We start from the raw sequence: 64,409 nt of genomic DNA, 5'->3' as shown, positions 1-64,409 counted from the left end.
TGCAGCAGACCAGGATGAAAATGGTCCCTACCCAAATAAGTGACCAATTGTGCAATCAAAATTATGGCTACAAATAGTCAAACTCTGATTGAATCTGTGGGCAGATTGCTGCCCCCACATGCAGCCCCATTGACTTCTGGATTGGGACCTTATCAACTCTTATAATGTCCTCAGAACCCTACCCCTTTTCTAAAGGGAAAATATCTTTTCATGGACTATTTCCATCCCAGCTGCTCCAAGCATTTAATCTGCAAACCACTGGGAGTGGAGGGGGTCTATGGATGGTAATGAGACCACTGTTATAGCACCTTTCATCCAAAAGCACTTCACACAGCCTGTGATTAAGGCATTAAAATGCAGCCTCCTCTTGGGTAGAGGTAGCAGACAGCACAGAGGACCCCACCCAGAACTTTTATTCTTACCAAACCTACCATGCAAGGCAGATAGGTCCTTGAATATTTTTAAAAACTCTGATAGGAAAGAGACAATTTAAGGTCTGTGCTGCCTAATGGGAAGAGAAAGGCTGAGCTGATGCTGTTAGGACTCAAACCTGTGGGTACAGAGTCTACTCTGTAGACTGATGGCGGTCTACATTTCATGCAACCAGCAAAGGAGGATCACATCCTGATGCAAGTGGGCGATTAGTACATGAGAATTAAAAGCCCTTGTACTTTCTCAATGTAACTGCATATCTTACTCTTATTTAAAAGGTTTAGATACAAAGTTTAGTAGATGGTAAAGTTAATTGGAAAATAATTAAAATGATTAAAAGGGGACCAAACCAAAATCTCTCAATGCTGGGAAGCGTTCAGATTTGGAGTCAGTCAATTTGTGGATGGGAGTGATGCTTAGAGCTTGCATAAGAAGGATGATTTTTGGACAGGTCAGACCTGGGTTCAGTTCCTGGCTCACATTTTCTGTGCTGCTTTGGGAAAGTCACTTAGTCTACTGTGCCCTTTTGTTTCTTATCTGTAAAATGGGGTTAACATTTCCTTCCTTCAGAGGTCATTGGGAGGATAAGAGCAATTAGGCTTTGTCTACACTAGCACTTTTGTCCGCAAAACTTTTGTTGGTCAGGGGTGTGGGGAAAAAAACAAACACACCCCTGACCGACAAAAGTTTCGCTGACAAAAGTGCGGATGTGGGCAGTGCTATGTTGGTGGGAGACGCCCTCCCGCTGGCATAGAGCAGCTTCATGGGAGACCTTACAGCGCAGCTCCTGTAAACATAGCCTTAGTGCTCAAATATCAGAGTGATGAGGGCCATATAAGTTAACTAAGTCACTGTGGAACAGAACCAAGAATTCCTGAGTCCCAGGCCTCTGCTCCAGGACTCTTGGAGCCAGTTATCATTCAGGTAGTGTCTGTAGCTTTGGGAACATGCTTCTCAACATGACAGATCTCTGGTAATGAAAGGAAAAGCACCAGCCACCATTACCCATATTCTTTATTTTGCAGAGAAAAAAAAAAAATCAAACATTTTCCTTGATTGGTACAAAAATGAAAAGGAGAAAAAATGCAGTGAGATTTTTTTGATCTCACTGCAGACATTTCAGCAGGAAATCTGCTCTCCAGAAAGCACAGTCCTGCACTTAAGACAACCCCCAAAATCATACACATTCACCCTCTTACTCCCTCCCTCCCACCCCTTCCCGCATCATAAAAATTCAAGAGTTTGACACAAACAAGCTTTGGTTGCTAGCAGTAAACATGGAGTTACATTCTTCCGTCTGACAGTAGACAATCTTGTGGCCACTTGACTCCCAAGTTTTTGCACCAGGGGAGAATCATCCCTCCAAGGATATTTTATCCCCTTAACATTCAAATGAGCCTATATTTTTGGATAGGACTGATACTTAGCGTTTGTGTAAGAAGGGTGATTAGTGGACAGGGCAGACCTGGGTTCAGTTCCTAGCTCAAAGAGAGCCTGGCATAGTCTGCCTGCTTCCCATAATGCATAGAGTCCATTGCCTGCAAACCATGCATGAGCAGAGGAGGTGAGGACAGTAAGTCTCTTGCAGCAATTTATCTGCAAGATCATCATCAAGGAATGGAAAAAGCCACAACAAATCTCTGCAGTCTGCAGAGGTACATAGAGCATTGTAATGTACGTGGCAAAGGATACTGCAAACCACAGAAAAAAGGAGAAGATGCAATTGAATATTGTAAACTTCCATCTTCTCTAGCGTGGCTTCTCCTTACAAATCAATCACTGGTTTCTTGGGAGGCAATTTGCTCTATTGACAGCAGAAAACCTGAGGGCTTTATGATTCACTCTCTCACCAGAGCCCCCAGGATGGGGCTGGTTACCTAAGTCACCCCCTGCACAGGTAGAGCATACAGAGAGGATCCCATCTCCCTGGTCCAAAAACCCATCAGATGCTTTGGCTATTTTTTTTTTTTAAGTTTGTAAACAATAATCAAGGAGAATATTGAAAGAAAGTGGAGAGATTTACATAGATATTTACACATACTAGACACCTAGCAAATCACCAAACTGATTACTTGGAAAAGTTCTACACAATTCAAGACAGATACAAAACTAGAAGGGGCAGCATTTACCCATTGGCACACCTAAGGTGCCAAAGGATGGTCAACAGTTCCCTCTGTGGGTCGCATAGGGGTACTGGAACCCAGGGTTAGAGGCACACAACCCAATGCATTCTATTGCATTTACCCCGTTCAGACAGAGAAGTTATCCTGAGGTAGATTTGTATAGATCCCATAGCTATTTAAAAACCAAGTTTCCTTTTTTCCTCCCCCCCTCAAAAGGGCCACCACCACTTCACCACACTCACCACTGCAGCAGAGCAGAAAGCCAGCCTGAGAGCTTTTCTCCACCCACCAAGCCTAGCTACAGGCAACATCGGAGACTGCGGCATCTCATCTAGGCGGTTCTCATGTGTACCAGGGGTGGGGGTGGGGTGTGTGTGTGTGTGTGCGCGCGCGCGCGCCTTGAGAGGCTAATTGTTCATTACCACAATAAATATCTGACTTGTTAAAAGGCAGGCAAGTACATTTTCTGACCAGGCTAGTCACTTTTCACGATGATTTAGCAGGGCAGTGTGTTACAAACATAATGCTTCCTAGCCTCCCTTTTTCATTCCCCTGATTCATCTCCCATAGAACGGAAGTTTTGCCATCAACTTAAATGGGAGCTGAATCAGTCCCTTGGATAATAGCTCCCAGAGTTCTAAGAGGTGAACATTTCACTCCAACTGTTTTAAGCATTCCTGTTTTCCAAATTCATATCCCAGCAGCAGAGGGAAGCCTCGGAGGGGGGAAATCTTAAACAGTGCCTCTGATTCCCTCTAATCTCCCCCTGGTGCCTGTTTGGAAGATTAGAGATCTCTCTTTCTCGACGTTTTCCTGCCCTGATCTAAATCTATTCTATTACTATCTAAAACTTATAGTGGAAACTGCACACATATTCTGAAACATACCACTGCGTCAGCCTTATCCTATACCGGGGAGGGGTGGTACGGCCAGGCCCTGTGGCTGCAGAGCACACAGGAGTGTGTCAGCTCCTGGCTCGAGGACAGGACTCCATAGTCCCACCCAGCAATTATTGGCTAGCATTTGAGGAAAGCGGAGAGGGGAGAAGCGGGGTGGGGGGGGCAGGGAAGAGAAAGGGGGAGCAATTGTACCTGAATCTGCTACAAACGTGGATGATAGGGCTGGCTTTGGGGAACTCTTGCAGCACACATTACAGGCCCAGCTCCAGTCACATCCCCCAAGGAGGTGCTGGAGTCAAAGCACATTAGCACTAGATAGAGATAGTTGGACCAGAAAGGCCTCCTCTTGTGGAGAGTTAGCATTGTAACATTTATTCTGGTTACACTGCAGGTTTCCTAGAAATGCAAACACTCCAGGTGGGGGTAAGGAGACGAGAACCTCACAGCCAACATTTCACAGCCATGCAGAGAAAAAGGAGTTTTTAAAAGAAGGTATTTATGTTATAGCCTGTTTAGGACCTTAATATATGCACTGAAAGGCTCTTGCTCTCTCAAAGAGAGGAATAAACAGGTGCAAGGGCAGCAGGCTTCCTTATGCCTCCAATCCAAGTTAATGCCCCTGCCCCCCCCCGCCCCAGTGCTGGAGTGACATCCAATCAGTCATTGCCCCCCCATTTCTGATCTGAAGTCGGGCACTGAGCTAGGTAACTGGGGATCTATACCACCCTAGTGTCTACAGCAGGAGGAAGTCACCAGCAAAGAGACTGGGGAGGCAGAGCAATGAGTGATGGTAGTCATTAAAAATTGGACTGGGGCAAAAACTAGGGAGATAGGAACGTTTCCAGCCAGAGAGTGGAATTGAGAATGGACAGGAGTGGGGAGGGGAGATGGGAACATGGCCAGGCTGGGAGGGAATTTGGAGTCCAAAATACAGATACAGGCGGCCGTACCCTCCTCTGCAACATTGACTGACTTCTCTTTAACCACCCGCAGACAAAAAGTCCCAAATGCCATGTAAATACAGTGAGAGGGAGAAGAGAATCTATTAAAAATACAGTTTTAAAAATAATCAGTCCACCTGACGAACATCCAGCGAGGTAGACCTGGTTTAAAATACAAACTTTGTTCTGTCTTTGTGCTGTTAAAAAGCAAAGAAAACAAAATTACACTCTGTCCAGCACTGGAGCTGCAGAGGCTGTTCATCCCTGAGATTGCTCAAATACCTGAGAATAAGTTGCAGTAGTTATGTCCTCTCTCTCTCTCTTTAAGATTAAAATATACAAAAATACAAAAAAACAGAATATTTATATTTTCAAAAAAACAAACGACAAACAAACCCAAAGATACGTCATACGCGCACGTCCTAGTGCAGGTTTCACATCACATCGGCTTCAGCACGGATGGGGTGGAGGGAGGGGCCTTGCATTGCAAGGGCAGCTGTCCGCAGGAACAAATAAATAAAGGCAGAATAGAGGGGTTGGGGAAGACAAAGTGGGGAGAGAAGGCAGCAGCTTTTAACTGACAGAAAGCACCCTGTTCCTACAGGAAAGGAAAGGACCAAGCCTGCAGCCCTTATGCTCAGAAAAAGGGCATTACAGATTCATATGGACTGGAGGATTGGGCCCTAATAAACGGACAAACAGAAGCAAATTGTATACAATATAGGTATGATCCAAGGTCCATTGAAGTCCATGGGAAGACTCCCACTGATTTCATTTTGCTCTAGATCAGCCCCTATAGACACATGGCTACATGAAATATATTCCACTGTAGGTGCTCTCAACTGTGACAGCTTTAAAATCAGTGGGGGGTGGAAATATGGCTTCTTCCTCTGTCAGACCCTGGACTGCAGCCCCTGGGCAACGAGGACCCACCATGATCTATACCAAGACGCATGCTTCCATGCCTCCTGCCACTGGGGCAATGCCACAGCTCGTGCGCCAGCATGCATGCTGACAGCGAGTGGCAGGCCAGGACAGCGGATTCTGGCAGGGCTGGAAGAACTCCTCCCCCAAATTTTGCGTCTACCCCATTTGTTACAGTTTTGATGTCGCCATAGTTTCCTTCCAACTAGGCCATGTGTTGCTTTGATCTGTCTCTTGCTAATATAGCTAGACATTTTAAAAAGTCAGCATTACATTACAATGGCCTTCAATTAAAGAAACCCCGAGTCTAGTTAAATGCTCGGAGCCAAGGTCCGAGTCCACTGAAATCATTTTAGCAGGCCCAGGATTTGGCCTCTAGAAAAAGGACTTTTCATGCTAATTTTGGGGCATAGAAAGCCCAGCTTCTACCATGAACTCCCTTGCCCTCCCCCACAAACTGGGAGAGGAGAGAGATATGAAGTCTGGATGGCTCTGAAACTAAGGGCCTTCAGAGAGGAGCAGGTCCCAGCAATGCTACAAAACCCTCAGTCCAGCATGGAAAGCCTTAAATAAATAAAGAGGCTCTTCCCAATTATTTCAGGGGCAGCTAACACTTAATTCAAGAGAGGCATGCTGTTCCACCATTCCCCTGCAGGGGGTGTGCTGCTCCACTATTCCCCTGCAGGTCTCAAAAAACAGGGGACAGTTGATATTCCTGGGCAAGGAGAAATCCTGGGTGAGATCCATTTGGCTCGCCTGTGTCTAGCGAGAACAAGTTTGCTCACTAGTTTCTAGCTTGCCGTTGACAACCGGTCTCTGTTCTCCTGCTAGGATGGAGACACCTGTCTCCAAAATGACCCAGGGGTTCACAAATACTATTGGGAAGGTTGGTTTAAAAAACACAAAAATCACCAAACACAGGGAAAGAAACCAGAGCGGCATGTGGCTTTCGGTTGGAGGAAGTGGTTAGGCACAGGGTTATGGGGCTGCTCCCTCTCCCGCTTTTGGAGCTGGGCATCTGGACAGAGAGGTAACCGGCTTCTTCCCACTCAGAGTGTGTGTGGCGGATGAGATCTGTGCTGGGATTTTGTAACCCACATACAACCATTTCAGTCCCTCTGTCCAGATACCAGTGCCATCGCCTGACAGGTTATATCCTACAGTTTGAGCTGCCACCCTCCCACCCATCCCTGCTTTACACCAACCCCCCTACATCATGACGGCAGAGACTGCTCGCTGCTCCCCCTTTGCTGACCGATTCCTTGCTGAAGCCTTTTGATCCTGATGGAAATCTCCCCCCTCCCACCCCCCAATCTCCCACCATCATTCTCTGGTTTCAGGAAGAAGGGACGAGCTGTGCATTTCTTCCTCCTCCCGGAAGTAGGCGGGCTTTCCCTGAGAGCTGGGCGATTGCTGTGCTTTGATGGGACAGTTGGCAACCATGTGGGTGATGCTCTGGCAGAAATGGCATTTCTTTGGCTGCGGCGGCAGCTTGCATTCTTTGGCATGATGGTCCAGCCCACCACAGTTGTAGCATCTAGGAAGAGGAAGGGGAGAGATGGAGATCCAGGGAGAGAAATCAGTGCGTTAGGGTATGGTCATTCCAACTGCCAGGGCTGCTTAAAGTTGCCTCACCTTATTACACCCTGCGCATGAGCTACAGAACATGGGACCCACGGGTGGGGAGAACCAGCTCTTTCCCAGCCCTGACTGGCGTCCCCATTACTGCAGTAGTGAATCTATGGAGACGTTGTGGTCAGTAGACTGTGACAGAGCTCACATCCTCCTGCTCCAAAAGTGGAGGAAAATCTCTATAGAGCCTGTAAGAGACAGCTGATTAGTTTGGATTCCATCCAGGAGAGTTACTCCTGGGGGGGGAGGGGATTCCGAGCGACTACCCGCCTGCAGAAAAATGGCTAAGTTGGGGGGGGGGTTGCCCCTCCCCCCACAGCAGAGGTGGGGGCATGAGAGCACATGGGGTTATGTGCCGCTGGCCCCCCCATTTCTTCAAGCACTCGCTCCGCTGACTCTGAAGCTGAACACTGCCTCCAGTTGAGCTCCCCTGCTGTGTGCTGGGAGCCTTCCTGTTTTCTGTGTACGGGTGGGTGGGGGAAATGAGGGAAGGGGCGTAAAGAGATAGGGAGGGGAGGGAAGAGGCAGTGGGGAAGGAAGTGGGGAATGTAGGAGTGAGGGCACAGGGATGAAGAAGAAAAAAAGAGGATATGAGAATCGCGGGGGAAAGCGGGAGCCTGGCTTGCAGCATCCCGGTGGCAGCAGCTGGGGCTCCCCTGTTAAACAGGGCCATCGAACCCTGACCCTGACAAGCCCTACCCTCCTCCAATGAGCCCCCCACCCCATCCCACTGATCCCCAAGCAGCTGCAACCCCACCCCATCAACCCCACTCCCCCAGAACCCGGAGCCCCCCGCACCCAGACCCCCCCAGCCGAGCCCTGTCTCCCCACACCCAGAACCCCCCCTGCTGAGCTCCAACCATCTTCACCTGGATCCCTGCAGAATTCCATTGCCCCCTGCCCCTCCCATGAGCCCTGTGATTTAAATCTCCCACTGAGCCGCCCGCACCTTGATTGCCCCCCCCACAGAACCCTCTCACCCCGCACCTGGATTCCCCCACACTAAGCCCCTCCACACTTGGATCCTGCTGGGCTGAGCCTGGCCACCCACACCTGCTGCACCTGGCGCAGAGGGGCAGGGGCCCGGGGTGTTTGTCAGGGTCATGTGCAGCCTCACGGCCGAGTCCCTGTACTGGGGGAGGTGTGGGCTTCAAGGTGATCTCCCTCCTGAATGCAGCCAGTGGCCTGTGCTCCCCACTGCCATGCTGGAGCCACATTTATTTACTGACAAAGTTTGCAGAATTTTAAAATGTGTGCTTAATTTTGAGGCGCAGAATATTGAATTTTTTGGTGCAGAATTCCCTCAGGAGTAGAGCGCGTACTGGACCCATGGACAGTACATCATGTCTAGCCTCCCTTTTAGTTAGGCTTGGAAGGATTAGATGATCAGTAAACATCAATTTCTCTGTACACACACAAACTGATGAAAAAAATATTTCCACTGGTAATCAAAATGTACAGATAGGTAAAATAAGAAAAATTCTGCTTGAGAACCTACAAGGCTGATTTAAAGATATTTATGTTGTATATTTTGACATGTGATGTTGACAGTTTGTGTTTTAACTGTTATAAGGCTTTAACTTTTTGAATCTTGAGGTTTACGGTCATTAAATCATTGTCTGACCCCTCCTCCCCACTCCTTAATTTTGCACAACTCTGGAAATTTAAAATAAATAAAAATGCTTAAAGATAAACATGGATATTGTCCACTGAAATCATAAAAAGATACAAATCAAATTCTGCCAAGCCTACTTGCAGTTTATTTTTCTGGCTTTTGTCCACATTTCCATTTTAAGTCATGCATCTCTATGATCAAATTACCAAAGCCAAGAGGAAAACAAAAACAAAACAAAAAAAAGGCCTTTCTGGATTTATTTTGCATGCCCCAAATGGATTTAAATCCCCTTGCAGAAGCCACTCATCAGAAATGGATGGCTGCAAAGAGGCTGTGCTTTTCACAGCCTGTGAAATATACTTCAAAATACCACCAGGGGGCAACACTTGCATGCAGCCACGCTGATGCTAGCCTAGGATGTAAGGAAAGTCCCTGGAAATTAAATATCTGAGGAACCGCCTTGCGAACTCAGGGTGGGACGGGAAGGCTACATGGTGCTAACAAGAGCCTCGCCTCTGGGCTGCAAAGCTGCTGTGGGAGACTTTGCTCGGCTGTCTGGCCATTTCCTGAGCAGTCACTGATCTCACAACGCTGGGCTTTTATTAGAGAAAATTACCCCTTCCCTCCCCCAGTTTGCTGTGTGGCTACACCTCCATCCTGAACACACACAAACAGAAAGGGAGCATTGGTCCATGCCATTCAGCCCTGGGTGTTTTTGACCTCTGGCCTTTCACTTCTGGTTTTCTGCCCTTTCCCCAGAAATCTGCATCTGACACTCATTAAAAGCTGAAGGAAGCATCTTTCAAGGGAAGGGCCACTGCCCCTCCTACCCCCAGGAGCCCTGTGGCAAGAACTCTCCTGTTCCCAATGGCTCTGTGATATTCAGCCTCATGCCTTCCCAGCTGTGTCCCAAAGGCCCAGCAGCCAGATGGGGTCTCCCCAGCCCAGCTCCTTTATCAGCCCCTTAATAACAGTAATGTCCAGCTCCACTAACAGTTCTGTGTCTGTCCTGCAGAGCTCCCCTGCAGGGTCACAGCAGACACCCATATGAGGTGTCTGTCCATTAGGGCCTTGTGTAGAAGCTACACTGGTGGTCTCCTCTGGTTGCCACCAGTATAGAACTGGGGTTACCTTGGTGACCCCCTCAGAAGCAGAGTGGCAACGACCTGCCCTTCTCCGACAGGGAAATTTCCTTGCAGAAGTGGATGCCTTTGGGTCTTGGATAAATGCCAGAATCTTGGCCCAGGCCCCAAAGGAGGCAGAAGATTCTGGGAGCGTGTTTGGAAATGAAGAGGTGCCAAGTGACTGGACACAGAACAAATGGTTCAGAGGAAGGAACGATACAAACAAAGGGGTGGGTGGGCTGCAGATGGGTGGGGAGGGATGTTACCACGTCAGAACATAGTCCCCAAACCAGTCTTGACTATGTGTCTCCTCCCACCCTGCCCTCTGCCATGAAGCTCTCTCCCATATGGCTCAGGTCAGGTGCTAGGCTGATCACAAAGCTCTTGGAGATCAGGTGCTGCTGTCTGATTACTGTGCATCCCTTGGCCTGTTGCCCTTACCTGTCTCCTTTTGATCTGCGTTTCTGGAGGTTCTTCCCCTTTGGTCTCCTCTCACTCCCAACGCAGAACGCGCCCCCGGGGCCAGTCACTCGAATGGACTCCAAACCTTTGGATGACTTCTTGAAGGTGAACTCGACTGCCTCGCCTTCTTTCAGGCTGCGGAATCCCTCCATGTGGAGCTTGCTCTAGGAGGCCAGAGAAGGGAAAAAAGGGTTAGGCATGGCGAGAAGACCCAGTTTCCTGTGGCACGCAAGAAAAGAATCACATTCACCAGGTTGCAGGCTCATTGGAACAAGGGCGTTCTCCTCTTTCCCCCGCGGAGCTTGACAAAGGATGGACAGACACAGGGATGCCAGAGTGCTTACTTCCCCAGAGACACTTCTGGAAGATATGTTGACCTGAAATGCTTGCTTCATAGACCAGTGGCTCTCAACCTTTCCAGACTACTGTACCTTTTCAGGATCTGATTTGTCTTGCATACCCCAAATGTCATCGCACGTAAAAACTACTAGCTTACAAAATCAGACATAAAAATACAAAAAAGCATCACAGCACATTATTACTGAAAAAAATCACGGACTTTCTCATATTTACCATATAATCATAAAATAAATCTATTAGAATATAAATATTGAACTTACATTTCAGTGTATAGTATATACAGCACTATAAATAATTCATTGTATGAAATTTTAGTTTGTACTGACTTTGCTCATGTTTTTTTATGTAGCCTGTTGTAAAACTAGGCAAATATCTAGATGAGTTGATGTACCCCGGTTAAGAACGAGGGCCGTCAAGCGATTAAAAATATCTTCATTGTGAAAGTTGAACTTACAAATGTAGAATTATAGAAGAAAGGCTCTGGGCTTTGGCCAGCCCGGCTGGGGCTCCTCCAGATTTGGGGGGGGGGGGGGGGGAAACGCTCTGGGCTGCGGCTGGCCTGGGGCTCCTCTAGCTGAGGGGAAGGGGGGGCACTCTGGGATGCAGCTGGCCGCAGGCCCTGGCTGTGGGAAGGGCGTGGGCAGAAGGGGCAGAGCTGGGGGCTAGTCTCCCCAGAGTGGGGCTCCACCCACTGCCCACACATGTCCCTTGATGCTTCAACCACTGTTCCAGAGGACATGCGTCCATGCTGATGACGGGTTCTGCTTGATAACGATCCAAAGCAGAGCAGACCAACGCATGTTCATTTTCATCATCCGAGTCAGATGCCACCAGCAGAAGGTTGATTTTATTTTTTTTGGTGGTTTGGGTTCTGTAGTTTCTGCATGAGAGTGTTGCTCTTTTAAGACTTCTGAAAGCATGCTCCACACCTCGTCCCTCTCAGATTTTGGAAGGCACTTCAGATTCTTAAACGTTGGGTCGAGTGCTGTAGCTATCTTTAGAAATTTCACATTGGTATCATCTTTGCGTTTTGTCAGATTTGCAGTGAAAGTGTTCTTAAAATGAACAACACATGCTGGGTCATCTTCCGAGACTGCTAGAACATGAAATATATGGCAGAATATGGGTAAAACAGAGCAGGAGACGTACAATTCTCCTCCCAAGAAGTTCAGTGGCAAATTTAATTAACACATTTTTTTTTAAACCAGTGTTATCAGCATGTCCTCTGGAACAATGGCCGAAGCATGAAGAGGCATACGAATCTTTAGCACATCTGGCATGTAAGCTACAACAGTGCCATGCGAATGCCTGTTCTCACCTTCAGGTGACATTGTAAATAAGAAGAGAGCAGCATTATCTCCTGTAAATGTAAACAAACTTGTTTGTCTTAGCGATTGGCTGAACAAGAAGTAGGACTGAGTGGACTTGTAGGCTCTGAAGTTTTACATTGTTTTGGTTTTGAGTGCAGTTATGTAACAAAAACCCCAACATTTGTAAGTAGCACTTTATCATGAAAGAGATTGCACTACAGTACTTGTATAAGGTGAATTGAAAAATACTGTTTGTCATTTTTACAGTGCAAATATTTCTAATAAAAATAATATAAAGTGATCACTGTACACTTTGTATTCTGTGTTGCAACTGAAATCGATATATTTGAAAATGTAGGAAAACACCCAAAAATATTTAATAAATTTAAATTGTTATTCTATTGTTTAACAGTGCAATTAAAACTGCGATTAATTGAGATTAATTTTTTGAGTTAATCGCCCGAGTTAACTGCGATTAATCGACAGCCCTATTAAGAACCACGGTCATAGACAACTAAGAACACACAGTATGTTGGATGGCTCCCCCTGCTGGCAGTCTCAACAGAGCAGAGGGGAGTCAATAGGTTACATAGACTGAACAGCTCTTTTACCCCCGGAGGAGGTCCCTTTAGGATCAGAACTGAGACACAGTCGTTGCAACGGGAGACCGGCACTGCCCAGACTATACCTGTTTTTGGGGTTTAGTTTCCACAGCTCTCTGTTTAATAACCTGGAGCCTCTGATGAATGCAGATACACACAGAGCCACAGAGGATTTATCGGTTCGGTAGCTACAGATCCAACAAAGCCAAGACAAGAGCGGAATTCAGGTAGATTTGCTACCAGTACTAGTTAATTGTGCCATGAAAGTGATTATAGACCCCTTCCCCCAGACCCTCGCTTATTTTCACCTGCCGCTCTCCATTTGGGGAATTAAGGTTGCAATCCTGCAAGGTTCCCAGATGTCAGCTGGAATCATGGGCTCCCAGCAGCCTGCATTGTAAAACAGGAGTCCTTCACTGAACTGCCTGATTGCAGGTTTCGAAGGGGTATATTTGCTAATGTTTCACGAGCAGTTTCTCAGTGGAACAGAGCAATAAACGAAAACTTTCCCTGGGGCAGTGTGTGGCCGCAGTTTTCCAGTATGATATGACAGGGATGATGCAAAAGGAATTTCATTTATGAATTCAGCTTGTCCCAGTTCTGTGATCCTTTTCCTCCAACGGTTTTACAGCTCCACTGGAATGAGATTGCTGGCCAGGAGCAGAGCTGAACCCAAATTATACATGTCTTTTTCACCACAGTTCTGCAGTCAGTTAACAAGTAGCCCACAATAAATGCACAACTGTTTGGGGGAGGACGGTCTCTGCTGGTTGATAATCTCTGTGGATTCAGTGGGAAGAAGGCAGGCTATCAGTCAGACAAGACTGGGTTCATTGTCAGCTCAGTGAAACCAAATTCAAGAATCTGATAAGAGACTTAATTTCAGCTGTTTGCGTAATGGTGAAGAAAACCATCAATGGTATGAAAATAATCCATCCTACTAGGTTTCATCCTTTCTAGGAAAGCAAGATCATGAGGAGTTCTAGTGGTAGGAATTTAGGCATTTGTACTGCTTTCACTACTATAAATATCTGAGCACCTTGAACAAGACTGACACCCTCAGCCACACACCACCACTCCCAGCTGGTCCATGCCAGAGGGGCCGCCAGATGATGCAAGGCTATTGATACCAGTCTGTATGGGCCAAGGAGATATTTACCAGTTCATATGGAAATGTCTGCTTTTGGGGAGGGGTAGGGGTGAGTAAGGAGTTAATTTGCAATCTGTTGGGGGAAGTGGGGGGTTAAAATAACTTTCCCAGCATTTTAGCAACTCCACCTATCCTGCAACAGCCTTGTGGCTGGCGATCCCCAGGCCCTGTTCAGACAGTTCCCCTCTTCCGCCAGCAGCCTTGCTCTCAGCTCCCTGCCCATCTGGTCCTCATGCTGCTCTTTGGAACAGGATTTTTTTATGAATGGAGCATTCCCACCATTCATGTGTTCCTCAGTAACCCAGGTCATGTGATCTCCCACAGCCCATTCTTTGCAGGTTGTAGGAAAATGCCCACATTTAGACTTAAACACACACTAAGGGGAGAGAATTCACATCTTTTCCTCTCCGTATCCCCACAGGGAAACACCTCACCCTCCCAGGCACCACCCCCCCCCACTCTCGCCACACATGATGGCAAGGAATTGAATATGGAAAAAATACTAATCAGGAAGAAGAGAGATTTTTTGGATAGATCTTTACTGCTCTTCAGGCCAGGACGAGGGTGTTTGTGGCGGGCAATGGGAAAGGGAAGGTTTAGGTTGGGGTGAGGTTTGGACAAAGCTGGAGGAAGGACCCTCCAAGTTCAAAGGAAAATTTACTCTTTTCTGCTGGGCTTCTCATCTCCCCAACCCTGCCACTCCTTCCCCAATGCTTTTTTCCCAGCTTGCCCGCTCTCCAGATCCCCCTGCCACTGCACCATTCCAGGGCTGACTGTGGGAAACCCTCATGGCAATAAACGAGGCCCTATCCATGAACAGAGCCACCCTTGAGGCCACAGTAGCAGGCTTTAGGAGGGGAGGGGCCCACCTGTGGCCTCAGGCTGGCTCACCAGGACAGGAATTCACAGCAGCCCGTGTGTTTGGGGCGAGGGGTTTGACAAGTGGGCAAGGTCCCCTTTAAATGGAACAAAGGTTTCTCACCAGATCCAATTCATGGAGTCACCATCTTAAAAGGGAGATCCAAGAAGCAGGGGCCAGAGCTGCAAGCCACTTGGGTCACTTGTTACTCCAGGAAGGGGCACACACCGTTTGCTGATCCTGGCCAGCATCTGTACACTTGATGTTTAGCTGGAAAAGGAAATTAACATCTCTCCCAGGTGGCACCGAGCGAACCCCGAGCCAGCTTTCCCTGCAGTGTAAAGAGGCTTCCAAGCTGCGCTTGTACAGACTCAGAGTCCACAGTAAAGTAACAAATTCCCTCCCATGAACTTGGAACACTTTTTATATTGGGGGTGCTGTGACCCCGCCATTCCCTAGAGCTGGGGCCGGGAGCAGGGCCATGGCTCCGGGGGGAGGGAGAAATACGGACAGGGGTAAGGAAGCTGAGGCTGGAGCCATAGCTAGGGTGGGCGCGGAGCCCTAGGCATGGGGCCAGTGTCTGGGAGCACAGCCCGCAGCCAAGATCCCGTGTGTGGGGCTGGCAGCTGGAGCCCCTCATAAAACCTGGGGGCGCTGCAGCACCCCCCACATCCCTAGTTTTTGCACCTATGCGCCCAGCTCCTTCTGAGTGTACTGCTCACTGAACCTGGCTCAGAAGACGTGTGACCCTCGCCTCATGGTGTCAGGATCTGGAGCGGGCGCCCGCTCTCACATTCCCTCCCTATGCTGCCAGCTCCAGGCTGCTGAGGAAGAGGAGTGCAGGCTGCCATGGGCAGGATTGTGCGTTGCCTTCATGGCAGGGCTCGAAGCAGCTCATTTAAGCCTGACAGGGTTTCATTTTCGCCCTGCCAGGCAAACTCCGCCCACCCCCCTTCTTAAAATGCCTCCTCACAAGGCACTGCCCTTCCCTTTGGATGAATAGGGAGCAGCTCCTCAGAGCAAAGACCCAAACAAGATGATGAATCAGTAAGACTTCCCTTCAGAGCATTCTTAGCGCGAAAAAGATGCCCGGCAGGTATTCGGCCAGTCCCAGCGATCATTCATGTCCCCTGCCTGTGCAATGGGCATCTCACAGAGAATCACCTCCACAAAGTTAAAGATTATTCTAGATTCCACTTCCTTCTTTGAGAGAGTTGGGACGTTCCCCGCCCCAGACTCTAATTAGGGCAATTGCCTCCTGCCTCCCTAAATTCCCCTTGAAGCGTCATTGAGGAAATGATGCCCTTTACTTCCTGCCCCAAAATGTGTGGTGCTGCTGTTGATCAGATACTGTGTTTCACTCCAGAAGTGGATGCGTTTCAGTAAGAGGTGAAGGGAACCTTTGCCTATCAGGACCCTTTGAGATGAAAGCTGATGCAAATGCAAGATCTTTATCATTAGAGGTTTATAAGAACAGGAGCAGCAGCTGTTTACACACTGGCCAAGAGGAAAATCCTCAGGACTCTGAATCTTCATGATTCCAGACAGAAACTGATCAACAGCTGGGGTCAGGAAGGAACTTCACTACACAGCGAGTTGCATTGTTTATTTGTGTGAGTTGCCCTGTTCTTTGCATCCCTTCCACCCAAAGGCATCAAAGTCTATCATTAGCAATTTTGGCCTCATAGCACCCTTTGGAGCTGGGTTTTATCCCCTTTTTACAGGTGGGGAAACTGAGGCAGAGAGGCAAAGTAACTTGCACAAGGCTACACAGCAAGAAGTGGCTGAGCTCCCCACAGCTGCTGCATTGCAGATCCTTCAGCAAGAACTTTAGAAAACCAGCTGCTCTGTCTCCATCGCTCTTCTTGTATTGAGGGCTTGCCTCTGTGTCCTTGGGCACAATGTCTCTCCTCTGCCATGTTGTGCTGGGCACTGCCCTCCATGTCCCAGAGGTGGCTGCATTTCAGCAACACCGCATGGGTGCAGAAAGAGGAGGAAGAGCCACCCAAAACATGACACATTGCTGTTTATTTTCCAGGAGTGCTACAGATAAACCACAAACCCCCAACAAAAGGCGAAGGAAACCCTCTCTCCCTGGGGAGGGGAAAGAAACAACAGGGCACGGACTCCCCCTCCTCCCTGCTTGGGCCTTTTGAAGTGAGCTGCTGAGAGGCTGGTGGTCCTCAGAGCATCCTCCCCTCCCCCCTTCCCAAAACACACACATTGTTCAAATTCCTCTGTTATCAGATAGGTAATCAAAGTGAAGCCCATTGAATTAGCTGCATACCTCCTGCATCTGAAAGGAAGGGGCCCAAAGCCCCCTCCTCCTCCTCTCAGCCTGCCCCACACCACACACAAAGCAGGAACATTCCCAGGCCTCGGCCATTTCCCCCCACCCAAAAAAAAGGGGAGGGGGAGGAGTAGGAGCCTAGAGAGATACTGGAAGGGGGGAGGGGACGGGCTCTGCTTTTAGTCACCAAAGCTGGACCCAGAGAACAAAGAGCTGTCCCTGTCCACTGCTCCCGCTGGTCAAATTCCAGGAGTTCCAGGGTCTCCATGGGGGGAGGGAAGCTGAAGTGGACACTGAGAATCCGCAGGCTAAAGGCAGAGCTCTGTGTGCGTGTGTGTGAGAGTGTGTGTGTGTGTGTGTGTGAGAGAGTGTGAGCGCATGAGTGTGTGCGCGAGCAAGCGCCAGCTTGGGACCATGATCCCTTCCACTTCCGCTCAAATAGCCCCACATTCACTGCTCTCTCCTCCCCACCAGCCCCCTACCTCCGTCTGCCCCCCTCGCCCCACTGCATACTCAGCCCTGCCCAGCAAGGAACAGTTTCACATTCATCAATGATGCACTCGCTGGAACACCGGGCCTGTGCTATGAACCAGGATTGTTCAGACAACTCTCTGCTCTCCCACTTTTCCCAGCAGAGCCCCAGCTGACAGACCCTACCCTTCCTTCCCGTACCCCAGAGCAGCCTCCCTTCCTGGGTCCTTTGGCAAATGGGTCACTAGGCAAATAAGTAACCCAAACAACACTGCTGCAGTACATCCTGCCAACAGCCTACCGGGTAGTTTCTCACCATGGTGTCTGGGGCTAAGATTTCCTCTCCCACCCGTGATGTGCTCTGTTCTTTTTATTGGCCTGGTGTCTTCAGAAGGTCATATTGGAAAAAGATAAGTAATGGGGCTCTCCCAAACTCCACCCACTCGTGAGGTCAAAATGAGAGGTCACGCTCAGATTGTGCAGTCTCCCTGCGGGCAATAGGGTAATACCCCAATTTCACAGCACGCTTCACTCCAGAGTCAAATAGGGAAGGTTGACATTTAAAGAATCATTGTTACGCTTCAGAGTCAACATGCAATGCAGTTCATAGGGGCAGCAGCTCACGCGGCTCAGAGCTCTTGTTCCAGGCTCTCTGAAGACTTAGGTAGAAGTCACTGCATCACTTTCCCCAAGCACCATAAGGGTTAGAAAATTGGGGGTGGGGAGCTGTTGTTTGTAAAGACCACCAGGATCCAAGGGTTCAAGAAGCAGCTACCGGGACAGTGGATCTGCACACTGACCTGGTGCAACTGGCCCAATCCAAGTCCTTGGTGCCTTTAGCAATATTGACCACTCTTCTCCTGGCTCTCCCTTCCTGGCTGACAGCATTCTCAGAGCTGCCTTTGCCCCCCATCTCCCTGTATCTGTTGGGGTCCTTTAAGCTTCTGTCCTCAGACTCCTCCCTCATCCTCTCCCACAATTTCAGCCACCACCTCAGTGCAGATAATGCCCAGATCTACCTGGCCTCCTCCCCCGTCCAACTCCTTGCTAAAACATAGCTCTACCTAGGCATCTGCTGCAGTCACCCACTTGGGAGCGGAGAACATTTGGCCTTTCCTTACTATCCCACCCATCACATAGCCAATTACCTGCTTCCTCCCCTCACTTTCCCCTTAGCATCAAGTTCAGCCACTTTATCCTTATCTCTATATTCTCCCCCCTCCTTAAATCTGTTCTCATCCTCCCTCCTCTTGCTCCTCAAACACCTCCCAATCCCCTCCCGGTGCCTCCAGTTCTTGTCCACCCAGGACCTGCCCTCTCCCCCTTAACACGCCAGAAAACGGATTCTTTTTGTAAACTCGGCACATGCTCCCTTTCCTGAGCAACCTGAGAGGCCAGGCCAAGAGGACCTCGAGCTCTCCAGGAGAGAGGATGTGTCCTACTCATGTTTTGTAGAGTCCAGAGGACAGTTTCAGCGCTATACAAGTTAATAATTTCAACAGCCGACACCAAGTCGTTTTAAAGTCCTTCTCCTTCAGGAAGGAATTTCTACAGGTCCTGCTCACGTTGACATGCTAAGGTTTTCTGGTTGGCTGAACACCTATCCCTGCTTTTCCTCCCCACCACCATTATTCCCTGTCCCTGAAGCTTCCTCACCCCCAAATGCCGCCACCACCACCATTCTTCCCAGGAGAGATGAACTCTACTGGGAGGGAGGCCCTGCTACATGTCGACAGTTACTCCACTCTGTGTAACTTCCAGCATAGGAAGAAGATCATACCCAGGTTTCCCACCATAGCAGAGTGAGAAACAAGTGGGCCACCAGAATTACCCAACAATGACTGCTTTAAAATAACAGTTCAGAGGCATGGTAGAATCACTCTTAAGGATGAGAAGAGGGAACATCAGTGGAAGAGAACATGGTCCTGCTGCTCCACAAAGCACTCAGGATCCCATCCAAGGAGGAGACAGTTTATCCTGTGACAATCCTCCACCACAGTACTCACAGATTCACTCGGTGAGTTACATACAGATTACGGGAGGGAAAGTCACTCACTTGGCCACTGCAGAAGGCTGAATTCTGATGGAACCTGTTTGGAGAGCCTCCTAGAGAAAGATAGCCACATGAGTGCCGCTTAGAGTCTCAAAGAACATGAGTACTTGTGGCACCTTAGAGACTAACATGCTGCACTCTCACAGTACAAAGCACATCTTTACAGAGAGAAAATGTTTGCACTAATTCACAGCTGCCTAGAATAGCAACAGGATGCTATCCTTAGGCCTTGAAACTTCATGGATGCAGCAGGGATAGAAATCAAATCCTTGTGCTCCAAAAGCACAGGCCACTGCCACTTGAGCTAAAAGGAGAATCTCCATTAACTATTAGCAGTGCAGGGCCTATGACACACGGAATTGATCAGCTCCGAGTCGATCCAGAAGGAATCAGCAGCGTGTGCAGCTTGTTACAATACACAGAGCGAGAGCCTAAAAGGCACAGTCAAGCGAAGATGGAGAGCCAGACACACTCAGGGAGGCTGTTCTACATAGCAGGAGCATCTCCCCCGGGAGGGTGGGACTGCATGGAGGAGTGGTCAGTGCTAGGATGAACAAGGAAGGGAAGGCAGAAACGAGGGCCATGAGGCCATCAGGAGAAAAGGCCACTTCAGGTTTAAAAAGCCAAAGACGGCAAATTTTGAAGTGGATCCTGAAATGAACAGGGAATCCATGCAACTATGTGGCTAGCAAAGAGTTTAATAATCAGCTCAGTAGGGGTCCTCCCAACCCTCTGATTGGCATCACTCTGTTATACAAAGACATACCAGGGGATTTAAGGTTTCAGAGTAGCAGCCGTGTTAGTCTGTATCCGTAAAAAGAAAAGGAGGACTTGTGGTACCTTAGAGACTAACAAATTTATTAGCGCATCGGATGAAGTGAGCTGTAGCTCACGAAAGCTGAAGCTCAAATAAATTTGTTAGTCTCTAAGGTGCCACAAGTCCTTCTTTTCATGGGATTTAAACTGATATTTTAAACACAGGGGTTAAGGGGCTCAGTCAACTCTCCCTCTTGTGTCCCCACACCCCTCTGCCAAAAACCCCAGCTGCAATGGGAAGTGTGAGCGTTCCCTTACTATTGGATGCGTTGGCTGGTGATCAAGAGCCCTCAACTCACAGAAGCACTTCCTGTTATACATTAGCACCCCCAGCGATGGGCCAGGGCCCCGTGGCGCTCGGCGCTGTACAAACACACACAAAAAAAAGACAGCCCCTGCCCTGAAGAGTTCACAGTCTAATCTACAAAAGCAGCTCTCTGCTCACTGTTGATTCCCAACTGGCCGCTAAGGAGAGGTCATTTCCCCTCCATTAAAACCAAGGTGCTTTCTTCATTAAAAAAACAAAAAAAAACAAAACAAAAAACTTTTAAAATTACTTTAGAGAGTCCCGGTGCAGTGGAAACAAACAGCAGCCTGTGCTTCTATTGCGTCTTTGGCCGAAGGGTCTCAGAGCACCTCACAAACCCGAATCCTCGCAGCATCCCTGAAAGGCAGCAAGATTTGTTCCCACTTCACAAATGAGGTGCACAGAGGGTAAGTGACTTGCCCCAGACTGCCGAGCATGGCAGTGGCAGAGGTGGCAATTTGACTCAGGAGTCCAGTCCCCTGCTCTAATCCAACCATTTATTATCAATTGACATGCATTCAAGAGATGCCTTTTAATGCTAGAGGGTCATCTTTGTTCACAGCCTTACAACAGTGCAGTCATCCCCCAAGGGCATGGAGTCAACTCGACACAAGGAGACATTCTTGGGAGCACAGCGCTGAGAACCGTTCAGCTAATCAAGACATCATTAGCCCGGCCATGTGGGGGCCTCAAGCAAAGAAGTCAATTGCACGGAAAGGCCTTATCTACACAAGAAAAATCACATCAGTTCAATTTAAGATTGGTTAAACCCATGCAAAACCCGTTCTAAACACTTAGGCCACGTCTATATGTGGGTGCAGCTGTACCGATCCGGCGCGTCTGGTGCAGATGCTCTGTGCCAACAGGAGAGCATCATAAAAACACCTCCGCCAGCTGCACAAGCGATGTTGGCGGGAGAAGCTGTGCACATAAGTTACACTGGCAGAAGCGCTCATGTCGCTCGGGCATGAGGGTGGTTTATTCAGAGCCCCGAGCAACATAAGTTCTGCCGACATCGGCTGTAGTGTAAACGCAGCCAAAGTTAAGAGTGGCTCCGTTCCGTTTAGCGTATGGAATCAATTTAAGCTAAATTGAGATAAGCCTCTCAAACCAAAGGAGTGCCCTCACCAGGCTTTGCGTAGATTGAGTACATCACTTTAAGAAACACCCCTTTACTTAGAGCAGAGCAAGTCTGCAGACAAGGCCAAGCTCTTGCACCTCTTCAGTGTCATGGTAGGTGGACGCGCGTAGCTCCAATGAGGAAAAATAGTTATTTCTCGTTTCATTGCTTTTCAACATAGGAGACAATCCCTTTGTTCATGGCACCAGCTAAGGCCAATGGCAGGACTCGCACTGAATTCAATGGGAGTAGAAGCAGGCTTCCTGGAGCTGGGATGTGCCTTTTTAATTGGTAGAGCATTATGCATTACTTATGCCCACCTAGAGCAGTGGGGAGAATACAAAACTGCAGACCTTGCACTGCTCAGGAACCACCACCCCCGCTGCCCCCCTGACTCCTTCTCTCCTACCCTAGCACATCCCAAACCTTCCCTCCCCACCACACGGATCTTCAGAATTCTCCCGCCTACAACCCTCTAAAGGATTTGCAGGGATACACACCCCCAGCACTCACCCACCCCCTGAACAGTCTTTGCTGGCATGGCCGCTTCTCAGCCCATCTCCCCCTTTAATACTGCAAGGCATGCATATGTTAAACTGTCCATCAGTCAGAGTGTAGGACTGGGAATCAGCCAACTGGGCTCTAGTCTTGGCTTTCCACTGACTTGCCGCATGACGTGGGCAAGGCACTTTACATTTCAGCCCCTCAGTTTACCGATTGAAGATAATCCTTCCCTATTTCACATGGAAGGGTGCTTTGCAAAGTGCTGACAGGCTCTGGATTAAACGGTCCTGTGTAAATCCAGAATATAGATACAACAATCAACCCCTTAAAATCCTTAAATAAATAAAATTAAATATGGAGTGAGTGCATGCAAAGCAAGTCTCTTTATCTAGCACAGGAATTTCTAAGGCTACATGAAAGCTTATGGGATGCAATTTTTTGAAGCCATTTTGCCCCCGCCCCATTGGAAAATGCCGATTTCAGAACCTGGCCCCAGGAAGAGGTTGGTTTTGGTGAATTTTTCAACTCAAAAAAAAGATTTTGAAAAAAAAATTTGAAATTGTCAAAATGTTTTGCTTTGCCATTGTCAGAACAAAAAAAAAAAATCCAGTTTTCTGGTTCAAAAGAACTTTTCATTTCAAATGAAGCTAATTATAGTAAAAAGAAAAGGAGTACCTGTGGCACCTTAGAGACTAACCAATTTATTTGAGCATAAGCTTTCGTGAGCTACAGCTCATCCGATGAAGTGAGCTGTAGCTCACGAAAGCTTATGCTCAAATAAATTGGTTAGTCTCTAAGGTGCCACAAGTCCTCCTTTTCTTTTTGCGAATACAGACTAACACGGCTGTTACTCTGAAACCTCTAATTATAGTAAAAGATCAAAATGCGAACAAAACATCTTGATTGACCCAACCTGAAGGATTTCCCTCCCCCCAGATTTTCAGTTGGTGAAAGTTTGCAATTGACTTTTTGGCCCCATTCAGGACAGGAAAATTTTTGGAATCTTGAAAGTTTTCATGTAATAAGAAAAGTCCTTCCCCGCCCCAGCTCTACATACAGCCTTGTGCTCCTCCTGTCCCTCACCACAACTGGTCGTCGCATTCTGTCTAAATTTCTATCACAAACTCTGCAGGGACCTGTTCTTACTGGTCTATCAAGGGCCAAGCACCCTTACAGCGCTCTGTGCACAGTGTCAATCATTTGCTGAACACTCTCATGGGGACCAGAGGGAGAGAAAAGAGCAGAGAGAACCTCTGTTCAATGGTCTTGGAACCTTGCTTAGCTACAGAACCCAGACAGCTTTGGTAAGCTCCACCAGCTTGGCCAGAATCCCAGAGCCTTATTCCTTCTAAACCAGTGTTCCAGAATCAGTGTAGACAGGGTCCCACCTCTGGCTCTGAGCCCCAGCTCGGAGCACAAAGATATGACTTAGAGGCAGTGTGCATAGTCCTGCAGATGGAGGCGGAAGGGGAGCTGTACTCAGAGCAAATACAGCTCAGTCTTGGCAGGCTCCCACAGGAGCTTTTCAACGGCTCCCCACCCCAGCCAGGAACCCTGTGGGTGAGCAGATGTGACGTGGGGGGGAATCTGTAGGTAGTCAGCGGGGCCATGGATTACCCAACCCCATTCCCCCCACCCTGCAGGAATGGGAGAGAGATAGAGAGATAGGAAGAGACCTAAGAGAGGAAGGAGGCTTTAATGAGAATTGTGCTAGTTGTGAGCCCTAAATGCCTTCCCATCTCCTGCTGTTCAATCACTGGGGTAAGGGCCTGCTGGGGAAGGAACAAAGACAAGCGTGGGACTGCGCTCCAGCTCTTGTGGACAGCCAGGATTCCTTCCTACCTCTCCCCATTTCTTACAGGGCACACAAACCCTGGCTTTGGGGGGAGGAGGCAGAAAGACCCTTCAATCTGGGGGCGAGGCAGGGCCATTTCCCCTACACAGCCCTGGTTCATGCTCGAGGGGAATGTACACAAAAGCTGTGTCAGAGCAGGGCTCAGGCTGGTCTGGAACAGCATGGCCCTGCCCATGCTAGTGCCCAGACTGTATCAAGGCCGGCTCCGGGAGGGAAGCCGTGCTTGACCGGCAAACTGAAGAGGAGATGGGCTCAGACTAATGATCCAGATCTAGACCCGCCCTGCTCCTCCCATGCTTAAAGTTCAGATCAAAGTCCCCACTTTGCAACTGGCCCTTGGTCTCAGCCTAGCACAGCGGAGCCCTGGTCTATGTGGGGCTCCTAGGCCCTACCCCCACCCAGATGATAAATGCCAGAAATGACTTTCAGACACAGCCCCCTCTCTAGTGTCAGCAGCAAGGAAGGATGCTGCTAATTTTCTGACAAGGACGTTGAGAAAGCCACAGGGAAGACCTGCGTGGCCACAGCCGGCCCAGCTTCGTCACTCAGTGCAGGATTGTTCCCTGCAGGGGGGAAAATGGTAGCCCAAGTCTGCTCGAGTCAGAGCTGCAAAGCCCCTCGAAAGAGCTTCTCATGACTCCTGGGCGCACACCACATTCTTAATCTCAGAACCAGAAGGTAGCTCCTCCTTTCCTTGAACGTGTTCACCGCCTAGCTTGGGTGGGTAAACTGAAGAGGGGCTTGTTTCTTATCCCACATCCCTGTTGAAACTTATTCCACTTGTCACATATTTGTGGGGTTCATGCTTTGCACCAAGAGCATGCCAGGGTGCCCCGACACTGCAACGACACACCTGTGGCTGGCCCATGTCGGGCTCACAAAGCTCAGGCTGCGGGGATATACAATTGCAGCGTAGACGATCAGGCTCGGGCTGGAGCCCAGGCTCTGGGGCCCTCCCCCGCCACGAGCCCGAATATCTACACTGCAATTCGATAGCCCCACAGCCTGCGCCAGCTGACATGGGCCAGCTGTGGGTGTTTTACTGCAGCACAGACATACTCTGCGAGTCCAGATCAACTCGCACAGGTTTGTTCGTTTTAGGACCATGGTGTCAGGATTAGTCACCACAACTGTGGGCTCTGAAATTTGCACTGCTTGGGCTAGCAGGACAGCGACAGCAGCCCACACTGGCCTGACTCAGAGTTGCCAACTCACAGTTTTATCTCAAATCTTGTGAAATTTGTGTTTTTTCTTAAAGCTCCAGCTCCTGGAGTCAGGAGATTATGTGACAATTTCAAATTTAATGTATGGTCAGGTAAGTTTCCCACCCCCCTGGCTGTGGAGAAAAGTTTGAAAACATGAGCCCTAAAGGCTGAAGAAACAGAAGGCAAATAAAAAGCACCCCAAATAGATTTTAAAAATCATGAAGATTTTGGGGATCGGACTCATGATTTTCCATGGGGCCGGTGATACGGTTAACCCTCTAACGTAGCATAGGCTACGTAGCACAACTGGTACCACCACTGACAGAAGTTACAGTCATGCTAGGAAGAAAACAAGCAACGTTAACCACGGTCTGCCTAGCCTAGATCAAACCTGCATGTGAGATCAGTCCATTCAACACAACCTGCTTGTATTTTCAGCCCCGGCACTCAGTATTGAAATGTTGCCACCGATTCTCTTCCATGGCTAAGGAATGATTTGGGTGTTCATCTGCATGGGCTGCATAAGCAAGGAGGGATTATTTATGTGAATAGGATTTTTAATGTCTTCCCTGAATCACTTGGCAAATTTTTCCATTGCCTGAGAAAATATAAAGCTGAGAGAGAGAAGCAGCTTCTTTCTAAGAGCTTGTCTACACACAGACTGGGACAGAAATAAGTACAACATTTTCAGTTTGCATCTTTAGCTATTTTGGTGAAAATTGTGTGTCAAACACTTATTTTGGAGCAAGCGCCTTATTCTGAGTAACCCAAGGGCTTACCCGAATGGGAAAATTGACCAGAATATCTATTATCGAATAAATGTCCACATGGGGAATTTTTCTGGAATAGCTATAGCATTTAAATTCACATCCTTCCTTATTCCAAAATAGCTTCCCCCTATGGACAAGCCCTACACCGATTTTTTTTTTTTGTAAACTGATTTAAGTTAAATAAAGATAGGGCATCCTTGTTTCAAAATAAGAACGTCCACACAAATACATACTTGTACCTTCAGTTATGTTGCTGTGTGTTACCACCAATCTACTTATTTCTGTTCCAGTTTGGGTGCTGACCTGGCTGACTTTTAAGTCAGGGTTTGGGGGTATGTTAATAATGGAGGCATTAGCATAAGGCAGGGGCTCTCAAACTGTGGGTCAGGACCCCAAAGTGGGTCGTGACCCTGTTTTTATGGAATTGCCAAGGCTGGCTTAGAATTGCTGGGGCCCAGGGCTGAAGCCTGAGCCCCAAAGCCAAAACCCTTGGGTTTCAGCCCTGGGTGGCGGGGCTCAGGTTACAGGCCCCCTGGCTGGGGCTGAAGCCCTTGGGGTGGGGCTTGGGCTTTGGTCCTCCCCCATGGGGCAGCAGAGTTCAGGTGGGCTCAGGCTTCAGTCCTGGGGTTGTGCAGTAATTTTTGTTGTCAGAAGGGGATCACGGTGCAATGAAGTTTGAGAATCCCTGGCATAGGGGACCTGGACTTTATGACCCAAGAAGTCCATTCCAGAGCTCACATCCAGACTTTTCTAGGTTTGACTTGAGCCTTGCTCTAAAAAAAGAGGCGTGAAGAGATTCCATTTGTTTGGAGTCATTTTATCTTGGAGAACGTTTAAGGGCGTTTTCTCCCACCCCCCACGGGTTTGAGAGTTTGTGGTGGGGGAAGGGAGATGCCTGCAGTGATCAGTTTAAAATTTAGACAGAAACAGGAGCTCAGAGCTCTTTTTGAAATGGGACAAGTCTGCTCTTTTTGGAACACAACACACTGCCTTATTAATCCCAGCAATACTTCACAAACAAAATAGAGAGGTACAAAGGTGCATTTCCCCATTCAGAATAGCTTGGATATCAGCAGATTCCCTTATAACGACTCCAAGTCTAACTCGGCACATTGCAGATCAGCCTCCAAGATGCCAGCAAACACCTAGTTCACTCCCTTGCAGAGTCCCATTGTGCTCAGTGGCAATCTCTACACCCTATAATTCCCAGTGGCTGCAGCTTTACCAGTGGCAGACCCACACTGGCAGCGCAGACAAAGTTCTGGCAATCACATCACTGCATTCTCTAACCCTGCTCAGGGTAGAAAGCTTGATCCCCTAAATCAGTGGCTCTCAACTTTTCCACACTACTGTACCCCTTTCCGGAGTCTGATTTGTCTTGGGTACCCCAAGTTTCACCTCACTTAAACTACTTGCTTACAAAAATCAGACATAAAAATACAAGTGTCATGGCACATTACTGAAAAATTGCTTCCTTTCTCATTTTTACCATATAATTATAAATTAATTGTAATATAAATATTGTACTTACATCTCAGTGTATACAGCAGTATAAAGAAGTCATTGTCTGTATGAAATTTTAGTTTGTACTGACTTCACTAGTACCTTTTACGTAGCCTGTTGCAAAACTAGGCAAATATCTAGATGATTGTACGCCCTGGAAGACATCTATGTACCCCTGGTTGAGAACCACAGCTCTAAATGTTCACAGAAGGGGATCACAAGAGTCACAACACAGCCAAATGGAAGTTCACTTCAGAATTCAAATGCCTATTTGGGAATCATTTCTCCCTATTAGCGAACTACAACCATGAGTTAAGATCACAAGCTAATCTTTTCCATTCACTAGACATTAGCAATTTCCAGACCTTTATTAAGCACCATCAGGCTGTAGAATCAGGAGCTGGGGCCACCAGAAAACAAAATCAGCTGTTGAAAAATCTGTCCTGGTAAGATGCCCCTTGTTAATTCTGGGCATGATCCCAGCCAGGTTATTTACACTGAACAGATCCGGCCCTTCTAACATTTCTGTCCAGCCTGCCAGGCTCTTTGGCTGTCCCCTCGCAATCTCCGGGCCGCTAAAAGTCCAGCAGTGTAGTGGGGCGCTCAGGCAGGCTGCCTGCCTGCCATGGCCCCACAACGCTCCCAGAAGCAGCTGGCTCCTGCTGGCATGTCTCTGCGTGCCCCTGTGGGACCATGAGTGAGTCAGTTTCTGTGCCTCATTTCCCCCCCCAGTCTGTAAAACGGGAATAATATTCCTGTGTCTCGCTGGTCTATTTTGTGCATGGCATAACGGGGCTCTGATCTGAGCTGCAGCTTTTAGGTGCTATTGTACAAGAGACCCGAGCCTTATCTACACGACAGCTTCTGCTAGAAGAGCTGTACCTGTTGGGAGTTACAAGGCTAATGGGACTACTCGCTGAAGTAAAGTTACTCAGGTGTGTAAGAGCTCGCATGGTCACTGGCTTCAAACTCATGGAAAGTTAAGCACAGCGTCGCTTCAGGTTGGGCTTTCTGTGAACTACAGTAGGACCTTGGGTCCCTGGTCTGGGGGGGCCCCTATGTGCTAGGCGCACAACAAACTGCCCCACGGAGCTTGCTTGCCCTGGGACTGGTTTTACTATTGGACCAACCTGGTAGTTTGTCCCTTTTAATTTATTTAAATAGAAAGAATGGAGGGTTCCCAAGCCAGCAGTGAAGAATATCGGCATACTGCGTAAGGGACCACGCACGACACAACAGGAGCGACTTGTGCCGGCCATGCCTGGAGGCAGCAGGTTCTAAGACAGGTGTGATCGCGAGAACGGGTGGGCCAGCGTCTTCCACAACTGGGTCAGGAAACAATGCTCCAATCAAAGCGTAACAGGTTCTGTCCAATTGAGAGCAAGAGTAGACAATATCATGGTAAAGACCCCTGTCTACACTGCTATTGCCATTAATGGACCACTATAGGCCTCAGTTTTCCTGCTACAGATGCACCCCAAGGTCTCATCTACACCAAGAGTTATCAGGTCTGTTCCACCGTTGGTGTCCCCAGTGGAAGTGGAAGTGCTAGAGCAGACAGGACTCAGCCATTTGTACCACTGCGCTGCCTAGGAACGCATGGAGTAAGAGTAGACGACACCATCGTACAGGACACGGCAGCTGGGCTCCACCAGTGCTCCCATGGCTAGCACCGAGGAGCTCCTCTGGTGCAACGTTTTCATCAAAAGCCACCGGTGTCTATAGCAATACACCTGTCCACAAGTAACACCAGCTGTAATGTAGAACAAAGACCAAAAAAGAATGCAGATCTATTTGTTCAGTCTGAATAGCGTAAACTGCTCTGGTGTTGGTCTTGTGGTAAAGGCGCTGGGCTGGAACTCTGAGCTGACAGCTCAACCTTGGTCTCCTGTCATGGACTTCCCCTGTGATCGTGGTCAATTTACAATTTTGCTGAGCCTCAATTTCCCCATCTGTAAAATGGGGATAACAGGGCTACCTTTCTCCCACCATTTATCTGTCTTGTCTGTATAGACTACAAGCTCTCTGGGGCAGGGAGTGTCTCTTTCTACGTGTACCTAGAGTGCCTCGCACAAATGGACCCCAGTATCAGCAGCCTCATACAATATAGTTCTTTTTCAAATTAATAAATACTTTGCCCTCCAGTGGCACATCTTACAAGGTTCCTCAAAGCTCTCAGAGAGCGAGAAATTGGAAAAATGGAACCCAGGAGTCCCAACTCACAGTTCCGCATTGCTCTAATTATTAGACAACACTGTCTCCTTTCCAGAGGACATGCCTGTCTAACCCATGATCTGAACTGCAGGGAAAAATTGCCATTCCTTGAACCATAGGAATGGGATTCAGATGCCCGCATGATACAATATCACAAAGCCCTGCCGGGAAGAGTTCTCTGGAGGTAAAAAACAAAACGGCCAAAGTGCTATCCTTATTAGATAGCAAGAACCAAATTCTTTTAAAATTCTTATCACTTGAGTTTCTCTGGATACGCATTAGCATTCCCCTTTGATAAACATGCCGAGAGGTTCCTCCACTTCATTGCAGCTTCTCAACACTCATGTATCCTTGGCCAACAGGCTTTCATTTTTCCACAGTAACGTTGCTAATCCAATACGTGTATTTTCCACTCTTCCCACCACAGCAGTATTCAGGGGAGGGACTATTTTCCCCAGCAGTGGAAGAACATGTTTGGCACAAAGCTGCGATAAATCCAGCACTGATAACAATAGGCCCTGTGTTTAAGGGCCTGAACTTGTTCCCATAGTAAGTTCTTTGGGTGGGGACCACATCTTCATGTGTATACGGTGCCCAGTACAATGGGCCCAGGATCCTGGCTGGGCCTCTGCACTCTACCGTAATACCAGCATTAAATAAGTCAGAGTTTTGCTATTGATTTTTCAGGACACGCTCCTGCTCCCATTCAAGACTGAGCTTTATAAGGCCACGGCAGCCTAGAAATCAGCAACCCAAAGAGACTCCGGATGAATTATCCATGGGATCCACCACCCTACACACTCACCTCCGAGTTTAAATTAAAGTTCAGCCTCTACATGGAGCCTCAAGATCGGGGGAGGTGGGAATTGCTTTATACGGAGTACAGCATCCTGCCCTTCAAACCACACTACCAGTCACACAGCATGCTGGGAAGCTGAGGGTCCCCAGAGAGCTGCAGAGTCCCGACTCTCTGGCTAATAGGGGGCCCTGCTATCAGATCAGTAACAGTAAAGTACATAAAATTCCAGGGGATTATTAATCCTTGTGATTTCTTTGGGAAACGTGACTCTGAGATGTGGGGTTAGGGACCAGGATGATTTTCCTAATGTGGTTGTTTTAAGGGACGCACAAAACGTTAATTGTTCAGGTTAGTTTAATTTTCCCCCCGCCCAGAGTTAACTATTCCCTTTCTGTTCTCTCCTTTTGGGAATTTAATTTGGGGCTTCCAGACATTCCTCAGGCTTTTCTCTGAGCCCGTTTTTAAACAGCTTTCTGTTTTAAGACTCGAGTGGGTTTGTTTTTGTAGTACACCGAGCTTACTTTCACTAGTTTTATTTGAGGCTCTCAAAGCTCTTCCCAAATATTAAGCCTCACCACACCCTAAGAGGCAGGCAGGCAGGTTTCAGAGTAGCAGCTGTGTTAGTCTGTATCCGCAAAAAGAACAGGAGTACCTTGTGGCACCTTAGAGATTAACAAATTTATTCGAGCATAAGCTTTCGTGGGCTACAGCCCACTTCATCGGATGCATAGCAACAGATGGGATATAAAATCCTGCAAGAGAACTGTTCTCTGTTTTTACAGATGGAGAAACAGAGGCACAGAGAAGGGGAATGACTGGCCTGAGCTCACCAAGCCAGTCAGTGACAAAGGCAGGAGAGGAGCTCGGGACTCCCGGTTCTTTGTTGTAGCTAGGGTGCCCCACTGACAGCCTGGAGATGAAATCTTTAGCCCCCACAAGAAGGGCAGCAGTGCCAGCCTCCCCCCTAGTGCCCTGCCAACATGCCTCAGTCTTTTGCTATGAGGACTATTTTGTGGCTTGGGAAAGGAGTTCAGTCTCCATGGCCCATTCAGTCCTTGGACTCTCAGCTGAGGCTGCAAACCATGGTACCAATCAGGGCATTTGCCTTGAATGTGTTTCAATTCCCCTTTTGCTGGTAACTCTTGCTGCCTTGGGGGCTAGCGGGGACTACCCTGGGCCTGCACCCACTTCAAGTTCCATGTGTTTGTGTTTTCTTCTTTCCCCCAGGAGGCTAGTTCATGGGTTCCTTTCTATTCTGGGCTTGAATTGGTCTTGCCAGATGGATCCAACCCACCCCTTCTGCTGGGGAGTGCTAACCACTGCTGGGGATGCACCACTCCAGCCACCTTTCCAAATAAAACTCCCAAACTAAACCCTGCTGTTGGGACTCTACAGCTGGTCAGGGTCCCCATGAGCAGCTCTCTCATCGGTGGGTGTAAATCAGTGCTGCTCCATTGTCTTCAAAGGAGTCTGCTGATTTACACCAGCAGGGGAACGGACCCAGCATCTCAGTTCTTGGCATCCTGGTTGAAGGCCAACTCTGCTCCTACGTGCTTCATCCCCTCTGCCTCCTCAGAGGCCCCCAAATGAATCCATCTCCAGTGCCTGGGGAAGGCTGGGAGATTTGACCTGAATGCCTCATTTTAAGCTCACAAGGCAGCCCTGGAGGAGCCCCGTTAGTCGCCTGTCCTGCAGAGATTTTAATCTCTTTGTGATCAGATAAAGGGGGAGAGAGAGAGGGAGACTCACCCCCTGCCGGGAAGGGCCATTCAAACCTGGTTCCTGTAATAAAGTGATTTAATAGATCTAAAGAGGCCAATTCCCTTCTTTCTCCCACAGTTACTTCCTGTGGGTCATCATTCACATATGTAAATGAAGAGGGGAAGGAGCGGGTTATCCAGGACACTGCAGCCGGTTAAGCTGGTTTTGGGGCATTGTGGAGGTACCCCATGGCAGACTGATACCACCCCTATTCTCATCACCTCCCCAGATACCTCATTGCTTGGATTTGTCCATTTTTCTGTCCTCTTCTGGATACTTTGGATTATGGCCCATCACTGACTTGACTCCCACACCATTCCTTGGGGTGAAGGTCTCGAAATACACAGCTATGTAGTGGTCAAGAAAGGTGCTGGGTTGACAGCCCCAACATCCTCTATTCATAGCAAGGCATACACAGTGGAAGTAGAAGTTTCCTTTGCGTTTCTGAAACGTGTCTCAACCTTGTCCCAAGGGATGACTCCTGGGGATGAGAGGAGACATTCATTCTCCATGCTCTCCTTGGCTTCTCTGTTGGGGCTGCGAACAAGGGGCCCCAATTTGTGCCATCCCAGTGGTGTTTTGGGAGAAGCCAGACAACTGGACTGAGTTCCAGATTAAATTCACACAGGCCAAGTAGCCACTGGCTAGTAATGACTTTCTATTACTACCAACCTGGGGCTGGATTTGAACCAGTAACCTTGAGACGAACGGCTCTATAGACCATCATCAAGCTGAAGCCATCTAGTTGCCCCACAGGCACAACTCCCTCACCTCAAAGGCTAACCTGGAAGCGTCTTGTTCCCTTTAATGCTAACACACAATTAAAGCAGGAAGCATGCAAGCTGGGGAGTAGCCATTTGGACATCAACGTTACCCTTGACCCTATTTCTCCCCTCCACCCCCACAAAAAAGGTCTACTCAGTCACTTACATAAGTTTCTTGAACATACCAGCTCTCCACCAACTCCCTCTAAGTTTATGGCTACACTGGAGAATTTGCAGCTGCGCCACTGTAAGCTCTCCAGTACAGCTGCTTTCAGCCAACAGAAGAGAGTGCTCTCCTCCACTTCATTAATCCACCTCCACCAGAGGCAGTAGCTGCTCAGTGCAAGAAGCTCTCCCGCTGACCTAGCACTGTCCACACCAGCGCTTAGGTCGGTGTAACTTATGTCACTCAAGGGGGGAGTGGCTTATTCACACCCCTGAGTGACATAAGTTATACGGCTGTAGATGGCAGCGTAGACATAGCCTAAGTGTGCGAACAGTCACAGGAACTGCTCAACCCACGGCCCAATCAGCACACAGCTGCGGCCCATGTGACATCCTCAGGGCCATACAGGTAGCCTATATGCTGTGTGGATGCGGCCTGCATAAAAAAAGAGGGCCTGCGGTGGTAAATAGGTTGAGAACCACTGGCTCAGATTAAGGGCTGTCCAGACCCCATCTTGGGTGATTTAAGGAAGTTTGTGGCCTTTTCCTAGATAGGTTTCAGAGTAACAGCCGTGTTAGTCTCTAAGGGGGCCACAAGTCCTTCTTTTCTTTTTGCGAATACAGACTAACAAATTTATTTGAGCATAAGCTTTCGTGAGCTGTATGAACTAAGCCGATGAAGTGAGCAGTAGCTCAGGAAAGCTTATGCTCAAATAAATTTGTTAGTCTCTAAGGGGCCACAAGTCCTCCTTTTCTTTTTTCCTAGATAGTGGGTTGTGAGAGATACAACAGGCAGACACACCCTGGCTAATTCTTTTTTGTGCAGGAATGTTAGTGACTGCAATCAGAAAACTAGACTGACTGGGGGCCATAAATGCTGGGGAGAACAGAGCATTCCTACCAGACTCCATTAGCCAGGAGTCACATTGAATCTCTCTCTCTCTCTCTCACACACACACACACACACACAAAAGATCCAGTCGCTTCTTCTAACAGAGAACTTGGCACTGTCATTTACTGGATCTAGTGACTAGTCCCAGGAACTGGGTTTTCCCAGCCAATCTGAATCAACCTCCTCCAAACTCAAACAAATGTTTAGTATGCATCTAAAGGGCTGTGTAATTAGAGCAAAAGCAGTTTCCTTTCTGTTCTACACCACGCCACATCCCTGACTGCATTCTCCCAGGCTAAAAGAACTCAGTTTTCCACGTTCATTCACTTTGGGATTTGCCATATCATTCCCCATCAGCCATGACCGCAGGAGCCATTCCCTCCTGGAGCAGAAGGTGAAAGAGAATCCAGACCCCACCTCCATTCAATCTTGTGGTTCCAACACACAGCTTCCTCAACAGCAGGGATAGGTTATAACCAAAACCCTGCATTTGAAACACCCTGAACTCTGGGAAAGCCCTGTTCTGAACTCTTTAAACAATGGCACTCTGCCTACCCCCGGAAGGAACCCTTTCTTCTGGAGGTCTCATGACATTCAGGAGCCATCAATATGTCCATTTCTAAGTTCCGCTTTTTCAGTGGTTTTCACATAACGTAATGTCCATTAAATGATCGACTCTGTTGCAGGATATTACACTACAGGCACCACATCAGCTTTTCAATGAAGAGAACAAGTTTCTTTGGTGCCATCTAGGAACAAATAGCAAACATGTTGTTTACAACAACAAACACAATCCATATTCAGCTACCCTTCAGCCCTACTATTAGCCAGCTATACTGTGTCCACACTGGCTGTGCAGACTGTGTTTAACCTGTGTCAGCCTGAATCCCAGGGTAGCTAAGGCCTTTGAAAGATGCAGAACCAGAACAGAGATCATGCAGACATCTCTAAGGGTACGTCTACCCTGCAAGTGAAGGTGGACTGCAGCATGGATAGTCATCCCTGTGCTAGCTTTAATCTAGCTGGCATGGGTAACAACTGCAGTGTAGACAGGATGGCACAGGCTAGCATCCAGAGTATAAGCTGATTGAGGACCCTGGGTACATACACGGCCGCCTAGCCGTGTAACAATCACACCTTCACTTGCAGTGTAGACACACCTTAAGAAATGCAGAACCAGGCCCCAGGGCTTTCCCCAGAGACCACCTATGCTGCAGTGTGAAGCAGATTCAGCAAAGCACTTGAGTCCCATTGGCTTCAATGGGATTTAAGCACATGCTTTAAAGTGCTTTCCTGAACCAGAACTCTAGCTGCAACAAGGCTCAGAAATGGTTGCAGGCAGGGGTGCTGGAGAAATTTGTACAGTGGGGGTGCTGAGAGCCATTAAACCAAACTGGAAACCCTGGATATAATGGAAACCACTGCAAGCCAGGGGGTGCAGCACCCCGCCTAGTTCCAGGGCCTATGGTTGAGGCTAGCAGAGTCACTGCCCCTCCCAGGCAGGGAGATTTTTAAAAGCTGGTGCCACAGAAGATGCCCACGACCATTTCCCTAGATTGGCATTCACCCAGATCGCAGGTTTCATAGGCCTGTCACATGCAGATGCAAACCGAGACTGGGCCTGCACCCCGTTCCCTCCATACTGTGGAGGAGGACTTTTCTGGGGGTGGGGGTTGTAAGATTTTTCTGCCTCTTTAGAGGCAGAGAAAGGAGACCCCATCACACCACGCGAAGAAATGGTCTCAGCCTAGGTAGTGCCGGGGCTAGAACCCGTCTCTGACCGGCTTAGATTTTTGTCTCCAATCCCATTTTACAGCACATTAAGGACACAGCCGTGTTACACCAGAGGGATCAAAAGGTGGATGATTTTTAACTTCAGTGTGGACACGGTCAACGGGCACTGCCCATTGTTAACAGCCACAGCGTGGGGGTCGGGGTTTCTAAAAACATGATTCTCTCCTAGATGAGACCTAATCATACCACAGTCAGGGCACAAAGTGTTTTAACCTGTGCCCTGTAGCCCAATGAGCGTGTGAGTGATTCCATCATTTTGGAATGGGGTGGGAAGCCTATTCTAATTCACTGTCTTGGCCCCCCATCTCTCAGCCCACTTCTTCCTCCATCCACTCCCCCTCCCACAATCCATGCAGGCCCCGGGACATTATTTCTACTTCCAGTACCCGGAGGGGAGCACTTTCCACCCCACTTTAAGCAGGAGGGTGCCTGGCTACAAAACCCTCTCCAGCCAGCCCCCAGCCCTAGCCTCTCAACGCCTATAGCAGCTCCCTGCCCAGCCTTATGGGCTCCCACATGAGCCATTGTGGACAGAAAATGGGATCAAGCAGGTATCCCTTTTACATACGCTGCAGGAGGGCTGGCTCCCTGGAGGTACTCCGGAGGGGAAGCTCGTCCCCAAATCCCCCAACTAGCTGGCCCTGGCGAACCAGTCCCCCGGTCCCCACGGGACTGAGGAAGTGGGAAGGGAGAGAGGAGGCAAAAACAATCACAAGGAACAAGCGCTAATCCCAAAGCTCCCGAGGCAAGGCCGCAATCCTGCAGGCCCAGCGTGGCATGGGGATCCCCTTCCCCGCCCCCCCACTCGTGGGGCTGATGAAGCTGGCCTGAGATGTTGCGGGGAGGGAGCCTCAGAAACTGGCTGGAGCTACCCCCTCCCCAAGAGGCTTCACAAAGCAGGAGCCCCAATGCAGGGGACTCCCCCATGTCCAAACGCACCTCTCCCCCCCAGCACGGGGGTGGGAATGCCCCCGGCCGCCCCACTCAGAGCGGGCTGCCCCCAGGGCTGAGCTGAAATCTTTGCCAGCTTCCTAGGCCGTAAACCGCCCAGCCCCACCGCCCTGCCCAGGGACCGGCGGAGGAGGCTGAAAAGCCCCTGGACCCACGCTGGCCTCGGAGAAGCCCCCCCCCCCCCCCCCAGTCTTACCTGGTGCACAAAGACATCCACGGGGGCGTCCAGGGCAGTGCCCTCCTTGCTGGTCATGGAGAGGAAACCGAAGCCCATCCTCACGTTGAACCATTTGCAGATCCCGGAGCCGTGGAGGGGCTGGGGTTCCCCGTCTGGCTTGGGGGAGTCTCCCGCGGGCTCCTCGCCCGTCTTCGCACAGCCACCTGGAAACATCCAAGCCAGACCCACTGAGCTAGGGGAGAAGGAACCAGGAGAGCCGCCTTCGCCATAGTGCGGAGATGGGGACCAGCGGCTGGAGCGCCCATAGGAGCATGATCGAGGCTCCCTCTGCAGCCCCTGCCCTTCCCCTCCCCCCGGAGGGGGCCCCCCACTACTGAGACCCCCGATTCCCTAGGACTCTTCCTGGCGGCTGCTGCTTGCAATCCAGCTGCGCGCACCAAGCCAGGCGGCTCCACACTCGCCTTAGAGAAACCGCCAGAGCCTTTGCTCCTTTGGGGGGCGGGGGAGTCTCCCTCTCCCCCAAATCTAAAGCAAATGCACCGAACCCCCACCCCGACATGAAGTACGGGTCACCCAAGTCTGATCGCAAGGGGGTCTTGGGGGGGGGGAATCAATCTCCTGTCCCTAGAAGGATAATTTTGTTATGCTGATCGAAGCCAGTTGCAATTAACCTCGATTAGATCCAAGAGACAGAGGGACTGAACCCCCTCCTCCCCCAAATGGTGCGAAATAAAAGAAAAATCCCCCTCGAAAAGTTTTTGCCTCTCAAAATCAGCTGATCTCCCATTTTAAAAGGCACCCTCTCCACTCCCGCCCCCCTTCCCAGCTGCTAGATTCGCCCAGTCTTCACAAAATCCCCCCAAAAGCCCACAACCTCCCAACTCTCACCCCAGAGGAAAGCACATGTTGCAGTGATGCACTGATTTCATTTACTATCCTCCCCCCCCCAACCCCCCGCACGCCGGAGGAAAAAACGGGGGGGAAAGCAATCGTTCGTTTAGTGAGTTGCTAGATCTAAAGCACCCAGGAGTGGATTCTTCCCACAAAGCTGAAACAAACAAAACAGACCATTTTTGGTAGCGGTGAATCTCCCCCCCCCCCTCCACAAATCGACCAAGGCTGTAATGAAGCGGCACCGAACCTGCAAACTGCTGGTTAGAAACGGAACCCATCCTGCACCCCCTTTGCAAAAGCCTGAGCTGCGGCCGGAATCCCCTCCGCTCTGCAGCCAGCCGGGAGGGTGTCACCACAGCTCAGCCCCCAAAAGAGGACTCAGCGTGCTACATCTTCACTCCAACAATAGCGGTGGGAGGGCCCAAGGGCTTTCCAAGGATCCCAAATTCTAAGAGACAATAGCAACCCCTAGAGCCATGCCTCCTCCTTCTCTCCCGCCTCGACAACACCCCTGAGCTCTCCCCCCTCCCGGAGGTGGGGGTGGGGGAGTCACCTTCTGCCATGCTGCCTGCTGCGGGACAGCCCTGGTTAATTTCACTTTCCCCCTTTTCCTACTTCATCACGCCTGCTGAAGCCGGGGGGGGGGGGGGGGAGCCCGCCTTGCCTAGACATCCATGGCTCTGTTTTATCAGAGTGTGGGTTTCACGTGTCCCCTTCCTCCCCCTCCCCCACCTGACTCAGTTACTTTCCCCCCCTTGCTAATAATTATACATTCCAAGAGGGATTTTTGTTTTAAGGGAGGGGGAGGCTGCCTGCGAGTGCAAACCCCACAGCAGGCCAATCACGGACAGAAACCACCTGTCAAGACCAAAAAAAAAAAAAAAAAAAAAAAAATGAATGACCCCTCCCAACCCCCCTTTGCACTCCACTCCACCGCCTTCAGGACACTATTAACCGCTGTACCCTCTCCCCCCCCCCCCAGCCTCTAGTCAGTTTGGCTGGGAGATGATCGGCAGGACTCTAGCTGACCTGTTTAAAATGAGAGCTCTCCCGCTTCATTCCTGCTTGGCACTTTAAACCTTTCTCGGCCAATTCCCTCCCCCAGGAGAGGAGAGAGCAGGGGTACCACTGTTAGGGGTAGAGGAAGGGAATCGTGAGGGACCCTCTCCCAAAATACTCAGTCATGGGCAGTTGCTCCTAGGAGGATCTGAAATTAATGGGGTGGGGGGCGCCTTTGATTGTTTTCCCGTTTATTGCTCTCTGGTGACGGATTAATTTTAAACCACCTGCGATTGGAGTCATCTGGCTTCCCAAATTTCTGATTCGAGCGGAATTGAAATGACCCAACCCTGCTTTTGAACCACCCCCCACAGTTATTTATTCAATGCTGGGCTTTAGTTAAAATTTCCCCAGGAAGATTTCTTTTTAAACAAACAAACAAAGTCTTAAGGGGGGCGGAGAAGAAAACACAAAGGGATGTTTTATGAAGGGGGGGGGGAGCAAACCGATTTTTTGGTTCGATGCATCACGTGGAAGACGAATTAAGAGATCCCGCCCCTGTTCCGTGGTTTAAAATCAAAGGCTGTTGGTAACAATTTGGGGAGCTCCATTCAGAGTTGTAAATTTCATTGTTGCACACGGGGTAGAAACGTCAGCAAACAGAAGCCTTGTCCCCCAGCCAGAGGAAAAACAGGATGTTAAAATGAAAGTCACCCAAATCGAATCCCCTGTAAACGGTTCTTTTGGCCCCAAATCACAGAGTTGTTTTGGGAAGCGTTGCATAACAACCGGGGAATTAAATCTGTTCCAATCCCTCTTTTTATAAAGTATTTTCCGATCTCGCCCCTTCACAATAAGTTAGGCAGGGCATAAATATCTTTGCCCCTCATACATGTAAAGTTCAGGGATAAACATTGTGATCTTATTTTCTCCCCCCACTACAGCCGGGCCTCTGGGGTGGGCAGGGGGGATTGGAAGCGAAGCCTGAGAGCTGGTTAAAAGGCAATCAGATCAAATGAGATGCGATCAATGCTTCATCGGGGCTGATGGATGGGATTGGAGACCCCCGGGGGTGGGGGTTCCCGGGCGCACAGCAGAGGAGAGACCCCTAAGGAAGGGGGTTCTTGTCTGGGAAATCCACTTGCTCTCCGTGAAATGCTGGGTCCCGGGATTAATTCCGGGAGGGGGGTGTGAACTCTAGGCTCTCTCTGGCCAGCATATTTGGCATTACATATCTGGAGCGGAAATGACCCATTTGGCTATTCGGGGGGGGGGGGCGCGCTTTCTTCCCTCCACTGATAGTGGCTTGGGGGAGGGGCTGGCTGGGGGGGGGCTGCATTTGCAACCGAGGGTCCCGATTTGCATGGCCTGAAGGGGTGGGGGCTGGAGGGAGCTGAGTTTCGCAGGGGTGGGTATCTCCAAGCTCCCCCCCCCTCCACCCCCGGGGAGAGATTTCATGGCTGGCCCAGGACAATGGCTGAGTGACCAGTGCAGGCTCCATTTCCGGCGCTCAGTTCAAACTGGACAATGCCAGCGAGCTATTCCCCCGGAGCAAGGCTGAACTTTTAAAGGGACAGCGCCTCTTATCCCAACTCCGAGAGCAGCTCCGGCCAAGCCCACACCGGCCGCCCGGTCCTCGCCTCTTTTATTTGTAAAGGGACTGCTTGTTCCTGGAGACAATGTGGGTGATCTCCTAGCGGTTCCTTCCAAGCCCGCGAGCAGGGACAAAAGATTCCCCCCCCCACGTCCCGATTTCCTGGGGGGCACCCCCAGACCGCGGAAACCGGTGTCTCTTTCTACCGCCCCATAACAAACCTGCCAATCCCTGCTCTGAAATGGGGTTCCTTCGGCTACAGGCCGCTTCCAATGCACAGAGATGCCCGTGGGCCGTTATATGGTCTATATCGGGATTGCTCAAAGAAAACACACTCTTCTATCTCTCCGTCCATCCCCAGCGCTCCCTCTGGTTCTACCCACGCTCCGTCCCCCTGGCTCCTCCGATTCCAAAGAGCTCACACGGTCCCTTTCCCTTCCTTGTTTTGGGCGCAGGAGGCGGGACTTCAAAACTAGAATTAGTATTTCCTTCCCCCCCCCAATAAAAAACATGTTAATTGTAAATTAAAAACAATTGACACTGATGAGTGATCATTCCTGGCGGCCAGGAAAACCAAGCTCTCGCCAGGTCACTTTTAAGGGGATTGTTATTTTTAATTTTCAGATGGCGAGGTTGGCTGGAGATTTTCCATTTTTTTTGTTGTTGTTCATTCATTAAAACCACCCGCGTGGGAAATGGGCGCTACGCGGAGACTCGCCGAACAGCGGAGTGGCTCCGTTTCAGGGAAGCGGCGGTTAGCTGCAGGGTGTGTAGGAGAAGAGACAGTCTCCCTCCCGGGCACTGATCAAGGCCGAGCCGTTGGTCTTTCCTCGCCCCGAGCCGGCTGCGATCTGTGCAGGGGACGCGGGTCGGCCCTTCCCTGCCTGAAGGAGGACCAAAGGCCGGCGGAGAAGAGAGATCAGACCCAAAGTGGGAACTGGCAGGAGGCCCCGCCGCGCTCAGCAGCTGGGTTTGAACCGGGCGCTGCCGGCACCCAGGCACTGACCTCTCCCGCGGGAGTTAAAGGGGGGAACAGCCGAGGGGACTGACAAGAGGCGAGAATTTCACTCCCGTTTCGGAGGGGCCGGGACACCCCGCACCTGAAACCCCCAGAGCCTGGGGCTGGGTCTCCGAGGCTAGCGCCGGACAGTGCCTGGCCGAGCGCTCCCCGCTCCTCCTTCTGCCCAGGCTGGGGGAACTCCCGCAGAAAGGGGGGCTCTGAGAGCCCCGCTAACCCCGGCTGGGCCGGGCTGTCCCTTCATTGCACAGTCAGGACCCGCCACCCCGCTTCCTGGGGCTTTCTCCTCTCGCCCACGTCACTCGAACTCTTGGGTTAGGTGCCGATTCTAAAGCTGGTTCCCCCTTTCCTTTCCCCAAGGGATCCTGCCGGTGAGCTGGCGAGTTTGGCCAAGGCAACATTTGACGTCTCTCTGGGCTCTGCAATAACTCGATTCCTGCTTAGCCCAGGATTCACATTCAACATTCACCGATTTGCACATTGCTACACTCACCCTGCTGGAAGGGGCCAGTGGGGAGGCTTTAAAGCAGTGCTTCTGGCTCAGTACCTTATCTGTCTGTGGGCTACCAACCCCTTCAGTAGCCCCGTTCACCGGGGGGCCAGCCAAGCGCGTCCAGTTTAGACTAGGATGGGGGGAGAAAGAGAGAATTCAGGATCAAACCGGAATCCCAATGCTCTGTCCAGGGTGCTGACTTGCTGGGTCAGCGCCGCCTGTCGTTGTCCCTGGTGCTGAAAGGCAGATCGGCCTCACACTGTCCAGGGCTCTGAGTGGGGATTTTCATTTTCTAGACAAGCCCAGAAACACACACGAAAAATGATTCAGTTTTTTTTCTTAAACCGAATCTAACTTGTTAAACATTCCATGCCCCGCCCCTCTTTTATCTAGCGTGTCCATAATTATGAGGGAAAGGACAATTCAGTTGCGTTGCTAACATCTCAACGCGGTTATCTTTAAATCTTGCCTTGATGGTTATTTCTAATAGTTCCAGTTTTGCAGTCAATGCAAAGCTTTCTTTGGGTGTTAACTGCCGTTTTTGATTATAGGAAGTGGCTGGAGTCTGTGGAGTGTATTTTGATCATCGAAAAACTACGGGTACTGCTCAATATTTCTGAGACACAATATAAAATAATGGAAGAAAGGCCTGAATAATCCCCCCCCCCGCTTTTCCCCCCTTAGCTTCACTTTTTGGATTGAATATCATGTAATGTGACTCGAGATATTAGGACATCTGAACAAGTGTTATTATTCTAAATAATTATGTTGCATCACTGTTGTAATATTTTAATAATCTGGGTTATTAATAATTATTACCCAATTAATGGATACCTATTTATGCATGACTCACAAAGTCAGAGGTGTATTTAATTTGCAGGACACGCGAGGCGTGCTCATAAGAACAAGCACCACGAGTCTCACCATGCAACTGTTGCAAACTTTCAGATTCATCTTCCCAGAGCAGATAAGCAGGTAGGGAAATGCAGTTCTAGGGAACTGATCAAACCTTCCCAGCAGTGATTCGGGAGGGTGGTTTTATGACAGTAGATTTCCGAGGCAATAAACTTCCGGGGGGGGGGGGGAATACCCGTGACTCTTGATTTGTGCAGAGTCTAGTTAGGGGAGAAATATGCCCCTTGACACTATGATCAGAAGGACCCATTGTTCAGTCTGAAAATGAAGGACCATTCAGAAATAGCTCTGATGTAACTCAGTCAAAGTGAATGGATTTAGGCAGGGATGGTTTTGACCCTTATGTTCTCTTCTTTCATTCCCTCATCACTATCAGGAATAAGTGTATCCCAGATACAGGGAGAGACTGGCACCAGCTACATAAGCTAGTAAGCATCTTCCTTGGCATGTTGTTGCATTTGTAAGTTGTAGCTGACATGGATCAAGGAAGGATAGCTATAGAGATTGGGAGAGAAAATATAAAGTCCAAGGGGATCTACTAACCTGCCATGGGGAGGTGACACCTGATGGTCAGAGCATTCATCTTCCTAGCATGGGGGAGATGGGCCAATCTGCGCAGGACAAAAATATGTAAATATATATCAGAGTGAAGGCCACTTCAGCGACTGCCCAAGAAATCAGTGCTGGAGGCTGGGCAGGGCCTCAGAGAGCCCAGGAAGCCCCTGCAGTCATTCTTTACCAACAGTTTCCATTGCTCATCTTGGAAGCCAGGCCAAGCCTTCTTGTGCTGGGGCCAGGACAGCAACACCCTGCACTGGACCACAGAGTACAACTCAGCAGGAGGATTGCTGAAACCTTCCAGGCCCTGCTTAATTTGTGTCAGGGCTTGCTAGGGCTGAGCCCTGGCACCTCTGGGCTTGGCAGGGCGGAGTCCCGACACCTCTGGGCTTGGCAGTTCATAGCCCCAGCACCTCTGAGCTTGCTGCACAAGTTATGAATGTAAAAAAAATTGCTTGAGCCCTGGCACCTAATTGCTTGAGCACAAAGTAAGTGTTGGGGAGGAGCACTGCCTCCGGGTCCCCACTTTCTGTCCAAACTGAAGCCAGTGGGCTCGGCATCACTCCAGACATGACAGTTAATGGACTAGACATTGGGGGAAGGGGTCTGTACATCTGATGGGTTGCCTCCTTTACTGAGTGGGGAACTTTCTGCTTGTCTGTCATATCCTTTTGTCTGTCAGTCTCTCTGCTTAGATTGTCACTAACCCTATATCTGTACAGTGCCAAGCCCAATGGGGCTGGGATCTTGGGTGGCCTCTGGGCACTACTGTAATAAACATCATCAATAATTAAATGGAGAGCAACTTAGCCTGAACCGGAGCTTAGTACTCACATCATGGGGATGGACATCAACATAGGAACTTACATAGATAAGCCAGAACCGGCTCTCTCAGAAGCTCCTGAAGGAATGGCTCACTGGTATACTGTTTGTGTCACCCCTTCCTTTTCATATCCCCCTTTTGTCTCTACTAGAAAGCAACATTGAATACACATATACATTCATTAACCTTTCTAAATCATCAGACACGTTATTCCCTCCTATGGCTTAATCTTGTATAATGTCCAGTGCTCTGACACAGCTCCAGCAAAGCGCTTTAAGCATGTGCTTAACTTTAAACTTAACATTGACTTCAAAGGAACCACTCACATGTTTAAGTGAAGGGCCGGTAAAGGGCTAGAGTGCTCAGCCCCTGGCAGGATCCATCCTCTACATTCTAACCTTAGAACTTCATTTCCCCTTTCTTGGTGCCTTGTATACCATTATCCTTGTACCTGGCTATATGTCTGTCTGCCTTGTAACTGTTAGTAAAGACTTTGTAATGTCTCTCTTGACAGTAAATATTCTGTAATTTTCTTATTCTGGTTTCATTTACATGATAGACATTCAAAGTAACTCCATTGTCATTTGCTAAGTGACACCTGATTTGTACTGGGGTTAATGAGATCAGAAAATGGCTCAGCAGATTTCTGTAAGAGTTCTGAACACTAGACCACCTTGATTATCACGCGCATTATAAAGAGAGGTTTCAAAGAGGGATGGGCTATTACCAGCAGGAGAGTGAGTTTGTATGTGTGTCTGTGGGGGGGGGGGGCGGGAGGAAGGGTGAGAAAACCTGGATTTGTGCTGGAAATGGCCCTCCATTGATGATCACTTTAGATAAGCTGTTACGAGCAGGACAGTGGGGTGGGAGGAAGTTTTGTTTCATGGTCTCTGTGTGTATATAATGTCTTCTGCAGTTTCCACAATATGCTATGCATCCGATGAAGTGAGCTGTAGCTCACGAAAGCTCATGCTCAAATAAACTGGTTAGTCTCTAAGGTGCCACAAGTACTCCTTTTCTTTTTTCTTTTTACGAATACAGACTAACACGGCTGTTACTCTGAAACCTAGCTTCCCAATGACACCTAAGCCACACCCAAACTTTACTGCTTGTGGAAAGTGGCAGATGAAAAGCCTTGGAAAATGAGGTCCTCTTTGTATTTATAAAATAGGCCCCACAAGCAGACGGGGCAATTTTCCTTTGCATCCCCCACTCCCTGTCCCATCCCCAACATGGAACCCAAATGAGCAAAGCACACGCTGGAGGGTAAGCACAAGCTTAAGTGCTTTTGTTGAATCAGGGCCGTGAGGTACCTTCTCTAGGAGCGAGAAGATTTATCGCCACACCAATTCAATCCTCAGCCTCTCTGCTCTCACTACCAACAAGGATAACAATTAGTGCCAATTGGGATGAGTATTGTTGTGTGTGTGTGTGCGATGTGCATGCTTGTCCACTGGGAACTCAAATGAGCCCCACAATTCATTTCACATAGTCCAGTGAACAGCTATCAGATGGTAATGACTTTTGGTTACTACTGACCTAGGCTCAGTATGAACCTGCGACCTAGAGGTGAAAGGCTCCATCTCTAATTAGCAATCTCCTGAGCCAGGCTGTCCTGATGTAAATATTCCTGATGAATTCTTCACTTCCACCTAGGTTACAGTAGAATGAACTATACCAACAATTTGCCTTGAAAAATATAAAAACCACAAAAGAGCTCAACAACAATATAATCAGTTAATTTCCTCTAATTAAATTTCAGTTTAATTATCAAGCCATCCCTTACAGCTTCAATTTAGGTCCTCAGCTGCTGAAATGATATGTGCGTTCAACAACTACTGACCTTTTCAATATATAACCTAAGGTAATAAGTATACTTAGCACCTAGGGCCAGATCTTGAAGCTGTTGAACTCAATCAGCATTTTATAATTTACTTCAGTGGGAGAGTAATAGCACCCTATATAGCACTTCATTCCTTCAAAGCACTGTATGGACATTATCTCACCAGTAACCATAAGTGATCCCTGTAATGCAGGTTAATATTATTTCCCCCATTTTATAGCTTGGGAAAACCGAGGCACAGACACGTTAAACTATTTGCTTAAGTTCACAAAGTGAATCAGTGGAAGAACTGGAAAGAGAACACAAGAGTTCCTAGCTCTTAGACCGGTGCACAATCTATTAGACCAGATCTCATTTGGGAGCTAAATTCTGCTCTTAGTTACACTGGGGTAAATTCAGAATAAGTCCATCGACTTACATGGAGTCACCCATGATGTATACCTGAGAACAGAATTTGGAGAGAGAATTCCTTGCAGAGCCATGGAACAAACTGCTCCCAAAACTGCAGCTCTCTCCAGGTAACTGTGGGGTGAGGACAAAGCTGATCACCTGTAAATTCTCACCACTGGCAATCTCTGCAGACAGAGAGTTTCTATTCATCCATCAAGGTGAAACAACCACAAGCAAATACTACGGCCATGTGCATTTAATTTGCTATGTGATATACAGTTTGTGTGGTCCTCACACTCTTGCTGTTCCATAGTTTTTGGGGTCGCTAAGCTGGGCATCCTGATTAAAGGTGAAGTGAGGACACTCAGCTGGGAACTCACTTTGTTCGGTTCTGTTTCACTTCTCATCAGAGTCTCTCCAAGCATCTGGGTGACCCAAGGTCATTGTGCTCCGCCAGCCACTTACCTCTGCAGGAGAGGGACACTTCAATTCAGCAAATCCAGCTGCATCATTGCAAGCTCTCTGTTTGGTCATGCCATCAGGAGTTCAAAGGAAGAGAGCCATTTCCTATTGTCTTCGAATTGAACAATCCATTTCTCCTTCCATCATATTGAGAGGCATCTCCAGTAGGTGCTTACCTGCATCTCCAATCCTCTATGGGATACATGGCAAACCCTAGACTCTGAATACCAAACAATACCTTATGTGTGTAGAGACCCACAGACAGCTTGTGATTGTTAGGAAACTTACTTGGTCTGGGGCCACCTTCCTTGCCTGTTTCTGATCCCCTTGGCAGTAAGGTCCCTTATGTCTGGATCTCTCGTTCAGCTCTGACTCATTTCAGATCAGGAAATACCTGGAAAGTTGCATTCCTTAGACCTTCTCTGGTAGAAAGGGAGCTCTATAGATCTGAGTGTCTCACTCTTGTCGGGTTGACTCTCTTGGCAGGAGAGTGCCTGGAGGCTACGGCTTATCGCAGGAAGTTCTTTGTCATGGTGAAGAGTTTTGGCTGATTTGGTTATTATCCCTGGTTACTCTGATTTCTCAGAGGGGAAAGTTTCCCACTAAGACCTCAGTCTCTCGCTGACTCTCTATTCGCCTAACAAGAGCCCCCGTGGCACATCTCTCCCTGCTGCCCCCTTGTTCACTATGTTCGTCAAGGCCTCCGGAACTCCCAGCCGCAGAAATGCCTGGACGGAGGTGCTGAGACGAAGGTGGATTGCGATGCCGACTCTCCAATGTAATATAATTTTTCAGCACATCAGCTTTTTCCCTTTTCCAGTTACCTAGGTGACCAGACAGGCCAGAACACTGCGAGTAAACAAAGGATGCTGCTCTGCAAGCCTCACCCTCCAGCCCTTTCCCTTTCCCTCCATTGCTGCCCCGGGCCTATTTACACCCCATGAGCCAAAGAGATTAACATGGAATTGAAACAATTGTAAGAGGAGAACTTGGCCACACCCCTGAATCCCATTGCGATCTCACTGCCGTGTCATTCTGAGCAGCAGGTGTCTTACCGAAGGCAGGACGTGCCCGGTCCCCTTGGACAATGGCTTGTATTAGGCTGGCATCTGCTCTGGGGAGGCTGGCTTGAGCATCCTGCTCGAGAACCCGCTGCTTCCCTTTGTCACGTCTAGCTCTGCGGTGAGTTGCCCTGCAGCATCTCACCAGTTGGAGACGGGAATTAAATCCATGTGCACAGGCCACACGGTGTGACTCAGGCGAACGTCACCTGGCAACTTTTCTGGTCTTGACAACTCAGTTGGCCCAAGCTGCCAGGGCTAGGGATGTGGTATCTGGCCTGGCAGCTGAGGCCCTGTTTAGCAGCTGCTGTGGTCAAACCGCACTGCCCTGCAGGCCAGTCTTGTGGCCTCGTTGAAACAGCCCCAGGCTGAGAGGGGGGGCTGGAATGTTCCAGGAAGCTGCCTTGACACTGAGTGAGGAGGAAGACAATAGACTTCAGCGGCTCCTGTTTTTCTGCACCGTCCAGGAGATGCATGAAGTGCGCAGCTGAACTGTAAGAGCCATCTTTGAACTGGACAAGTGCCTGTCACAGCCTTCTGGGACTGTGTGTTGCAAACCATGTACTGGAGTAACCTGATTCCACCTGCTCCTGCTTCTTCCCTGGTCCCGGAGCCCAGCAGACACCTCCACAGCTGACACTGTATCTTCTCTACGGCTGCTTTACAGTGTCTGCTAGGAAGTCCGTTTCCAGATCATCTCCCACCCCCAACCCCACCCAAGAGGCTTAAAAGGAGACTGTGGCTTAGTGGTTAGAGTAGTCATTTGGGAGTCAGGATTCCTGGGTTCTGCTATTGTCTCTGACACTATTTACTGTGTGACCTTGGACACATCACCTCTGGAAATCAGGCTTTTAACCAATCTGTGCCTCAATTTCCAGGTCTGTTAAACAGGGCTGAGAAGGCCTCCTTTGCTGAGATGTTGTGAGGCTTCATTCACTGAGCTATAAAGGGTGCTTCATACAGTCAAAGCATTATCGTGAGGACCATGGTTCTCCTCCCCTTCTGCATCATGCGCCATGTTCAGTTTCTCTTCAGGAAGTAACTAACCTCAGAGCAGAGCCACACTCAGTAGACTGTAGACATGCAGTGGGATGGGGTTTGGGGAGCTCTGTTGAGAACTTCCCCTTCTGTTAAAGCAGAGAGGGACCCAAACTGAAACCTGGCACCAGGCGGGGAATGAAACTCAGAACTCAGATCCAAATCCAGATTTAGCAAATGGCCCCTCTCCGTCTAGACGGGCAGAACCACAGCTCCTGATCGGAGCACCCCAAACTGGAGGTTGATCAGAATCCAGAGAGGGATCTGAATGCTGTGGCCTGGACCCATCTCAGTTGAACGGCCATTGACGGCCTGATTGTGAGGTATGGAATGCCGGCATCTCCATCGACTTCAGTGGTTGGGTGCTCAGCCCCTATATATGTGTGCAATATATGTGTGGCTCCTAAACCTTAGGCCACAGGCAACCTCAGCTCAGTGATATGCAGCCCCAGCTGAGCAGATTCTTTGCAAAAGCTACAGGGTTCCCCTCCAGCAATGGCTGTGTCTGCAGATTTGCCAGGGGTGCTCTGGTGTGCAACGGGAGGAAGGCTGGCCCAGTGGAAGGCTACTAACCTGGGACTCAGGACACGGGAGTTCGACTTTGTGCTTGGCCATAGACTTCCTGTGTGACCTTGGGCAAGTCACACAGTCTCTCTGGGCTGTGGTTCCCCATCTGTAAAACAGGGATAATAGCACTGCCCTACCTCACCAAGGCATTGTGCAGATACACACATTAGGTGCTCAGATGCTGCAGTAACAGGCCGGCTATACGGTGGACATACAATGATAACAACGGCCTGAATCATGCTAATAAAAGCTCAGTGAGGGATTTCCCAGGGGAACAAAATAAGTTAGCAGTTAAATGTCCATTGTCTGAATTCAGGGTGGGGATGGGGGGGACCCTAGCCTAGGCTAAAATTATTAGAAAGTCAAGTCCATGATGCAGAACAAGGATTGGCAAGTAGACACTAGAGCCTGCTTCTGGTGCGTGGCTCTGTCCAGAGATGTGCACAAGAGTCTATTGCTCTGGTGACATCCCCCAGGACATAAGGCAGGGATTTGCGCCTTTAAGGAATTAGGCTTTTCCTTTAGGAATTTGTGCTAAAATTCAGAGATGGTGCACAGTAGGAACCGAACCTCACTCTCCCGCCAGCCACAAGGTCATGCTGCTCTCATTGAAATCAGCATTGGCATTGACTTCAGTGAGGACAGGCTCAGGCCCCAAGCAGAGATCGTTCCGGTGCACGAAAATCCCACATGTCCAGACTGAGAGCGCAAGATGAGAAGATCCCACGTGAAAGCCGCATGAGGCTGAAAACGTCCGCTGGTAAGAAAGAAATCGATAGACCAGGGAACCACACACATGCACTTTCACACCCTCTCACCCACACACATTCATATACACGCTCATTTCTCTCTCACACCCATGCACATTCATATCTTTGCACACTCACACTGACCCTGACACGCTCACACCCACTCACACTAACACACAGGCTGTCTCGCACACTCACCGTTTGAGGAGTACCATTACTCTCAGCCATGAAAGAGTGCGAACATATTGATTTCGTTTGCCTCCCCCTCCCCCCAACATGCTTGCCTGGCCCTGTAAATACCTAGTGGACTCTGACAACCTGCATTCCCCATAGGGATGTGACTGTGTGAGAGCTATGCTGGACACAGCGACCTCTTCTGGTCATCAGGAGACATGTCTGAAGCGTGGATTTATTTTCTGCTGCTATTTTGTGAGTTGCATCATATTCCAAATGAAAGAAAAACTTCAGGGGAGGAAGTTCTCTTTCTCTGTCTCCTTCTCTCTTTCTCTGTCTCAAACCTCAGTGCATCTTTCCTTCCTACTCTCCTTTCCCGGCTCCCTCTTTTTCACTCTCCTTTTCTTGTCAGGGAGTGACAGTCATTAAAACAATTACAAGAACTGTGTGCAGCTGGGGTGGGCGAACCTGTGTATTTAGCTTCTCTCCTTCCATTTTTTCTACCAATGTTGGAAAGGAAAAGTTCCAAACTGGTTCCAAACCCTGATCCCAGAGACACATACTTATGTACGTAGTTGAACTCACTGGGGCTCTCCGAAGAACTGCACTGGTTAATACATCTCCGAGGGCGGTGGGGTGACTAGATAGCAAGTGTGAAAAATCGGGGCAGAGGGTGGGGGGTAATAGGAGCCTATATAAGAAAAAGCCCCAAATATCGGGACTGTCCCTATAAAATCGGGACATCTGGTCACCCCAGAGTGCGGCTGCTTGCAGAATTAGTCCCTCAGAATCTACGAAATCAGAATTCTCGCACCAGTCCTTAGAAGTGCCTGTCACTATTTTGTCAGTTCCATCGCTGTAAGTGGGGCTGGCGTCTCTCGGTGTGAGCACTGATGTATTAACGCTACATCCCAGCAAGGAATCCAGCCTGCTGATGGATTCTGAGACTCGAGATATACAGGGCATCCCCTGACTGTGCAGGGACAGCAGGAGATTTCCAAAGATTCGGTAACATACATTCTGAAAATTTGGGAGGGGGGCATCAAATATATCACTTCACTCTCCCCACAAAATATCATCATCCGTTGCACTGATGGGGAAGTCTGTTCCCGCTTTTCTGCATTCAGACACATTTCCGGAGTCTCAGACTTTGTTAGCGGGCTGCCAACCTGGGTATTTCTTCTTGTAACTATGTGTAAGGCCTGAAATCCTGCCTGGCTGAAGTCAATGGCAAAATTCTCATTGACTTCAGTGGGGACAGGATTGTCCCCACCATCCTGGCATGATTGCAGGGCATGACTACACTTTGAAATTAAGTCAACCTAATTTACGAGTAATGGTCTCAAGTTGCAGTGGGGGAGGTTTAGGTTGGATATTAGGAAAAACTTTTTCACTAGGAGGGTGGTGAAGCACTGGAATGGGTTACCTAGGGAGGTGGTGGAATCTCCTTCCTTGGAGGTTTTTAAGGTCAGGCTTGACAAATCCTTGACTGGGATGATTTAGTTGGGGATTAGTCCTGCTTTGAGCAGGAGGTTGGACTAGATGACCTCCTGAGGTCCCTTCCAACCCTGATATTCTATGATACATCGGCATATAGCTGCTGCAATAATCACATCGCTTGTGCATGTCTACACTTTGCTTCTTGTGTTGGCCGGGCACGTCCGCACCAGGCATGCTTGTACCGATTGTATTGTCGGTGCAGGGCATTGTGGGATGGCTCCTGAAAGCCAGTAACAGTCGATGTAAGCCACGCAGGGTCTGCACTGACACTGCATTGACCTAACTACGTCGACGTCGACTCTACGTCGCTCATGGAGGTGGGGTTATTGAGTTGGCATAGTGGGGTGGTTACGTCAGCAGGAGCAAAATTTTCGGGTAGACACCTCCATAGCTAGGTGGATGTAAGCTGCCTTGCATTGACCTAACTCTGTCCTATAGACCAGGCCTTAGTGTCTTGCTCTTCTTAATTTGACACAGTGACAAGGGTCTCTTTCTAGCCCACTGCAGCTTTCCCTTTAATATCCAGCTATGAAACCCTAGGAGCTTTGGACACAGGCCTTGGTTAATAAAATTAAGCCTGGCCCCAAGTAAGACTTTCGTGTGTGGGGTAGTTGTTTTCTTGGGCTGGAGAATGGCAAATGTAAAGGGAAGGGGGCTCCTTCCTGTTCTTTCAGGGCTGGTCACTGCGCACTGCCCGGCTTCAAGGGGCCGGGAAGCCAAGCGGTCACTTGCACAAATAATGGCTTCATTAGATTGAAAGAAGTGGACAGTGACCTCTTTGAAATGGACTTTCTGACCCCAGCTGACCTTTAGCCCTCACCCTGACAGCCTCTAAATCTTCTGCCTCGGACTCCTCGCTCCTGTGTAACCACTGCAGGGTTCGGTGGCTAGCTGCGTCTAAGAACATTCCTGGTGCCAGTCTGCAGCCGCCGGGGAGGGTGGTGTCTGGCGGCTGGAGTGGCACTGAGCTATTGCCAAAGCTACAGCTACCCCCTCCGGTGCTTAACGGTAGCTAACGGGCTGGAGGGAATTCTAGGGAATTGCAGGTGCTATTTGGAGCCTTTCACCGTTAGGTTTTCTGTTTAAATCTCGCCCTTGACCAGAGGTTGTTGCCATTTGATTGGGCTGTGCAGCGCCCCATCACCCACGAGCTCAGTTCCCGGCAGGAGGGTGTCCGTATCACAGAACTCACTGGCTTTTCACTGGCGCTTCTGTTGGTTTTCTCAGACAGCCTAAGGCAGGGGCGGCCAACCTGAGCCAGAGAAGGAGCCAGAATTTACCAATGTGCCCTGCCAAAGAGCCACAGTAATCCCTCAGCAGCCCCCCCATAAGCTCCCCCCCGGCTCCCAGCGCCTCCCCATCCCGTCCTACACCTCCCAATCCGCTGTTTCATGGCGTGCAGGAGGCTCGGAGCGGGAGGGGGAGGAGCGAGGGCATAACAGGCTCAGGGGAAGGGGTGGAGTGGGGGCAGAGCCAGGGGCTGTGCAGTGAGCACCCCCTGGCACATTGGAAAGTTGGCGCCTGTAGCTCCAGCCCCGGAGTCGGTGCCTCTACAAGGAGCCGCATATTAACTTCTGAAGAGCCGCATGGGGCTCCGGAGAGACAGGTTGGCCACCCCTGGCCTAAGGCCTGAGATGATACTCCTCCCCTCTGAGAGGCAGCACCTGGGTCATGGTATCTTGGCCAGCACTCAAATATCCCAGTGATAGGCAGGGCTTCCCAGAGGTTTTGGGGGGCCCATGGTAAATCTGAAACCAAGCCCTCCACTCTTCCAAAAAAATGACCTCTGAGGGAAGGCCCGTGGGGCAGGGGAGGGCAGGGTTGGAGGCCAAACCAGCCCCACACCTACCCTGCAGCAGTGGCTCCTGTCCCGCACAGCTAGGCCTGGCTCCCTGCTGCGGGCGTTGCAGCCTGGCAGGCAGGGTTTCAGTGTCACTTGGGTTTGGCCTTGCTGCCCCTCCGTCCGGCTCACGATGGAGGGGCTGCGGGACAAATTTCAGTGGGTGGTGTCGCAGTGCCACTCAGGTTTGGGGGCTCTCTCAAATGGGGGACCCAGGGAAAACTGTTCCCTGGGCTCCCCTCCTCAGGTGGCCCTGATGAGTGCCATATAAGAAAGTAGTTAGATAAATTCGATGGCTAGAGAGGGAGGTTTGCATTGCCAGTGCCCATGATGAGCAAGCTGGTTTCTTTCACCAGCTTTCACTGAACAGTGGCTGGCAGTGGGTCATGGCCGACTGGGACAGATGTCTAACTGTAGCTAAGAGCGGGGCAGGTCCCGCAAAGTAGCAAGTAGCAGGGGCTGGATCCCAGCAGGATCAGTGGCCAGGCTGTTGTCGAGCAGTGTGTAACAATAGTGTGTGTGGCTGTTGAAAAATCCCAGGTTTTGCCAAAATTGTGACTACCGTTGCTTTCACTGAAAGGTTCATCGGTAAAAAATGCGATTTTGTGTCTTTACCATCTTGCTCTGGGCCGGCCAGTGGAAAACAGCCACAAAAATGCACTCACAAACACAATGGTACATTCACAAAACCACAGATGTCTCTCAATCCATATATAAGATCAAGCAGCGTACTAATAAACAACGGCATGCCCCCTTTCAGACTCACACACTAGTCAGAATAATATGTGGGGCTTAGATCACACTTTTTATCCACACAGATCTCAAAGTGCAGGTCTGTATCATTAGCTGCATTTTACAGATGGGGAAACTGAGGCACAAGGTAAGGAAGTGGCTTGCCTGAGGTCACCCAGCATGTGAGCGGCAGAGCTCCTGACTCCAAGGCCAGTGCACTGGACCATGCTGCCTCCCGAAGACACAGCTGCCTGGTGTAGGCAGGGGTCTAAGTTGAAAAAAGCTGGGGAGGAGGCTCACAGGCAGTGGCTTGTCCTGGTTTCTCTGACGAGCCACTCTGGTTAATTCGTCTATATTCTAACCAGCCCTGCCCTCAAAAGCTGTGCATTCATGCACAGACGCTGGATTGCTCCCTCCCCCCCGCCAGGTAGTTCCTGACGTTGTTCCCCTCATTACCTCCCCTGATCCCCATGCCCACTGATGACCTTTGGCTGCCAGGAGATCAATATCCGAGGCCATGGTCTCACTTCCCCTATCCCATGGGAGGCCCTGAGTGACCAGTGCGCTGGTCAGTGTCTCTAATGAGCCTCGGCAGTGATTGAGGAACTGTCAGGTGGACACCTCCTACCACCATCAGGGGAAATGGTTTGGAGTTGATGTATCGATCCGCCAGAGACACAGGTGTGTCCCCATACGGTCTTCTGGATGTGACACTCAGCCAGGAGCCCGTTGCTTTACTCCCCACACCCACTGGCTCCCAACTCAAATTCCCCTTCCGCCACCTTGCAAACACTTCCTTTCTCTTCTGGTTGGCCCAAGGACCTGTTCCCACTCCGCTGATTCACCTAGGCCAGCGGTTCTCAAACTGTGGGTCACAATGCCATTTTAATAGGGTCGCCAGGGCTGGCTTAGAGTTGCTGGGGCCTGGAGCCAAAGCCGAAGCCCAAGCCCCATCACCTGGGGATGAAGCCCAAGGGCTTCAACCCTGGGCAGCAGGGCTAGGTTACAGGCCCCCTGCCTGGGGCTGAAGCCCTTGGGCTTTGGTTTTGCCCCCTCCCTGGGATGGCAGGGCTCAGGCTTTGGTTCCCCCCTTCTGGGGTCGTGTGGTAATTTTTGTTGTCAGAAGGGGGTCGCAGTGCAATGAAGTTTAAGAACCCCTGACCGAGACAAGAAAAGGAGGACTTGTGGCACCTTAGAGACTAACAAATTTATTTGAGCATAAACTTATGCTCAGATAAATTGGTTAGTCTCTAAGGTGCCACAAGTCCTCCTTTTCTTTCTGCAAACACAGACTAACACGGCTGCTACTCTGACCGAGACAGCGGCTTCCTACGGCTGTTATGAATTTTCCCTCATTCATCTGGTTTTGGAGATTCTACAGCTCCACCCCTGGCCCCGGCCGACCAGCCGGGCACGTCCTATCCTGCCGTGATCACCAGTGACCCTTCCTGGGAGACAGACTCGTTGCGATCGAAGGCGGTGTTGGTGGAGAGGGGTAGGGATGGGGGTGGGGCAGTGGCCCAAGTGGGGCCGGGAAGCTGGCAACGTGGCGTAGAAATGTTGCCTCTTTTCTCTTTCTTCATACCACTTCTTCATGGGTGGGACAGGCTGGGGAGGAACAAACCACACAGCCCGGATGCAGGGCCGCTCCTGACTGCGGTGTGCACCCGTGGAATCCCACGCCTCTTGGCCAGCAAAGGAGGATTGATTGGGAGACGAGCAGGGATCGATCAGGATTTCTGTCCCAAGCGTAGCCCTGCTAACTGATAAAGGCGATCAATAGCTGGAGGAGGGATTCCTGGCAGCCCAACCTCTGCATTGGCCGCAGCAGTCCCAGGGCCTGGCTGCAAGTTCCCTGCCATTTACTCAGGCAGCTCACAGGCGTGGCTCACAATCTTTCCTTCACCGCCCCCACCCCCATACTCCAGCCCCCTCACAGTGACCGTGAAACGCAGGCACCGCAGAAGGGAAAATTGCTTGCAGGAGGCTTGGTGGGGGAAGCCATGTTGGAGCCGTAGGATTTCTGGTGCGGAAGCTTGAGGAACACTCAACATGGCCGCCTGTGTCAGCTCAATGGCCAGCAAAATGGCGATCCTAGCACGTGGGGGTGGGTATCCTTTCTCCTGGAGGGAGGGGAGGGGAGGGGGTACCAAGGTAGGGTGACCATATTTCCCAAAGGAAAACGGGACACCATGTGGGGCTAGCCCAAGCTCCCATCCTCCCCGCATGGGGCTGGCCCCAGCCCAGCCTCCCCAAACCCTGGCTGCCCCCCTGTGCGGGGCTGGGGCTGGCGTCGCTGCTGCTCGCCCAAACCCTGCCTTCCACCCTGCGCAGGGCTGGCATCGCCGCTCACCCCCCTGCACGTTCCTCCGCACCCCACTCTTTTGACAAAACGGGGCATTTGTCCCGTTTCCTCTTGCCCATGCCCACTTTTGCCAAAAACGTTGGGACGGCCGGGACAGGGCTTAAAAAAGGGACTGTCCCGGCCAAAAAAGGTCGTATGGCCACCCTATATCTAGGTGGGAAAGCCCAGCAGGGATGGAGCATAATCATAATCCCTATTCCTCCTTGTATTATCAATACAGAATCCAGCTCCTTAGCTGGTGCAGATTGAGACCAGCCCTGCTGGGTGCACGCACATCCGTGCTTGAATCATGTCACGCAGCAAGCACCGCCTTTATTGCAGGTGCTGAGTGTCGCAGGATCAGCCCCCGGACTAGCCCTTCTGGCATGGGATGTCCCTGCCTCACTTTCCCCGTGCTAAGGGCTTCACAAGAATGTCCCCAGCCGCACTGGGCTGCTGCTGGGACTTGGTCTTCTGGCTAACTCATCAGATTAACAAAAGGTCCGTCCCTGCTTGGGGGCAGCTAAGTCCAAAACAAAATATCAAACAAAGAGTCCTTGGCTCAGTCTCCGCCCAGCCCGGCCTGGCCTGGCCCAGCCCCTCCTCCCTGAAGTTATGTCTTCCTGCTCTCTATCCAGCAGCAACTCCCAGGCTCCTTGCCTGGAGTCTGGCCTCCCTTGGCTCCTCCACAGGCCTCTGTCCTTATCTCTGTCCCATTTAGGCACATGACCCACCTGTCTTGAGACATGACCTGTTATCACTCATCCTGCGGCCCGGGAAGGTGAGCTAAACTTGCCATGGGCTGGAGCCCACCCCTCTGGCTGCACTCTTCACCCCCAGCCTCTTGAACACAAGTGTCATCTCATGCAAGGTAACTGCCCTCCGTTTACTGCACCGCTCGGCACAACCCTGTGAGGAGGGGGATTAGCTGGCTGACAAATCTGGATGATGCTTAGTGAGGAAGTTGGTGGAGAAGGTCTGTTAGGACCATTCATGACCCCAACCAGTCCTTGCAGGTTCCCATTAATGTGACTTTTTATTATGATGATTTTATTTGTACTACAGCAGCGGCAAGAGGCCCCAATCAGGAATCAGAGTCCCATTATGCTAGGCGCTGTACAAACACATATCAGAGACAGTCCTTACCCCGAAGACGTTACAATCTGGACTTGCTGTCACCAAACAATCATAGGGCTACTCCGTCTGTAACAGGCTGCCTGAAGACCCTACCTTGTCCGCACAGGATGATCCTGCTGAAAATTGTAACATGTATTCTTCTGACTCACCACTGCAGATGGCTCATTGCCCCACCTGGATATAAGAATGGTTCTCTGGGAAGAGAGGATCTAGGATGTGGGCTGAGCAGTCCTGAGGGAGGATCAACCCAGCCTGGAGTGTAGCTGTGCATTGCTTTATTTTGAGCTCCTTTTATGAGTAAGTCCAAACCCTAAGAAGGGATAAGTTCTGACCTGCTACTATCTGGTGATCATGCTTGGAGCAGAGGGAGAAGGCCTCCTGCTCACATGAGTCTACTCTGTCCAGCCTGAGATCAAAGGCACATTCTTAATACATCACCCAAGAACAGGCACTACCTTTTTGACAGGAGAAAGAGGAGTGGGGAAAGGAAAAGGTCTGCAAGGAGAAGAAAGCAGGAGGAAGGCTAGTGGAGGGAGGGTGAAGTAAAGAGGGGGGGAAGAGGGAACAGAATGAACTGGGGATGCAGACCGTGTTTTGAACTGAATTCCCTCTTCTGTCCTTCCAGTCTGGATCTGCAAGTCTTTGTGTTTGTACAGGGAGCACAGGGCTGTTGTCTGAGCTGAGGCTAGGGGAGGGTGTGAGTCAGGCTGCACACTAGGCCAATCCCTCTGCACTGAATGGGAGCTTTTTAGCATGTGTGTGTGTTCTTTTGTTGCTTTAAAGCTGTTCTCTCTGTAATGCTTTCACCTTAAGAATAAAGGTGCTTGCTTAGAAAGAGCTGTGTGCTATCCTATACCTGGGGCAATGCAGTCTGGCTTGTTGGGGATATTACAGTGTAGGCAGGCAACTGTGTAGCTTAGAAAAACCTTGGTCTTGTGGGAGAGAGATGCGGGTCTCCTCCCAAGAGAGGTGATGGCTGGGAGCTGGAAATCTTTAAGTAAGTGCCCTTGGTGGGGGAAGACAGGTACAGTTGCCCTGAACTGTGACATGTGAGCTCATCTATTCAGCTTCCACGTATGCACCCCCTTCTTGAGCCAGATATAACCCCCTCTGCGTGTTCCGCTATGCAGTATACTTCCCGGGGCCTAGTACTGTAGAGCCCCCTCCCTATACAGCCAGCTGATGAACAGATCTCTCTCCATGCAATGTCCCTCTCTAGTGAGCTGCTGTCTCCGTTCTCCCTTGGCTCGGTGGAGCAAAGTTGACATGCCTTAAATTCGAGGAACCCGAGGCCTTAAAGCTGCCCTGGCTGATGGCTGCAGGGCCAGCAGGAAAGTGGGTGTGTAGGCCGTTTGGAGGAGGAGAATTAGCACTTTGCTGCTTGATGACGCCCTTCCACGCAGGCAGTGTAGCTGTGTCGGTCCCAGGATATTAGAGAGACCAGGTGGGGGAGGGAACATCTTCTGTTGGGCCGACTTCTGTGGGTGAGAGAGACGAGCGGGAGACCGCTGTGTAAGCCCGACAGCTCGTCTCTCTCACCAAAAGTAGCTGGTCCAGTAAAAGATATTCCCGCCCCCACCGTGACTTCCAAGTGGCACTTTAAAGAGAGAGTGAAAGGGCCAGGGTGGAGTTTTGTTTATGTGCGGGTGGATTCTGTTTGTCCAGCAGTCGCTCTGGCCCGTGGAGGGGATTGAAATATTTCCTCTTGACCCGCTGATGCCTGCCAAGGAGATGCTAAATATCCCCTTCCTCCTATTAACTAGCTGGGATCAAACCCCGCCCTCCCCATGGCATTCCAGCTGCTGACAAGGGCAAGTGTCTGGGATAAGGTCTGTCACCTCCTTGGGATTCTGCTTTCCGCACACCCTGTGTAGCTGCAGGGAGGGAGCCAGCCCACTGCCACCCTCTTTTTAGTAACAATAACTGCAACGTGGCTCATCTGTGTCATCTCCCAAAGCCAGTCAGAAGCATTAGTACGTTCCTGCAGCACCCCTGGCAGGTGGGTTGGCACCACTAACCCCCATTATACAGCAGAGGAACCAGAGACACGGGAAAGGGGAAGTGTCTTACCCAAGGTCACGCAGCAGGTCAGTAGCAGAGCCAGGAAGAAACCCTTGGCCTCCTGAGTCCCACACCTGTGTCTTAACGGCTGGCCCAGCCTGCTTATTACAGCTCCCAGTCTGTGCAGCTGCTCTCCCGAGCTGAGGAAATGGAGAGCGAGAGGTTTGGGATGAGCTGCCTCGGGAGCCTCAGATTAAGGAAAGGTTTAAGGGCCCCTCATGATCTGTCTGCGAGTCAGGACTGGAAAACTATACCAGAGCAAGCCAGCAGGATATTAACTCTAACTTGGACTGAGCCATAGACTTGCCATAGGCCTCAGTGCACCTGTGGCTAGCTTGCCCCGGGGCACTCCAGCATGGCCTATTGTTCGGTTTTATTTGTATTTATATTTCTCGCGGCTCTGAGGGGCTTTGAAACAGTTTGATGGAGGGGCTTGTCCCGGGAGGCTGTTTTAACACTGGAATCTGCAGCTAGTGCAACACGGCTGGTGGGTTTGACTGCGCGCTTGTTTTTTTACCAGCAGGGGGCACCGCTTCCCTGTAATTTCACAGTGCACCCACCACCTCCCACCAAAGGCCCTTTCTCAAGGCAGTGTAAGTGTTTCAGCCTTTTCGGTTTTTGTCCGTGGCTGCTCCCACAGTGGCCAAATCCCTTCTGCCAGGAGGGGAAGACCCATTTCAGTCATCTCTACACCATCTCCCCACCGGCGCGGGATGGTTCCCTGCCGTGTACTGACCGTCCTCCGGGCAGGAGGATTGAGCCCGGCAGCTATTCCTGACTCCCCACAAGAGTGAGCAGCCAGGTGCTGCTTGGGGTGGGCCAGGCTATGAGAGTGGAGGCAGGCTGAGGGGATACTGTTCAGATCTGGGTCCAGATTAGATGGAGACAAACTCTCCTGAGATGTTGGCCTCACAATGCCAGAAATCTTATCAGCGCAGTCATTCTTGTGAGATTCCCACCATCCTGAGTGGCAGCTGGGCCTGGCTGAGGGGAGATAGGCCCTTTCTGGGTTAGGGTCCAGTTCAGAGCCAGGACTGTAGGAGATGGCTTGGCTTCTTCAGGGGCCTGAATCTGCATCCCTGGAAATCCCAGGGTGGCTGAATTTGAAGCTCTGGTTCAGTCCCGTATCTAGCACAGAGCGTCCCTTTGTCCCACGTTCGTTCTGCTCCAGGGTTAGTATGTCTCCTTTGACCAGCTACACCGTGTCCATCTTTCTTTTCTTCTGCATCAGCCAGGCCTCCCCCAAGAAATATCAAGGCCTTGAAACGCCAGAGGGAAAGGGCCTTTTATATTGACAGAGCTATTGGCAGTAAGGGAGGCAGCAAGGCCTAGTGGATAGTGCACTGGAATGGGACTCGAGTCGGGAGCCCACGTGTCTATTCCCAACTCTGCAACTGGCCTGCTGAGTGGCCTTGGGCAAGTCGCTTCCCCTCTCTGTGCCTCAGTCTCCCCATCTGTAAAATGGGGATAGTGATACTGACATGTTTTGTAAAGTGCTTTAGATCTATTGGTGGAACATTACTGCTGATTGTGTGTATTGCAGTAGCAACCAGTCACAGACCATGACCCCACTGTGCTAGGCACTGTACAAACACAGAATGGAAAGACGGTCCCAGTGCCAAAGAGCTTATGAGCTAAGTAAATGTAGCCTCCCTAGGCAAACTCTGCTCTCAGATACGCTGGTGTAACCCCAAATGGACATTCCAGATTTCCATCCGTATAGCTGACGGCACCAAGGGGCTGGGTGGGAGCTGCTGCTGAGATCAGTCCTGAGTTTGGTTTGCACTTCAGCTACATTAATAATAATAATCATGCCACCCCCATGGAGACAGCGTCTGGGGACCTGGGGGGGTCTCTGTGCCCCCAGAGCAGGCCTGTACTGTGGGCTGATCTCCCAACAGCACCACAGTGAGAAATTCCATGGTCACTAGCGTTTCTCTCTTGTCCACGTGGTTGATGAGTGGTTGGGCCCTGGAGCCTTTTCTTAGAAACCCCATGGTTTTATTTTTAAACTGCTGGGGCCCTTCCTGGAAACCCCGAGAAAGAGAGAATTGAGAAAGCTTAGGGAAGGGCTGGAGGCGTTTCTGAAAGGCGCCCTCGCACATCACCGCTCGCCTCGCTGGCTGCAGAGACAGTCTCACTTTCAAAGGTAACGTTCTTTTCCTCTCCTTCCCCCCCTCGACCTGCCCTGCAGTCACTGGGGTGGGATGATGCGCTTGTGTCAGCAAGAGAAACCCCGGTGAGAGAAACCACATGACCTCAGGGTGCGCTGGGCCTGAAGTGAAAGTTGAGGCTGTGTGCAAAGCCAGGCATGCAGCCTTCTCCACACACAGCTCTTCGCGTGGTAGGAAGCGCAACCAGAGCAGAGAGCCTGTGTGACAGCAAATGTCTTGGGGGCTCATGAAAGCACCAAGGGCTCTGGCTTTTCTGATTAAGCGTTTTGATGAACTAGTTACATGGGCCAGGGCGGGGAGCCCGAGTCCCCAATTCATCAAAGCATGCTGCACGGGTTCCCCCTTGACCTGACTTCAGCACTTGCTTAATTTAAGCCCCTGCTTAAGTGCTCCAGCTGGTTCGGCGGCCTGCCCACCGCAGCAGCCAGCGCTGGTGCTTCTGAGGAAGCTGTGCCACCTCCACGTCCCAGCTGATTGCGGAGGGCTCCGCTGCATGGCTTTCCCTCTCGGGGAGCCAGGAGCCCTGGCTACGAATGGGTAACAGCCCAGGCCCCAGCCCTGCATGCTCCTCCATGCAGCAGGTGGTTCCATGGCTGGCCTGGAGCCACATCCCAACAGTGCGAGTGGATCCTGTGTCTCTAATGGGTTGGAATGAGACTTGGAGGCCAAGTTCTGAGAGGTAGGGAGAGACGGCCTGTAAGGAATCTCTGTCCGGCGCCCTGACCGTATCTGCTCTCTGCTGGCCCAAAGAGCAGGGCTGGGAAAGGGGCGAAGCTCCAGCTGGAAGCCCGGTATGAATAACCCAAGCTGGCTTGGAAGGTGGGGTGGGACTGGCGGTGGCCCCTGAGTCAGAATTGATACATCTCCAGACCCTTGAAAGAACTGACCAGGGCAGGAGATGGGCTGCAAGACTATGTACCTGCCCCACCCCATGCGTTGGCCAGACCGCATCGCTATAGAGTAAGGTCATGCCTCCCCCTGCACAGGGCATGTTGCTAGGCCCTGCTGGCCTGGGAATGAGCTGCTTGGGATCTGAGCTCCTTCCTCCTAAGTGGGGACCTTCCAGGATGTGGCTGGGGCTGTCCATCTCATGCGTGAGCACCCTCTGGAAACGACTGAGAGTTTGTATTGACCCACGTGCAGCAGCTGTCAAAAAAGCAAACAGAATGTTGGGAATCATTAAGAAAGGGAGAGATATTAGGACAGAAAATATCATGTTGCCTCTATATAAATCCAGTGTACTCCCACATCTTGAATACTGCCTGCAGATGTGGTCGCCCCATCTCAAAAAAGATATATTGGAACTGGAAAAGGTTCAGAAAAGGGCAACAAAAATGATTAGGGGTATGGAATGGCTGCCGTATGAGGAGAGATTAATAAGACTGGGACTTTTCAGCTTGGAAAAGAGATGACTAAGGGGGGATATGATGGAGGTCTATAAAATCATGACTGGTGTGGAGAAAGTAAATAAGGAAGTGCATCTGAAGAAGTGGTTTTTTTTACCCACAAAAGCTTATGCCCAAATAAATCTGTTAGTTTTTAAGGTGCCACCGGACTCCTCGTTGTTTTTGTGGATATGGACTAACACAGCTACCTCGCTGATAAATAAGGAAGGGTTATTTACTCCTTGTCATAACACAAGAACTAGGGGTCACCAAATGAAATGAATAGGCAGCAGGTTTAAAACAAACAAAAGGAAGTATTTCTTCACACAGTCGACCTGTGGAACTCTTTGCCAGAGGATGTTGTGAAGGCCAAGACTATAAGAGGGTTCAAAAAAGAACTAGATAAATTCCGGGGGAATAGGTCCATCAGTGGCTATTAGCCAGAATGGGCAGGGATGGTGTCCCTTTCCTCTGTTTGCCAGGAGCTGGGAATGGGCGACAGGGGATGGATCACTTGATGATTACCTGTTCTGTTCATTCCCTCTGGGGCACCTGGCATGGGCCACTGTCAGAAGACAGGATACTGGGCTAGATGGACCTTTGGTCTGACCCAGTATGGCCGTTCTGATGTTCTTATGACTTGCTCCCAATTAGAGGGTAACTAATGATGCAGTTAGGCCGAAAGGCAGCACACTTCTCCTCTGGGGGAAGGTATGTTCCAGTCAGCCTGCTCCCCAATGGACTGGAGGTGGCAAGTAATGCCACTCTGATGATTAACAAACACCAGCTGATCCCCACTCAGCTGGGCCCCTC

The 64,409-nt window shown here is 50.1% G+C and overlaps 1 protein-coding gene across 1 annotated transcript; it reads right to left on the bottom strand.

Annotated features, from left to right (window-relative positions):
• Positions 1-6,642: 6,642 nt before the first annotated feature.
• Positions 6,643-38,051, bottom strand: LIN28A (lin-28 homolog A). Its single transcript, XM_074934437.1, has 4 exons — positions 37,987-38,051; positions 36,864-37,048; positions 10,132-10,316; positions 6,643-6,856 (listed from the first exon to the last, which is right to left on the bottom strand). The coding sequence occupies exons 1-4, from the start codon at positions 38,015-38,017 to the stop codon at positions 6,643-6,645; spliced, it is 615 nt and encodes a 204-aa protein (XP_074790538.1). The 5' UTR covers positions 38,018-38,051.
• Between the last annotated feature and the right edge of the window lie 26,358 nt (positions 38,052-64,409).

This window comes from Natator depressus, chromosome 19 (genome assembly GCF_965152275.1).
Source record: "Natator depressus isolate rNatDep1 chromosome 19, rNatDep2.hap1, whole genome shotgun sequence".
Lineage (NCBI taxonomy): Eukaryota > Metazoa > Chordata > Testudines > Cheloniidae > Natator > Natator depressus.
Note: the sequence above shows the minus strand (reverse complement) of the source record. Positions and strands in the feature narration are given on the sequence as shown.

Coding starts and splice junctions, on each gene's coding strand:
- LIN28A (XM_074934437.1), bottom strand. CDS start 38,017: ATGGGTTCCGTTTCTAACCAGCAGTTTGCAG. Junction 10,317..36,863: donor TGGATGTCTTTGTGCACCAG/GTAAGACTGGGG, acceptor CTGGCCTCCTAG/AGCAAGCTCCACATGGAGGG. Junction 6,857..10,131: donor CGCAGATCAAAAGGAGACAG/GTAAGGGCAACA, acceptor TCCTCTTCCTAG/ATGCTACAACTGTGGTGGGC.